Source organism: Triticum aestivum, chromosome 7A (genome assembly GCF_018294505.1).
Source record: "Triticum aestivum cultivar Chinese Spring chromosome 7A, IWGSC CS RefSeq v2.1, whole genome shotgun sequence".
Lineage (NCBI taxonomy): Eukaryota > Viridiplantae > Streptophyta > Magnoliopsida > Poales > Poaceae > Triticum > Triticum aestivum.
The window spans coordinates 95349869-95421957 of record NC_057812.1 but is presented as its reverse complement, the minus strand read 5'-3'; the positions used below and the strand labels follow the sequence as shown (position 1 = coordinate 95421957).

Genomic DNA, 72089 nt, shown 5'->3' with positions numbered 1-72089 from the left:
TTGTTGAAGCTAAGCTTGGAGGTCTCATCATCCTCGGGTGATTCGCCGTTTGCCCTCTTAGCGGAGGCGGAGGCTACTCTTCCCCTCCCGTTGAAGCTTCATTTTCTGGGGCTCATGGTCGTCGAGTGAGCTTGTTACCGGACATGGGGAAAACAAGTCATGGGCAGTGACCCAAGATCATTTATACTAGGTTAGAATAGGGTTTAGTCAAAATATGTCCAGAATGCCATGAGTGTGCTCCAGTTTAAATGAAAATCATCTTGTTTTATGTAAGAATTATCCAAGTTTGAACTAATATCGCTCGATTTGTTTACATTTGCATAAAATGTGTCTACTTTCATTAAATTTTGTTCAAAATGTGACCGGTCATTTTCGGGCAGTTTTGGATTGTCGTCGTCCGCATCAGTATCTAGAGACTAGTCCCCGCCTGTCTGCAGACGAATACGATGCTCGGTTTGGGGTTCAGCATTGAAGATGCCCTATCCTATCATATATCATATATACCTAATTAGTTGATCCACACTAAATGCAATTCTCTCAACATGCAACTATGCCACCTTATCATGCCACATGCTTGGGAAACACTTATATTAACATGCATGTCACTCATATTCAATTTATACTAACTTCATTTCTTTCAACATGCAACTATGCCATGTCATCATGCCATCACGTAAGGGAAAACACCCACATCAACATGCACTATGCATGCTACTCGTATCAAGAAATATTCTACAACTATAGAATAATCAAATGCAATAAAGTTGTATTTTAGTTTCAGGTCACATATTGTTAGTCTAAATACTAATATTTCATACACCCAATCCTCCATAAAATAATGCAACATATTCCCGCAGCTGTTGGAAATATGCCCTAGAGGCAATAATAAATTAGTTATTATTATATTTCCTTGTTCATGATAATCGTTTATTATCCATGCTAGAATTGTATTGATAGGAAACTCAGATACATGTGTGGATACATAGACAACACCATGTCCCTAGTAAGCCTCTAGTTGACTAGCTCGTTGATCAATAGATGGTTACAGTTTCCTAACCATGGACATTGGATGTCATTGATAACGGGATCACATCATTAGAAGAATGATGTGATGGACAAAGACCCAATCCTAAGCCTAGCCCAAGATCATGTAGTTCGTATGCTAAAGCTTTTCTAATGTCAAGTATCATTTCCTTAGACCATGAGATTGTGCAACTCCCGGATACCGTAGGAGTGCTTTGGGTGTGCCAAACGTCACAACGTAACTGGGTGGCTATAAAGGTACATTACAGGTATCTCCGAAAGTGTCTGTTGGGTTGGCACGAATCGAGACTGGGATTTGTCACTCCGTGTAAACGGAGAGGTATCTCTGGGCCCACTCGGTAGGACATCATCATAATGTGCACAATGTGATCAAGGAGTTGATCACGGGATGATGTGTTACGGAACGAGTAAAGAGACTTGCCGGTAACGAGATTGAACAAGGTATCGGGATACCGACGATCGAATCTCGGGCAAGTATCGTACCGATAGACAAAGGGAATTGTATACGGGATTGTTTAAGTCCTTGACATCGTGGTTCATCCGATGAGATCATCGTGGAACATGTGGGAACGAACATGGGTATCCAGATCCCGCTGTTGGTTATTGGCCGGAGAGTCGTCTCGGTCATGTCTACGTGTCTCCCGAACCCATAGGGTCTACACACTTAAGGTTCGGTGACGCTAGGGTTATAGAGATATTAGTATGCGGTAACCCGAAAGTTGTTCGGAGTCCCGGATAAGATCCCGGACGTCACGAGGAGTTCCAGAATGGTCCGGAGGTAAAGAATTATATATAGGAAGTGCTATTTCGGCCATCGGGACAAGTTTCGGGGTCACCGGTATTGTACCAGGACCACCGGAAGGGTCCCGGGGGTCCACCGGGTGGGGCCAGCTGCCCCGGGGGCCACATGGGCTGTAGGGGGTGCGCCTTGGCCTATATGGGCCAAGGGCACCAGCCCCAAGAGGCCCATGCGCCAAGAGATAAGGGAAAGGAAGAGTCCTAAAGGGGGAAGGCACCTCCTAGGTGCCTTGGGGAGGATGGACTCCTCCCTGGCCGCACCCTTCCTTGGAGGAAGGGCCAAGGCTTCGCCCCCCCCCCCCTCTCTCTTGGCCCTATATATAGTGGGGGAAGGGAGGGCAGCCTAACCCAAGCCCCGGCGCCTCCCTCTCCCTCCCATGACACATCTCCCTCCTCCCGCAGCGCTTGGCGAAGCCCTGTTGGAATCCCGCTACTTCCACCACCACGCCGTCGTGCTGCTGGATCTCCATCAACCTCTCCTCCCCCCTTGCTGGATCAAGAAGGAGGAGACGTCGCTGCTCCGTACGTGTGTTGAACGCGGAGGTGCCGTCCGTTCGGCGCTAGGATCATCGGTGATTTGGATCACAACGAGTACGACTCCATCAACCCCGTTCTCTTGAACGCTTCCGTGCGCGATCTACAAGGGTATGTAGATCCACTCCTCCCTCGTTGCTAGATGACTCCATAGATTGATCTTGGTGACATGTAGGAAAATTTTGAATTATTGCTACGTTCCCCATCAGTGGCATCAAGAGCTAGGTCTATGCGTAGATTCTATGCACGAGTAGAACACAAAGTAGTTGTGGGCGTTGATTTTGTTCAATATGCTTACCGTTACTAGTCCAATCTTGATTCGGCGGCATTGTGGGATGAAGTGGCCCGGACCGACCTTACACGTACTCTTACGTGAGACTGGTTCCACCGACTGACATGCACTAGTTGCATAAGGTGGCTAGCGGGTGTCTGTCTCTCCCACTTTAGTCGGATCGGATTCGATGAAAAGGGTCCTTATGAAGGGTAAATAGCAATTGGCATATCACGTTGTGGTCTTTGCGTAGGTAAGAAACGTTCTTGCTAGAAACCCATAGCAGCCACGTAAAACATGCAAACAACAATTAGAGGACGTCTTACTTGTCTTTGCAGGGTATGCTATGTGATGTGATATGGCCAAAGGATGTGATGAATGATATATGTGATGTATGAGATGATCATGTTCTTGTAATAGGAATCACGACTTGCATGTCGATGAGTATGACAACCAGCAGGAGCCATAGGAGTTGTCTTAATTTATTTATGACCTGCGTGTCAACATAAATGTCATGTAATTACTTTACTTTATTGCTAACCGTTAGCTGTAGTAGTAGAAGTAATAGTTGGCGAGGCAACTTCATGAAGACACAATGATGGAGATCATGATGATGGAGATCATGGTGTCATGCCGGTGACGATGATGATCATGGAGCCCCGAAGATGAAGATCAAAAGGAGCAATATGATATTGGCCATATCATGTCACTATTTGATTGCATGTGATGTTTATCATGTTTATACATCTTATTTGCTTAGAACGACAGTAGTAAATAAGATGATCCCTCACTAAAATTTCAAGAAGGTGTTCCCCCTAACTGTGCACCGTTGCGAAAGTTCGTCGTTCCGAAGCACCACGTGATGATCGGGTGTGATAGATTCTTACGTTCGAATACAACGGGTGTTGACGAGCCTAGCATGTACAGACATGACCTCGGAACACATGCGAAACACTTAGGTTAACTTGACGAGCCTAGCATGTACAGACATGGCCTCGGAACACAAGAGACCGAAAGGTCGAGCATGAGTCGTATGGTAGATACGATCAACATGAAGATGTTCACCGATGTTGACTAGTCCGTCTCACGTGATGATCGGACACGGCCTAGTTGACTCGGATCATGTAATCACTTAGATGACTAGAGGGATGCCTATCTGAGTGGGAGTTCATAAGATGAACTTAATTATCCTGAACGTAGTCAAAAGATCTTCGCAAATTATGTCGTAGCTCGCGCTTTAGTTCTAATATTTAGATATGTTCCTAGAGAAAATTTTGTTGAAAGTTGGTAGTAGCAATTATGCGGACTAGGTCCGTAAACTGAGGATTGTCCTCATTGCTTCATAGAAGGTTTATGTCCTTAATGCACCGCTCAGTGTGCTGAACCTCGAACGTCGTCTGTGGATGTTGTGAACATCTGACATACACATTTTGATAACTACGTGATAGTTCAGTTAAACGGTTTAGAGTTGAGGCACCGAAGACATTTTAAAACGCCGCGAAACATATGAGATGTTTCGAGGGCTGAAATTGGGATTTCAGGCTTGTGCCCACGTCAAGAGGTATAAGACCTCCGACGATTTTCTTAGCCTGCAAACTAAGGGAGAAATGCTCAATTGTTGAGCTTATGCTCAGATTGTCTAAGTACAACAATCGCTTGAATCAAGTGGGAGTTGATCTTCCAGAAGAAATAGTGATAGTTCTCCGAAGTCATTACCACCAAGCTGCTAGAGCTTCGTGATGAACTATAATATATCAGGGACATATATGATGATCCTTGAGATATTCGCGATGTTTGACACCACAAAAGTAGAAATCAAGAAGGAGCATCAATTGTTGATGGTTGGTGAAACCACTAGTTTCAAGAAGGGCAAGGGCAAGAAGGGAAACTTCATGAAACGGCAAATCAGCTGCTGCTCTAGTGAAGAAACCCAAGGTTGAGCCCAAACCCGAGACTAAGTGCTTCTGTAATAAGGGGAACAGCCACTGGAGCAGAATTACCCTAGATACTTGGTAGATGAGAAGGATGGCAAGGTCGATAGAAGTATATTGGATATACATTGTGTTAATGTGTACTTTACTAGTACTCCTAGTAGCACCAGGGTATTAGATACCGGTTTTGTTGCTAAGTGTTAGTAACTCGAAACAAAAGGCTACGGAATAAACGGAGACTAGTTAAAAGGTGAGATGACGATATGTGTTGGAAGTATTTCCAAGGTTGATCAAATATCATACGCTCCCTCTACCATCGAGATTGGTATTAAAACCTAAATAATTGTTATTTGGTGTTTGCGTTGAGCATAGACATGATTGGATTACGTCTATCGCAATACGGTTATTCATTTAAGGAGAATAATGGTTACTCTGTTTATTTGAATAATACCTTCAATGGTCTTACACCTAAAATGACTGGTTTATTGAATCTCGATCGTAGTGATACACATGTTCATGCCAAAAGATATAAGATAGTAATGATAGTACCACCTACTTGTGGCACTGCCACTTAAGTCATATCGGTATAAAACGCATGAAGAAGCTCCATGTTGATGGATCTTTGGACTCACTCATTTTTGAAAAGTTTGAGACATGCGAGCCATGTCTATTGGTGTATATGCATGAAGAAACTCCATGCAAATGGACCGTTTGGACTCACTTGATTTTGAATCACTTGAGACATGCAAATCATACCACATGGGCAAGATGACTGAAAGCCTCGTTTTCAGTAAAATGGAACTAGAAAGCAACTTGTTGGAAGAAATACATTTTGATGTGTGCAGTCCAATGAGTGTTGAGGCGTGTAGTGGATATCGTTATGTTCTTACTTCACAGATGATTTGAGTAGATGTTGAGTACATTTACTTGATAAATCACGAGTCTGAATTATTGAAAGGTTCAAGTATTTTCAGGATGAAGTTGAAAGATCGCCGTGACAAGAGGATAAAATATCTATGATATGATCATAGAGATAAATATCTGAATTACGAGTTTGGCACAGAATTAAGACATTGTGAAAATTGTTTCACAACTAATACAGCCTGGAACACCATAGTGTGATGGTGTGTCCGAACATCATAACTGCACCCTATTGGATATGATGCATACCATGATATCTCTTATCGAATTACCACGATAGTTTATGGGTTAGGCATTAGAGACAACCACATTCACTTTAAATAGGGCACCACGTAATTCCGATGAGATGACACCGTATGAACTATGGTTTAGAGAAACCTAAGTTGTCATTTCTTAAAAGTTTGGGGCTGCGACGCTTATGTGAAAAAGTTTCAGGCTGATAAGCTCGAACCCAAAGCGGATAAATGCATCTTTATAGGACACCCAAAACAGTTGGGTATACCTCCTGTCTCAGATCCGAAAGCAATAAGGGATTGTTTCTAGAATCGGGTCCTTTCTCGAGGAAAAGTTTCTCTCAAAAGAATTGAGTGGGAGGATGGTGGAGACTTGATAAGGTTGTTGAAACGTCTCTTCAACTAGTGTGTGGCAGGGCACAGGAAGTTGTTCCTGTGGCACCTGCACCAATGGAAGTGGAAGCTTATGATAGTGATCATGAAACTTCAGATCAAGTCACTACCAAACCTCGTGGGATGACAAGGATGTGTACTACTTCAGAGTGGTACGTAATCCTGTCTTGGAGGTCATGTTGCTAGACAACAATGAACCTACGAGCCATGGAGAAGCGATGGTGGGCCCGGATTCCGATAAATGGCTCGAGGCCATAAAATCTGAGAGAGGATCCATGTATGAAAACAAAGTGTAGACTTTGGCAGAACAGCTCGATGGTCGTAAGGCTATTGAGTACAGATGGATTTTAAAAGGAAGACGGACAATGATGGTAAGTATCACCATTAAGAAAGCTCGACTTGTCGTTAAGATTTTTACCGACAAGTTCAAGGAGTTGACTATGATGAGACTTTCTCACTCGTAGCGATGCTAACAGTCTGTTGGAATTATATTAGTGATTACTGCATTATTTATGAAATCTTGCAGATAGGATGTCAAAACATTGTTTCCTCGATGATTTTCTTGAGGAAAGGTTGTATGTGATACAACCGGAAGGTTTTGCCAATCCTGAAAGATGCTAATAAGTATGCAAGGCTCCAGCAATCCTTCTAAGGACTGGAGTAAGCATCTCGGAGTTGGAATGTATGCTTTGATGAGATGATCAAAGATTTTGGGTTTATACAAAGTTTATGAGAAACTTGTATTTCCAAAGAAGTGAGTGGGAGCACTATAGAATTTCTGATGAATATATGTTGTTGACATATTGTTGATCAGAAATGACGTAGAATTTCTGGAAAGCATATAGGGTTATTTGAAAAATGTTTTTCAATGGAAAACTTGGATTAGGCTACTTGAGTATTAAGCATTAAGATCTATAAGGATAGATCAAAACGCTTAATAGTACTTTCAAATGAATACATACCGTGACAAGATTTTGAAGGAGTTCAAAATGGATCGGCAAAGAAGGAGTTCTTGGCTGTGTTATAAGGTGTGAACATTGAGTAAGACTCGAAACCTGACCGCGGCAGAATAGAGAGAAAGGACGAAGGTCGTCCCCTATCATTTGGACGTAGGCTCTAAAGTATGCTATGCTGTGTACCGCACCTGAAGTGTGCCTTGCCATGAGTCAGTCAAGGGGTACAAGAGTGATCCAAGAATGGATCACAGGACAGCGGTCAAAGTTATCCTTAGTAAATAGTGGACTAAGGAATTTTCTCGATTATGGAGGTGGTAAAAGAGTTCATCGTAAAGGGTTACGCCGATGCAAACTTTGACACTAATCCAGATTATTCTGAGTAGTAAACTGGATTCGTATAGTAGAACAATTATTTGGAATAGCTCCAAATAGAACGTGGTAGCTGCATCTAGGAGATGACATAGAGATTTGTAAAGCACACATGGATCTGAAAGATTTAGACCCGTTGACTATAACATCTCTCACAAGCATAACATGATCAAACCCAGAACTCATCGAGTGTTAATCACATGGTAATGTGAACTAGATTATTGACTCTAGTAAACTCTTTGGGTGTTAGACACATGGGGATGTGACCTTGAGTGTTAATCACATATCGATGTGAACTGGATTATTGACTCTAGTGCAAGTGGGAGACTGTTGGAAATATGCCCTAGAGGCAATAATAAATTAGTTATTATTATATTTCCTTGTTCATGATAATCGTTTATTATCCATGCTAGAATTGTATTGATAGGAAACTCAGATACATGTGTGGATACATAGACAACACCATGTCCCTAGTAAGCCTCTAGTTGACTAGCTCGTTGATCAATAGATGGTTACGGTTTCCTAACCATGGACATTGGATGTCATTGATAACGGGATCACATCATTAGGAGAATGATGTGATGGACAAAGACCCAATCCTAAGCCTAGCCCAAGATCATGTAGTTCGTATGCTAAAGCTTTTCTAATGTCAAGTATCATTTCCTTAGACCATGAGATTGTGCAACTCCCGGATACCGTAGGAGTGCTTTGGGTGTGCCAAACGTCACAACGTAACTGGGTGGCTATAAAGGTACATTACAGGTATCTCCGAAAGTGTCTGTTGGGTTGGCATGAATCGAGACTGGGATTTGTCACTCCGTGTAAACGGAGAGGTATCTCTGGGCCCACTCGGTAGGACATCATCATAATGTGCACAATGTGATCAAGGAGTTGATCACGGGATGATGTGTTACGGAACGAGTAAAGAGACTTGCCGATAACGAGATTGAACAAGGTATCGAGATACCGACGATCGAATCTCGGGCAAGTATCGTACCGATAGACAAAGGGAATTGTATACAGGATTGTTTAAGTCCTTGACATCGTGGTTCATCCGATGAGATCATCGTGGAACATGTGGGAACCAACATGGGTATCCAGATCCTGCTGTTGGTTATTGGCTGGAGAGTCGTCTCGGTCATGTCTACGTGTCTCCCGAACTCGTAGGGTCTACACACTTAAGGTTCGGTGACGCTAGGGTTATAGAGATATTAGTATGCGGTAACCCGAAAGTTGTTCGGAGTCCCGGATGAGATCCAGGACGTCACGAGGAGTTCCGGAATGGTCCGGAGGTAAAGAATTATATATAGGAAGTGCTATTTCGGCCATCGGGACAAGTTTCGGGGTCACTGGTATTGTACCGGGACCACCGGAAGGGTCCCGGGGGTCCACCGGGTGGGGCCAGCTGCCCCGGGGGCCACATGGGCTGTAGGGGGTGCGCCTTGGCCTATATGGGCCAAGGGCACCAGCCCCAAGAGGCCCATGCGCCAAGAGATAAGGGAAAGGAAGAGTCCTAAAGGGGGAAGGCACCTCCTAGGTGCCTTGGGGAGGATGGACTCCTCCCTGGCCGCACCCTTCCTTGGAGGAAGGGCCAAGGCTTCGCCCCCCCCCCCTCTCTCTTGGCCCTATATATAGTGGGGGGAAGGGAGGGCAGCCTAACCCAAGCCCCGGCGCCTCCCTCTCCCTCCCATGACATATCTCCCTCCTCCCGCAGCGCTTGGCGAAGCCCTGTTGGAATCCCGCTACTTCCACCACCACGTCGTCGTGCTGCTGGATCTCCATCAACCTCTCCTCCCCCCTTGCTGGATCAAGAAGGAGGAGACGTCGCTGCTCCGTACGTGTGTTGAACGCGGAGGTGCCGTCCGTTCGGCGCTAGGATCATCGGTGATTTGGATCATGACGAGTACGACTCCATCAACCCCGTTCTCTTGAACGCTTCCGCGCGCGATCTACAAGGGTATATAGATCCACTCCTCCCTCGTTGCTAGATGACTCCATAGATTGATCTTGGTGACACGTAGGAAAATTTTGAATTATTTCTACGTTCCCCATCAGCAGCAACACGCTGCGTATCATCTCTAATATCACAATGCATGTAGACGTAGAGTTTAGATTATAGTACTTGTTGCAGAAATAAGGGCATCTCCATTGACTCCCAACTTCTGCCTTAACATCATGGTTATACTTCCCCTCCCCACCGGAGTGAAGGCACTGGGATTCCCCTGCCCACCATTGGCCGCTGGAGTAGCAGGCAGAGGGAAGAAAAGTCCACGACTCGTCGGTGAAGCCTGGAGGAAAGAGTTTGCCCTAGTCACCAAGGGATAGGGGAGGAGTTGAAGAAGAGGTTGTTATTCTATTAGAGCATCTCCATCCGCGCCCCCAACAGGCCCTCCCCAGGCGTTTTTCCCGCTCCGGCGCCCAAAAATCGGCTCAGTCGCGCCCCCAGGAGCCCTTTTTTGCCGGCTTGGGCCGAAATTGGCGTCGGCGGACCCAGGCAGAACCCGGCACGCTGGGGGCGCCCGGGGGCGCTGGGGTGAGACGATTTGGCGTGAAAGCGGATGGGCCCACTGAGTCAGCGACACGCCGCTTCGTCGCCCTCATCGCCTCGGTTCCCGCGGGAATCAATGCGAAGGTTGTCGTGCTGCCGTGCCGGTCAGCCTCCATTGATGCCTCACGGGCAGCGTAGTGAACGTGCCGCGACGCGCGTCCAACCACGCGTCTCCCGCCATGCAGCCCGACGCCGCCCAGCTACGGCTATAAAAGGCGACCTCCCCGCCGGTGGATGCCACAGCTCTCATTCCCCCCCCCCTCTCCGGCGCAGAAAGCAGCACTCTCTCCCCTCTTCTCGCCGACGACAAAGATGGCCGAGAGGTACCCAGGCAACGGCGTGGTGGCGAACGGCTTTGGCCGCCGCCACCTCCAAGAGGCGGAGGCGCGGCTGCTGTACGAGGCGGAGTACCCGACGCCCATGTACATGCGGGTGCCGGGGACGTGGAGGATGAGCGCCGGCGGCGTCCCGATGCCACCGGTGCCCGAAGGGGCGGCGCGGCGCGGCGAGATCGCCTGCATTCGCTTCTCCCTAACGGAGGAAAAGCGGAACGAGCCACGCTACGCCGCCGACAGCCACACCCTCTGGACGATGTACTTCGAGCGCCGCCGCGAGGAGCAGATCACCTCCACCAACAGCGTCATCCCGCGTGGCGGCAACAACACAGACGGGCGACGCAAGTGGTGGGGCGTTCCGGGCCGCACCCTCGAGGCCGTCCTCAACCACATCGAGACCGGCAACGTGCCGCGCCTCGAGTACCCGGAGTGGCCGTCCTTCTCTCGCCGCCGTGGTAGCTCCTGGACGCCGCGGCGGATGGAGCCAGGGTCGTCCTCGTCGTCGGGCTCCGGCTCGCCAGCCCCGCTCTGCCCCATCAAACCCGAGCCGAAGGAGACGCCGCTCCGGCACCGCACCCGCAGCGGTGCCCTCATCATCAACGAGGTCGCCCGATCCTCCCCGCGCGGATCCTACCGCCTGGTCCGGTCGAACCCAGAGCCGGGGCTGCTCCTGATGAAGCTGGAGCACATCGAGATGGCGGCCCCCGACGACGAGTCTGCCCTCAAGTGGGAAAGGAGGACTATGTCCGGGAACAGGTACGCCGCCAGCGTCGGGTGTATGAGGAGCTCCAGGCCCGTCGGCGCGGTCGCGAGGAAGGCAGCCTCATCGTCCTCGACAGCGACGAGGAGGGCGAGGCCGGGCCGTCTAGCGCACCACCGCACCTCGGTGACCCAGGATCAGGGCTGCAGCAGGGACCGCGCCGGCCCAAGCCAGCCGCGCAACGACGACGACGACGGCGGCGGCGACTACACCCCCTTCTACAGGCTCCTCGGCATGTAGACGGCGGCGACGGCGATGGCGGTGGTGGCTAGGCGTAGTTTAGGCGTTGTTAGGGCACATTTTGCATGTGTTTTGTGTTTTTTTATAAATTTCAATACAGTTTCGCCAAGTTCGTGCAAAAAAACGCCGAGTTTTCATATATTTTGTATAGACGTCGCCGAACCCGGGACGACCTGTGGGCCAACAACTAGGAGCTACGTCGCCCCAGGGGCCAATCTAGCGCCGGCTCGCCCCCAGGCAGCTCTTTTTTGGTGCCCTGTGGGGCCGAACGGCTGGAGATGCTCTTAGCACCTCCATAATAAAAGCATCAAGCATGAATTGAAGACATTCTTAATTGTTATTCTAGTATGTATGACCGTTCGACAGAGAACTGAAAATACCGTCATTTAACAATGACAGATAAAAAATAACGATCATTGTTCTGAATAATAGAATATGCCATTACAACATTTACTCATAAAATCTTCAATCAAACCTTCTCGTTGGTTTCATGTTGATTAGAGACATAAAATCACACCATGACCAGCAAATCATTTGGCGAAATTAATAGCCAACATTAACATAAAGCAACAACATGATCTAATCATGTGTGCCGTGAGACACAATGATACTCTTTGACACTAAAATTGACACTGATAATAATATTGAACACAAGTATCGAAATTATCATTAAAATTATCATTGACATATAATGAAAATGACATTGAAATAAACATTAAAATGTAAATGTCATTGTCACCGACTAAACATTCAACTCGAGATTCAGAGTGAAAATGACAATAATTTTATCGTCATGATATCATAACATTCTCCAAATAACAAAATTTGGACATCCAATTACAAAAGGTATAACCAAATAAAAATATTTGGCAAATAACATCTGTCAAACAAATGACAATGTGTACTTTAGAACAATTCTCTAAACATTCCTTTGCTAAGGGAATTGTGATAATAATTTCACTAATATCATTTTGGGCCCTTATGAATATTTCAACAGTGAGGGAAAATAGTGCTTAATTTTTTTTGAAAAATAACAGTGCTTAACTTTTTTTGAGAAAAAAACAGTGCTTAACTTATACTATGACATAAAGTGCACTGAAAAACTTGAGCGTCCCGGTTAAATGTAAGACCAGTACAGCATGATAACCTAGGCTATAGCCCGTAGACGAACACGGTCCAGTTACAACCACAGGCCCGCCTGGAACTCCTCACTGTTTCTGGTCGTCTGATCAGGTCTGACGACTCAGATCCATCGTGAGCCGAACAGAACTGGCGGCTGGAAACCCCCGGTCACGTTCTTCCCCGCACCGACCGGCGGCGCCGAGCGTCTTACCATGGTGGCGCGGTGGCTCCATTCGCCGAACTAGCATGCATTAGCAAATCTCACGTGTCAGGACCTGAACCTCGCAGCTACTGAAGAAGGAGAAAGAGGCAAGACAAGTTCAGTTAAGCAACGACTCACATGAGAAGATACCGTTTTAGACCAGATCAATGGCTCGGATGAGTCCTTACCGCTTTACCCAATGAGTTTAAACCAAGCATTGTACTATATCCGTTAATCACTGTTTATTACCGCGGTGAGCTGGACAGGTGCTTATATGCAGGGCTCTGAGTCGAGATCGGGCAAGTCTGTAATTCGATAACTAAGAGTAGGTAGCTACAAACCCTAGTTCGTACGGAAGACGGGGTATCTGCCCTTGCGATCCACCCCTTGTATCCCTGTTTTCATGAATTACTAGTGAAATCGAGATGCAATATCTTTGATCTCTTAATTACCCGCAATCCAGTTCTTACAAAGGTATCAGAGCGCCAAGTTGATTCCTCGGCGATGAGTCATCGGCGGCGAATCGGGCTGTGGAGAGCAGGAGGTTGGGTTCTCTCGTAAAATCCCTCCTGTCCCTCCCAGTTCGCGGCGGCGGCGGCGGGTGGCGGCGACACGGCGTCGGTGAACATTCGGGCGCAGATCTCCGAGTCTGATCCGGTTGCTGAGAGATATTCTCTCAGTAGTGAAATTCTGGGATCTGATGGGATCCGTGTGCCAGAGAAGGATTTCATGGAGCAAGGCTAGCGAGATCTATCTCAATCGTAGATGGCTGACACAAGAGCTAAGTTCCAGATCACAGTGGACCGCGTTGAGAAGGAAGTAGCAGATTTGCGAGCAGAGGTAGAAGGGTTACAAGAGCTCAAACAGGAGGTGACCAAATTAAGGTCAGAGATGGTCACTATGCCGAAAGTAGAAGCAAAATTGTTTGAGATGAATGAGGGAATTCAGCAAACCTTGTAGTTGATCTTGGCAAAAATGAGCACGTCAAGTCAGGAAACAGAGCTGGTGTCTCCAGAACCCACAACCAAGGATGGTCATACAAGTGCAAGTGGTCACATACCAGATGCAAAGCAAAACAATATGCATAGTGAAGCAGAGCCAGTGGTGAAGAATCTGGAACAGGAATTCAAAGGGCAAGACAAAGTACAAGTCACAAACATAGCTGGACTCTCATCTAAATTACCAGTTTCATAGCTTTTAACTGAAAGCACAAGAGTGTGTGCTGGTATACAGCAAGAAGCACCAGTACTGGGACAGTTCAGAGTAGCTCCAACAAATGTCAGTGCAACAGTACAGGCTCATACGCTGGGATTTTCAGGGAATAGTGGGTACTTTGCCCCTGTAAGTGCTCAACTGTTCTCCCCACCTCACTCATATAATCCCATCACTGGTCAATATATAAACACCACAACAACAGCTCAAGGAATTCCTCCCGTGTATCAAGCAGTAGGAAATCTCTATGATACACAGAGAAATCAATATACAACTCAATTAGGAGGTCCATCATACTTTGCAGAAGCAGTGTTAAAAGGACCAAGGCTAGAAATTCCCCTTTTTAATGGAGATGATCCTATTGGATGGCTCATAGCGTGTGAAAAATTCTTTGACATGTCTGGAACTCCATATGATCAATGGGTGAATTTAGCTACTGGTCATTTACAAGGCAGAGCTTCTAACTGGCTGAAACATATTTGTGTGCCATGGCAAATGGTTACTTGGCAACAGTTTTGTCAGATGATAGCTAACAGATTTTCAGAAGCAAGTGTTCATGAAGCTGTGGAATTATTGAAGAATATCCAACAAACTAACACTGTAGCTCAATACATAGACAACTTTGAACAATGTGTAGCTCTAGTAAAAAGAGACCATCCTTGTCTCCAAGAAAACTTTTTACTGAGCTGTTTCATTGGAGGTTTAAGAAGTGACATTAAACATGAAGTTTGTGGACAAAAACCTACGGGCATCAAAGAAGCATATTGGTATGCCAAGGTGTATGAGAAGGCTGCAACTGCTAGAAAAGTTCAGAACACTCCTAAGTACAAATCCAAGAGCTACCAATCTGCATACAGAAACTCTACAACACCACTGCAAGTACAAGTACCACAACAGGAGAAGTATACAGTACCTTTTCCTAAAGATGCTAGGGCTTGCTGGTATTGCAGAGAGCCTTGGTCAAGACAACACAAATGCAAAATTGGTAAAATAATTCACATTCTACAAGAAGTGGATGAGGAGGAGGACAGTGATAATACCGAAGAATTCCTGGGGGAGGAACAGTCGTATCATACATCTCCTAATACTCCTGATAAAGAGAAAAGCACTGGTAGCACTGTAGAAAAACCTACACAGGCCATGCATATTTCAGTCCATGCAGTGGATGGTACTCCAGGAGCAAACACTTTTTCTCTGGTAGTAGAAATTGCAGGCAAGAAAGCTACAGCGTTGTTTGACAGTAGATCATCAAACACTTTTATTAGCACCGATTTTGCTATCAAGAGCAATTACAGTCAACAACCAATGCAACCAAGGAAAGTTACAGTTGTTGGGGGAGGAAAACTGATTTCCACGTCCAAAGTTACTCCTATGGATTTCAAAATCCAAGGACATACTTTCTGTAGCAGCTTTAAAGTGTTAGATCTGCAGGCTTATGACATCATCTTAGGAGCTGAATGGATATATCAATATAGTCCTATCTGTCTAGATCTAATAGAGAGAATTCTGATTGTGACAAAGAATGGACAACCAGTGACTCTCTGTGATCATACAATTCCTAAAAAGAAATGCATCTTATCTGCAGCTAAAATGGAGAAACTTCTATCAAAAGGAGTGATGGGCTATATATTACAGATTCAGGAGATGGAATCTGCAAATAACAAGGAACAGTCAGAACATCCAACAGCTTTACATCCTCTGTTACAAAAATATGCAGCAATATTTCAGGAATCTGAACAGCTACCTCCAAAAAGAGCATGTGATCACAAGATTGTGTTATAAGAAGGAGCCAAACCTCCTAACTTAAGACCCTACAGAGTACCTCATTACCAGAAAGCTGCAATGGAGGAAATAATCAAACAGTTAATTAAAAAAGGGGAAATACAGGAGAGTTTCAGTCCTTTTTCCTCTCTTACAATCATGGTCAGAAAAAAAGATGGAGGGTGGAGACTGTGTGTTGCTTACAGAGAGTTGAATGCAATAACTATAAAGAACAAGTTCCCATGCCCATTATTGAAGCTCTGTTCGATGAGTTAAATGGAGCAAAAGTTTTTTCCAAACTAGATCTGAGGTCTGGATATCACCAAATTCGGATGGCCCCAGAGGACATTCCAAAACAGCTTTCAAGACACACATGGGCCACTATGAATATAAAGTGGTGCCCTTTGGATTGGCTTGTGGCCCAAGCACTTTCCAAGGAATGATGAACAATGTGTGTGAAGAGATCAATGCACTAGAAAAGGAAAAATGCATTCTAGTTTTCTTTGATGATATGTTAGTGTTTAGAAAATCCATGGAACAACACTACATACATCTAGAAAGAACTTTTGCTACTTTGCAAAAACATGAACTGTATGTGAAACTGTCAAAGTGCACTTTTGCAACAAATCAGGTATCTTATCTGGATCACATTATATCAGAGAAAGGTGTAGCTACTGACCCAAGTAAAATTCAGGCAGCCAGAGAGTGGCCTATACCTGAAAATGTAAAACAACTAAGAGGATTTCTGGGATTGACTGGATATTACAGAAGATTTGTGAAGTAGTATGGACAAATCTGCAGACCTCTCCATGATATGCTAAAGAAAGATGCATTTCAGTGGGGACCTGACCAGAATAAAGCCTTTCAGACTCTGAAAAATATAATGACCAGTTGTCCTGTTCTAACACTTCCAAACTTTGCTCTACCTTTCACTATAAAAGTTGATGCATGTGCAAAAGGAATTGGAGCTGTTCTTATGTAGCATGGCAGACCAATAGCTTTTCTCAGCAAAATTTTAGGTCCAAAATCAGCTGCATAATCCATATATGAAAAAGAAGCAATGGCCATCCTGGAAGCTCTGAAGAAGTGAAGACACTATGTGTGGGGAAACAAGTTGATCATTAAAATAGACCAACAATCTTTGAAGTATATGACTACTCAAAGATTAACTGAAGGAATACAACACAAATTGCTTCTCAAGCTTCTGGAATATGACTACACTATTGAGTACAAGAAAGGGAGAGAAAATACAGTAGCAGATGCACTGTCTAGAAGGGATATTGTGCAACACATTCAGTGCAATAATGTGACTGTAGTAATTCCAGCCTAGACTGAAGATGTCATGAAAAGGTATGAAGGAGATCAGGATACTGACAAAATTTTGAAGAAGGTGGCTGCAGATAATGAGGAAACACCAAAGTTCACCACACACCAGGGCCTGTTAAAGTACAAAAACAGAATATATGTGGGAGCTTCATCTGATTTCAGACAGCAACTATTGCAAACTTTCCATTCTTCTGCAATAGGAGGTTATTCTGGCATTAAAGCTACTTACTTCAGAATCAAAAAAGTTTTCTACTGGCCCAACATGAAGAAGGACATTGAAACATTTGTCAGTCAGTGTCCAGTCTGTCAGCTCAATAAGGTGGAACACATATATCCTACTGGATTGCTGCAACCTCTTTCTGTACCTGATATGGCTTGGGCTCATATCACCATGGATCTCATCACACCACTACCTAACTCACAAGGAAAGGAGGTTATTCTGGTGGTGGTAGACAGATTTACTAAGTATGCACATTTTCTGCCCTTAGCTCATCCATATTCAGTTCAGACAGTGTTTGTTACACTTATGGATAATGTGATCAAGTTACATGGCATGCCAGTGTGCATTGTGTCTGACAGAGACCCAATTTTCACAAGTGCTTTATACCGGGAATTATTTAAAGCTTTTGGAGTTCACATCAGATTCAGTACTGCCTCCCATCCTCAAACAGATGGTCAATCAGAGAGGGTGAATCAATGTCTGGAAGCTTATTTGAGAGGCATGGTATTTCAAGAACCAAAAAAGTGGATGAAGTGGTTGCCCTTGGCAGAATTATGGTATAACACCAGCTATCATTCCTCATTGAAGTGCACTCCATTCCAAGCTCTGTCTGGCTACAAACCACCACAGATTGGAGAATTTGCTGCAGATCAATCTATATCTCCTGAAGCAACTCTGGCAGTCTCACAGAGAGAGCACATGATACAAAGACTGAAGGCAAATCTAGAACATGCACAAGGCAGGATCAAATATTTTGCAGACCAGAAACGCATAGACAAACAATTGGAAGTGGGAGATCTAGTGTTTCTGAAGATACAACCATACAGGCAAAATGCTTTTGGCCTTCATGGATCACTCAAACTTAGGTCGAAATTCTATGGGCCTTATAAAATTCTGGAGAAAGTAGGTGCCGTGGCATACAAACTGCAACTACCAGAAGGAACAAATATCCATCCCGTGTTCCACATCAGCCAACTCAAGAAGCACATTGGCCATCGCGCAGTTCCACTACCTCACGTTCCTCTTGTCACTCCAGAAGGATATGTTAAAACCATTCCAGTAGCAATCCTCGATCGCAGAGTCATTCAGAGGAACAAGACACCAGTGGGTCAGTGCCTGGTGCAATGGGAAAGTCTTGCTCCCGATGATGCCACGTGGGAAGATGCTGCATTTCTAAACAAGACGTTCCCAGGGCATAAACTTTTTCGCCTTGAGGACAAGGTGCTTGTCATGGCTGCGACATTGTCAGGACCTGAACCTCGCAGCTACTGAAGAAGGAGAAAGATGCAAGACAAGTTCAGTTAAGCAACGGCTCAGATGAGAAGATACCGTTTCAGACCAGATCAACTGCTCGGATGCATCCTTACCGTTTTACCCAATGAGTTTAAACCAAGCACTGTACTATATTCGTTAATCACTGTTTATTACCGCGGTGAGCTGGACATGTGCTTATATGCTGGGCTCCGAGGCGAGATCGGGCAAGTCTGTAATTCGATAACTAAGAGTAGGTAGCTACAAACCCTAGTTCGTACGGAAGATGGGGTATCTGCCCTTGCGATCCGCCCCTTGTATCCCTGTTTTCATGAATTACTAGTGAAATCGAGACGCAATATCTTCGATCTCTTAATTTCCCACAATCCAGTTCTTACACCACGCGCTGCTCCGTCGAATGGCGCTTGCCGCACCGCGAGTGCATGGCCATGAGGCGGCATAAGGAAATGAAGGTGGCGGCATATGGGGCACGGAGGCCCGCTCCCGCCGTCGTCCAGGACTCTAACATGGGAGCGGTTGAACAAGCTAAGTACACAAGATATATTATTTGGATCGAGTGAGTCAGCTGCACTGCTGCCTTAGGGTACTACAATTTTGGCTTTGATACTCTGATAACACACACGTTCCTAGCTTCAACGAAGAATAACGACTCTGCAGGACATGTATGCATCTCTGCCTGTCATAAGTAAGCCGCAAGCGAATATATTTTGGTAAGCAGCAGATTCAGTCGATGAATTCTGGACCTAGTTGAACAAAATCCCAGCCACTGAATTCTTTCATACCGTAGCAGTCATTAGTTGAAGGTTTATCGAGTAATATACATCGACTGAATTTTAAAGTCCATAATGACCATCTTAGGCATTACATTCTGAATTTGTGGTTCTTTCTCGCCACAATCTTAATATTATCAGCTCAGAAGGGCAACAACAAGGAGCATGTGCCTGAATAACATCTGAAATAAGGATGCCTGCATATCCTTGCGGCCATTTTGGAACAAATATTCTGTTGCTGTTACAGTATATCATACACTGTGTACGATATGCAATGTGCCCTGCACTAATACTATACAACAACTGCTATACATCAGACCATCCTCGCCTCCTGTCCACCCAAACATACATACATACATACATACATACATACATACATACCTCTGTTTTGCTAAAGGCTCTGGTCCTGATAACTCCTGTGTGTCTCCTTCGCCAAACCAATCCCTCCCACAACATCAACTTTTACAGGGAAATAGCCTAGCTAGTGTCCCTGCACCTGTGCCACCTATCGCCCATAACCGGTCATCAGGCGGAGAATAGTGGCAGTCGACCAAGTAGCCATGCTGTCAATATATTTAAAACAGGGAGAGGAATTTGAGAGGAGGAAAGATCTTTAGTATTTGTATTCTCATCTTCAGTATTTGTATTCTCATGTCAACAAAATTAATTTCCCTCAGTGAACTACTATTATCACCGCCATGCTGCCACTTTTTTGGTTCAATTTAGTAAAGTAATTTGTTTCTGTTGGCCACCTCTTGTTGTCTTCACAGGTTTTGTGTGACTCAATACGCCCTGCAGCTGCTCGATGAAATGGAGACACAGGCCAGCAAGAACAGAGGGAAAACCAGGGTAACAAGACTCAGTTGTGCTCCAGGCAACAAATGCCTTTCTTTTTTTCACTCAAGACTGAACCAGCAACACACGTCGGCTCCTCTCTTTTGATGTCCAGTACACCCACTGCGTAAACTGATGGCTCTAATGTGTCGATTTATTAGACATCCAGAGTCTGGCTCTTTTTGACTCTTGATTCTTCCATGGGAGCCGGCAGAGTGCAACAATGAATTAAATTTCCTAGGTAACTACTCTAATGCCATAAACTTAGCTTCTTATTATCACTTATTTTAGCAAAGAAAACTTATCAATTCTCTTGAATGGCAGCATATGAATGTTCATTCAATGGCACCTGCCACACATTTCTCAGCTGCAGGATTAAAGAATCAAGGTGTGAACCAGTTACTCTCTTCAAGATTGAGCTATCCTTTGTATACTAGTGTAGCATTCAAGAATAAAGGTGTGTGGTGTACCTTTAGTACTGAGTGTGTTCACTAAATTTTACCCGGTAATCTGAATCACAACATTACAAAACTGATATGCAGCATATACAAGCTTATCTGCAGGAGTGGTGCATATGTTCAGAAGAGAGAAAGTTGGGTTTGAAACCCTGCCGTGTAGCTTATTCATTAGACTGGGCAGTCTTTTTAATCTCAAACAAGTAGAAACTTGATCCACAAATGCTTACAAGATCTAAACTTTGCATAAAAAAGGATATCTATTAATTCAAGCTGAGAACTGAGAAGAAACAGAGGCCTGGTGCATCTAATTAGTGATACTGGATTTTTTTGTTCTTCCAAAATCCGGCCTCGAAAGTTGAAATACATACTGGCTACTAAATTTGTAGTCTTGTGGATCATCTTCCACTTGAAAGGCTGGAGGTCATTCCATTGCTGCTAACTGTAGCATTCAATGATGTGTACTAGCTGAAACCATCATTCTGCATTACTGCCATCATGCTATAGCTGACGTTTGTAGGCATCAGCTCTGGGAGCAGCATCTCACCGTCAAGGTATTGCATGACTTGCCGCATACTAGGCCTTACATTGCCAAATGGATGTGCACACAGCAATCCTAGCTTTAACGCTAGACATACCTCATCAAGATTACAGTTGCTGCTGTTAGATGTGTATAGCCTTTTTGGTTTATCCCCATTGTACACATGTATATGTACTGGCCTTTGGCCCTCCTGTGAATGCAGTTGCTCACTTATCTAACATGGTATCAGTTGCCAGGTTCCTCTTCCTCTCCCGCACACTGCAGCTCCGTGCCTAGCTTCCCCGTCGCCGGACATCTCCTTCCTCGTTGCCGGCCATCTTCTCCACGCCCGGCAACCCCTGCCCGCGCTCGCCGAGCTCACCCACGCCCAGGCCGTGACCTCCCCGCCCAGCTGCGCCCAGGCCGCGCCCAGGTCGCGCCCTGACCTCGCCCTTCACCCCTGCCGCGTCCTGGCCCCGCCCCAGCCGCGCCTAGGTCGCGCCCCGGTTGCGTCCAGGCCTCGCCTCGGCCGTGCCTTCCACGTCCGCCTGCGCCCAGGCTGCGCCCCGACCGCGCTGCTGCTCCTTCAGCGCGCCCCGGCCGCGTCTCTGGCCGCCCGCGCCCATGCCGCCCTCCTTTGCATCTACCTGCAGCTGCCGCAGGTGCGGCCCAGGGCCGGCGCCCCTCCAGACCTCCCGATTCCTCACTCGGGGCTAGCGTGAGTTTCTCCGCCCCGATCCAGATCGGGGAGCATTGACCAAAAAAACAGAGAGGAGAAAAACAGAGTTCCCTCATGTCTTCTTCGGGCTATGTTGCAGTTCCTAGGTGCTCCTTGGTCTTCGATGGCACCAACTATGCTGAGTTTGTGGGGTTCATGCGCATCCATATGTGTGGCCTTCTTCTGTGGGGTGTTCTTTCTGGCGACGTCCCCTGCCCGCCATGCCCCGTTACGCCCGTGGCCACAATCCCACTGGTGCCGTCGGTATTTGCTGCTGAGGCTTCTCAGGCTGATCGGGATGCCGCCAAGGCCCTTGATGATGCTGCAGTTGATGCTTATGATCAACAGGTATCTGTTTATTCCGATGCTCTTTCGGTGTACCGCGATGACCTCTCTGCTTACACTCAGTGGTGCAATGATGATGCTCGTGCTGCTGCTGTTCTCACTGCGAGTGTCCTCCCTCAGTTTGCTTCAGAGTTCATGGGACTTGGCACAGTTGCAGCGATGTGGGCTTATCTTTGTCACCGCTATCAGCCCTCTAGTGATGCTCTCTACCTATATGTGGTGCGTCAGGAGCACGCCCTTCAGCAAGGTGATTCCTCTGTTGATGAGTTCTATTCACAGTGCTCTGCCATCTGGCATCAGCTTGACTCTCTTCGGACAGTTGTTTGTGGCACCTGTCGTTGCTGTCAGACTACTCGATCTGATCTGGAGTTTTAGTGGGTCCATGAGTTCTTATCTCGTCTCCGCTCTGAGTTTGAGCCGCGACGTGCTCACTTGCTTGCTCGTGGCTGTGTTCCTATCTCGGAAGTGCTTGATGAGCTTCGTGCTGAAGAGACCCGCCTTTGCTCTGCTGGTTTGCTGGTGGTCCCGTCTGTGTTGGTTGCTCGGGCTCCTGTGTCATCAGCTCGGCTCACCGCTCCACCGCTCCTTCCCACACCTTCCGGGGGGTGGGTCGCCCTGCTCATACTGAGAGGGGCATGTCGCGCCGTGACACCGTCTGTGGTTACTGCTCCCGGCCAGGTCACCCAGAGTCTGATTGTCGCCAGAAGAAGCAAGATCAGAGACGCTCCTTCTCCAGCGGGACTCCTGTGTCTTCCTCGATTCCGTCACTCACTGACCAGGACATTGTTCGCCTCAAGCGTCTTCTTGCTTCCTCGGGCTCCTCGTCGACTGGCTCCGCTGCTGCTGTGACTGCATCCTCTTCCTCACCATCACCGGAATCTACACAGTCAGGTACATCCTCGTGGGTTCTAGATTCTGGAGCCTCCTTTCATATGTCTTCTGATTCTTCCGCATTGTCTTCTCTCTGACCTCTTGATTCGCCTGTTAATGTTCTTACTGCCGATGGCACATCTCTTCCTGTTGCTAGTCGTGGTATTCTTTCCACTCCCTCCTTTTATGTTCCGAGTGTTTCACATGTTCCTCGTCTTACCATGAATCTTTTTTCCGCTGCCCAACTTACTAATTTTGGTTTTCGTGTCATTCTTGACACCGACTCTTACTCCATTCAGGATCGTCGCACCAAGGCTTTGGTTGGTGCTGGCCCTCGGCGCCGTGAGTCAGAGGGCCTTTGGGAGGTTGACTGGCTTTGTGTTCCTTCCGCTGCCACCACTTCTGCCAGCTCTCATGCTCTTGCTGCCTCTTCATCTGCGTCCTTCCAGCAGTGGCATCATCGCCTTGGTCACATCTGTGGCTCTCGCTTGTCTTCTTTAGTTCATCAGGCCCTCTTAGGGTCTGTATCTGGAGATGTCTCCTTACATTGTAATGGTTGCAGACTTGGCAAACAGACTCAGTTACATTATCCTACCAGTGAGTCTATGTCAGGGGACTGATCCACGAACACCTATGGGACCGGCGGGCCGAGTCCCTTTCGATTCGGTGAGGGCGGAGGTCGTGCAAAGAGCGGATCGAGGCGAAGCACGCGGGCAGTTTACCCAGGTTCGGGCCGCACGGATGCGTAAAACCCTACTCCTGCCTTGTGATTTGTATTGATCTCTTGCTCGGGAGCGCGGAATGCTGCGGTACACACCAGCGGCTCGCCAGACCGAACGTGACTGTTCTCTGAGCCAGCTAACTAGCTAAAACCCCCCCTCTACGTTGCGCATGGGCCTCCTTTTATATGCTCAAGGGGTCACCGACAGGTGGCAACGTAGACAAGGGTAAAAATGGAAAGGTGCTGCGGCTGGCACAGCCACCTGCTACAGTGTATCATACCTAACCCTGACGGCAGGGGACAAGGGCATTAAATGCCCGTCTGTGTCGCCTAAACAGTGCAAAAGGGACCGTCAGGGACGCCACCGCTTGCCACGATGGCAATCTTGTCAGCGCCGCTTACCACCGCGCACCCCTGGCTGCACAGCCTCCCGCCACGTACGCCTGGAAGGGTCCCAGAGCGACACGTTGGTGGATGTGCTGGAGCGCAGGCGCGGAGTGGTGGCTTGCCGCGGCAAGAGCCTTGCCGCGGTCGTTGTCTTGTCGCGTCCGGGAGCTTGTCGCTCACCGGGCCTTGCCGGGACGCGAGGTGCGCCGCGGCAAGTTCCTTGAGATGCCTTGGGTGGCCTTCCCGGCAAGCTCCTCTTGCCGGGGTCTTGTCTCCTTGGCTTGAATACTTTGTTCTTGAATGGCTCCAAAGGAACCACGGAGGACCTTGGCGGTCACCCGGCAAGCCTTGCCGCGGGATGCTGCGACTGCCCGTGCACAAGTTCGGGATACTAGGGTACCCCTACTCTAGTACACCGACAGGAGCCCCCGGGCCTGGGCCATACACGGTGCAGAGCGCTGTTGGGCCAGGCCCAAACCAGGGCACGGGCACGCGCGGCCTAGGTTACGCCGTATCTCTCTCCGTATCCACCGCGCCCTCCCCGAACGGCACGCGTTGAATGCGGCGTCGAGGGAGAGATCGTGGGTGGTTTCTTTATTCGGAAATGCGGAACGTCCGCCCCCTCCCTCTTTATAAGCAGGGGAAACAGGGGAAGTTCGCCCATTCGCCCGTTGCTGCTTCCAATCTCAGAAATCTCCGCCGCTCCCTCGCCTTCCCAAAGCTGAGAGAGAGAGAGAGAGAGCAGCGCTCCGCCCCCCATCGCCACCAGTACCACCAACGCCGTCGACCTCCACCGCCACTTCCGCCATGGCTCCAAAAGCCGACAAGGGGAAGGTCGTGAAGTCGACTGAGGCGCAGCGGCTCACGGCGTTGCGGAAGGAGCGGGCCGTCTTCCCCCCCAAGCTTGCCGCGAAGGAGCTGAGGGAGAACTACTACCTCTTCTGGTCGACGGAGATGCGCGCGCATCCGCGCACGAAGGTACTCCCCGCCGCCGCTTGGAAGAAGGCCCCAAACGGATACCCCTTCTTCGCATTGTTCTTCTACTGCGGGCTCTGCCCGCCCTTCTCTGAGTTCTTCTGCGACATCATGAATACCTACGGATTCCACCTCCTTGACTTCACCCCCAATGCCGTTCTGACCATGGCAGTTTTCGCACATCTCTGCGAAAACTTTGTCGGAGTCCATCCCAACGTAGCCCTCTTTCGCCACTTCTTCATACCCCGAGTAGAGAGAGGAGAGCCCCTATCCGGCGGAATCGCCTGGATCTCAAGGGCCGGCAAGAAGGAAACGTATCTGGAGGGAGAATTCCGTGGCAAGTGGGAGGAGTGGAGAGCAGACTGCTGCTGGATTGACGAGGAGAACCCGCAGCCATTCACCACCCGGCGCAAAACCCCAGTAGCACGCGGCAGCGATTGGAGTGACGTGGCCCCGGAAGACGACAGGCTGAAGATTGCTGTCACCCGGATCCTACGCCTCAGGCTTACCGGGCTTACTGTAGGCGCTGTTGGCGCAGACTTTCTTCGCCGCCGCATCGCCCCCCTGCAGGAACGAGGGAGGCCCACTTGGGAGTTCAAGAATGCGGCAGATATCATGAGGCTGCGGCTGGGCCTCAACTACAACTTCACTGTCCTGGAGCTCCACGCGATGCTGCAGGAGCTGTTCAAGTATGACCCCCAACATCCCGAGGTCTTCAGGTTGCCGGGGGGTGTCGTTCCATTGTGCAACAATTCCTTGCTCGACCGCATCCGTGCAATGATGCCGGAGTGCGACTCGCACGGAATTGTGCCAACTTGGCAGGAGCCCGCAGACGACGTCGTGCAGCAGTTCTTCGATGACTTGGTGGAAGTACCGATCCGCTCCGACGAGAAGGATGGCCTCATCCGCGACACCACCGATGCGGAGTTTGCACTCATCGCCACTAGGCTGGAAGAGGCGGCGGCAGCCGCGGCCGCGGGCGAATTTGGATTCACCGTGGAGGAGGCAGATGCAGCAGAGGCAGCAAGCCGTGCCGAGCGAGGGGAGCCCGCCGGCAAGAAGGAGCTTGCCGGGCGTGACGCCGAGCCGAGCGAGCCCGCCAAGGATACGAGCGGCTCGCTGGAGATCAACTCATCTTCCACCTCATCTTCAAACAGCTCGCCGCAAGCAGGGCCTCCATCCCCACCAAGAAGGCGTCTCCGCAAAGCCGGTGATGTAGCGGAGCGGCAAGCGGGTCAACAGTCGCCGCACCGCATGACACGCTCCACCGCGGCAAACACCGTTGTCGCGGGAGCGCCTCATGCTGCGACGGCAACTGGAGCGGGATCTAACCGGACCACCGCTTCAGTTCCTGCCGCTACTCACGCCGCGCCGGCAGCCGGGGCGGGGTCGTCTCAGACCACCGCCACTGCTCCCGCCAAGCGGCCAAGGGAAGCTTCTCCTCCGCCTCCTTGCGTAGGGCACGCGCCGGACTTCGACTTCTCCATGTTTAGCTCCGACGAGGAAGAAGAAGAAGAGTAAGCTTCTCTTACTGTACTTGCGTTTCTTCAATCCTTGCTGTTTGTCTTGTTTCTCACTTGCTTTTCTCTGAACTTGTTCCTCTTTAGGACTCTGGCCCAGAGAGCAGCAAAGAGGGCCAAGGTCCCGATGATCGTCATCGAGGACGAACCCACCGCGACGGCGGGGGGCGCGCCTGAGACAACCTTGCCGGACCCGGCAACCCTTCTCTAGAGCAGCCCCCAACGTAAGTATATGGTTTACTTTCCGCTGCAAGGCGCGCATGGGTACTTGTCTTTGTTGATATCTGCTTGTTGATTTGTGTAGGAGCAGAGCAGCCTCAGCATGAGCCAAGGGAGGATCCCCCGACAAGGGAGAACTCTCCGGCAAGAGAGGGCTTTCCGGTAAGGGAGAAGTCTTCGGCAAGGGACAGCACCAGCGGCCCCCCGACGGCGGAGACCACGACTGCAGAACCTGGTGCAGGTACTCCTCTTGCTTCAAAACTTCCCATGGGTTCTTCTTCTCTTGATCTTCTTTTTATTGGATTTTTGCTTGACTCTTCTCCCCTTTCCGGCTGTCAGATCCATCTGCTACGGAGCCGATGGAGACCGAGGTTGCCGCCGAAGGAGCAGCCGGCGCTGGCGATCCCGCCGGCGCAGAGGCCGCCAAGGCTGCCGCCGCAGCAGCTGGCGAGGGGTCTGGCGATTGCACTGACGGCCCTGAGGCCGCAGGAGCGCCAGGCGCTACACCGACCGCCGACCCGTCCGCCGTTGCCGCAGCGCCCGGCTCCGAAGAGCCCCAGCCTGGCGTCTACTTGAAGGCCGGCGACGACGTCTTCATCAACCTCCCCTGGGCGTCAAGCTCCAGGGCGCCGGTCAAGGGAGAGATCTTCGACGGGGAAGTGCCTGCCTCCGCGGGACTGACGCTGGTCGACGCGCCGAGCAGCAGCAGCAACGAGCCTGAAGAGGAGCGGCTGCTGCGGAAGCTGGTGTCGCTCTACCGCGCGCGGCAAGCCAAGCTGGAGTCCCGCGAGGCGCTCGTCGCGAAGGCGGGAGCAGACATTGAGAAGCGCGCGGAGGAGCTCCGGGGCTTCCATCAGGAAGCTCGTCGGTCCTTGGCAGAGGAGCGGGAGCAACTCGACGAAGCGCAAAAGGCCTTCCTCCTCGAGAAGGCTGAAGTCGAAGAGCAACAGCGGCTTGCCGCTGTGAAGCTATCCGCGGAGGAGGGCGAGCTGGCGCAGCGGAAGGTCAATCTTGACGCCCACGAGGAGGAACTTGCCGCGCGCAAGGAAAGACTTGGCGAAGCCCTCAAGCAAGCGGAGGATGCTGCCGCCGCCGCCGAGGCTGCCAAGAAGGAGTTGGAGACGAAGGTGGCGCAGCTGGAGGCCGATCTTGCCGAGAAGGGCAGAGAGCTCAGCGCCGCCAAGGACTCCAACGCGAATCTTGAGTTGAAGATGACCGCTTTGACCAAGACGTTGGACAGCGCCAAGAAGCAGGAGGCGGCCTTGAGGGAGGAGATCAAGGCCGACAAGGCGCTGCTAGAGAGTGTTGCCGCCACCCAAAATGCCTTCAGGGAAACTGTGGAGCCCTGGACGGAGAGTCTTGTGAATGCTGCCGCGGATATTGACAGGGAGCTGGCGCAGCTGGGGATGGCGGATCTTGGGTATCCCTCCGACGAGAGCCTCCAGCCCAGCGCCAAGCTCACCCTGTTCTTCAAAGGCGTGGCGACGGCCCTCCAACGACTCCGGGAGAGGATCCTAAAGCAGCTGGCCGACGAGTCGCGCAAGATCCGCGCGGGAGCCCTTCAGAAGGTGTTGATGAAGGTGGCCTTCCGCAACCCGGGCCTCCGCCTCACCAATGTCCTCAGGACCTTGCCGCCAGATGCCGATCTGGAGGAGCTCAAGGCCCTTGTCGCACCCATTGTGGACAAGGTGAGCGGGATCAAGAGGATTGAGGGCGATCGCGCAGACTAGGCCGCCCGTTTCCTCCTTTTTCTTGTCGCTGTCGATCAAGTTATGAAAACGATCTGTTAGAGCTGCGACAAGCTATTTTGTAATATAATTTTATTTCGGGCAATGCTTGCAATGTTATTCCCTTTACTTGACTCCTTGCTTTGTATGCTTTTACCCTATGCTTTTAGGGAACTTGCCGGCGCAGGCACCTTAGCCGCGAGCGCTGAGTGCGGGACGTCAGCAGCCTGCTGGCGGTGCCGCTGCCGACAAGAAACCTTGTCGCAACTAGTCGCAGCTCACTTAAGTTGTTGAGCGGACTCGAAACAAAGTAAGGGCGCGACAACTAGTCGCAGCTCACTTAAGTTGTTGAGCAGACTCGAAACAAAGTAAGGGCGCCACTAGCTACGAGCTGGTTCCTTCGCGCACAGGTTTTCCATACAAAGCACGGTCGTTCAAGGAAGATAACTTAAAATTTTAAAAAATCTGACTGCTCAAACTTTGGCAACTTATCTTTTCTGTTGTTTGCTTCCCGGCAAGGCGAAATTCTTGAACGACGCCTGGTCCATACCCCTTTCTTCTCCTTTCCCCCCGGCAAACTTGTGCGCGAGGGAACCTTCCTTTTGTTGTGAAAAAGAAAGAAGAGAAAATACAGATATGGAGCCTTATGGCTTGTTATTGCTTACCGGGGAGTAGATTCTGCACAAAGTGTCAGATCACACATGCAAAATATAGAAAACATGAAACTGACAAGATGCGCGCCAAAGATGTCGGGGGACTGATCCACGAACACCTATGGGACCGGCGGGCCGAGTCCCTTTCGATTCGGTGAGGGCGGAGGTCGTGCAAAGAGCGGATCGAGGCGAAGCACGCGGGCAGTTTACCCAGGTTCGAGCCGCACGGATGCGTAAAACCCTACTCCTGCCTTGTGATTTGTATTGATCTCTTGCTCGGGAGCGCGGAATGCTGCGGTACACACCAGCGGCTCGCCAGACCGAACGTGAGTGTTCTCTGAGCCAGCTAACTAGCTAAAACCCCCCCTCTACGTTGCGCATGGGCCTCCTTTTATATGCTCAAGGGGTCACCGACAGGTGGCAACGTAGACAAGGGTAAAAATGGAAAGGTGTTGCGGCTGGTACAGCCACCTGCTACAGTGTATCATACCTAACCCTGACGGCAGGGGACAAGGGCATTAAATGCCCGTCTGTGTCGCCTAAACAGTGCAAAATGGACCGTCAGGGACGCCACCGCTTGCCACGATGGCAATCTTGTCAGCGCCGCTTGCCACCGTGCACCCCTGGCTGCACAGCCTCCTGCCACGTACGCTTGGAAGGGTCCCAGAGCGACACGTTGGTGGATGTGCTGGAGCGCAGGCGCGGAGTGGTGGCTTGCCGCGGCAAGCGCCTTGCCGTGGTCGTTGTCTTGTCGCGTCCAGGAGCTTGTCGCTCACTGGGCCTTGCCGGGACGCGAGGTGCGCCGCGGCAAGTTCCTTGAGATGCCTTAGGTGGCCTTCCCGGCAAGCTCCTCTTGCCGGGGTCTTGTCTCCTTGGCTTGGATACTTTGTTCTTGAATGGCTCCAAAGGAACCACGGAGGACCTTGGCGGTCACCCGGCAAGCCTTGCCGCGGGATGCTGCGACTTCCCGTGCACAAGTTCGGGATACTAGGGTACCCCTACTCTAGTACACCGACAGTCTGTATCTCAGCGTCCTTTTGACTTAGTTCATTCTGATGTCTGGGGTCCTGCTCCCTTTGATTCGAAAGGTGGTCATCGCTATTACGTTTTGTTTATTGATGATTTCTCTCGCCACACTTGGCTCTACTTCATGAAACCTCGTAGCGAGGTTCTCCCTATATACAAACGTTTTGCTGCCATGGTTCACACCCAGTTTGCCACGCCCATTCACACTTTTCGTGCTGACTCCGCTGGAGAGTATATCTCTCAGCTGTTGCGTGGTTTTCTCGCGGAACAGGGTACTCTTGCCCAGTTCTCGTGTCCTGGTGCTCATGCTGAGAATGGCGTTGTCGAACGAAAGCATCGTCATTTGCTTGAGACGGCTCGTGCGCTGATGATTGCTGCTTCCCTTCCACCCCATTTTTGGGCTGAGGTTGTTTCCGCATCCACCTATCTCATCAACATTCAGCCCTCGTCTGCTCTGCAGGGTGGTATTCCTATGGAGTGTCTCACTGGTCGCTCTCCTGACTACTCTACTCTTCGTATGTTTGGATGTGTGTGCTATGTTCTTCTTGCCCCCCGAGAACGCACCAAACTGACTGCTTAGTCGGTTGAGTGTGTTTTCCTTGGCTACAGTGATGAGCACAAGGGATATCGATGTTGGGATCCTGTGGGTCGTCGCTTGCACATCTCGCGTGATGTGACTTTTGACGAGTCTCATTCTCACTATCCACGTTCTTCTTCCTCGAGTTTCTCGGTGGCCGGCCTTTCTTTCCTTCTCCTTCCCGATACACCCTGCTATGTGCCTCATGTGTCACCTCTTTCTTTGGCACCTCTCATTTCTTCTCATTCACCACCGACCCCGTCTTCTCCATCCTCCTCCTCCACCTCTCCTCCATCATCTCCAGTCCGTCACCCTCTCTCCATGTTTCCTCTCCACTATACTCGTCGATCTCGTCCTGAGGATGTCTCCTCTGACGAGCCTTCCACCTCTAGTGCGCCTCCTCTCACACCTCCCCCGGTTCACAACCTGCGTGCTCGGCCTCGCCCCCCGCCTGATCGCTACTCCCCTGATCGGTACAGTCTCTCTGTTATTGCTGAGCCCACTTCCTACCGAACTGCCATGACTTAGCCTGAATGGCAGCTTGCGATGGCCGAAGAGCTTGCTGCTCTTGAGCGCTCTGGCACATGGGATCTGGTTCCCCTTCCTTCCGGTGTTCGTCCCATCACTTGCAAGTGGGTCTACAAGATTAAGACTCGCTCCGATGGTTCTCTTGAGCGCTACAAAGCTCGTCTTGTGGCCCGTGGTTTCCAGCAGGAGCAGGGGCGCGATTATGATGAGACATTCGCTCCTGTGGCCCACATGACCACGGTCCGCACTCTTCTTGCTGTGGCCTATGTTCGTCAGTGGTCTATCTCTCAACTTGATGTTCAGAACGCTTTTCTCAATGGTGAGTTGCGTGAGGAGGTTTATATGCAGCCACCACCGGGGTACTATGCTCCTGATAATATGGTCTGTAGGCTTCGCCGCTCCCTCTATGGTCTCAAATAGGCCCCTCATGCCTGGTTTGAGCGCTTCGCCTCTGTGGTGACTGCCGCTGGTTTCTTTCCCAGTGATCATGATCCCGCGTTGTTTGTTCACACGTCTCCTCGTGGTCGGACTCTTCTCCTTCTCTATGTTGATGACATGATCATCACTGGTGACGACTCTGATTACATTGCCTTTGTTAAGGCTCGCCTTCGCGACCAGTTTCTCATGACTGATCTTGGTCCACTTCGCTATTTTCTTGGGATTGAGATCTCCTCCACCTCTGATGGCTTCTACATCTCCCAATAAAAATATATTCAGGATCTTCTTGCTCACGCTGCTCTCGGTGATGAGCGCATTGTTGTGACTCCCATGGAGCTCAACGTTCAGCTTCGTGCATCTGATGGTGACCCTCTTCCTAATCCCACTCGCTATCGTCACCTTGTCAGCAGTCTTGTCTACCTTGCTGTTACGCGTCCTGACATCTCCTATGCTGTCCACATTCCGAGTCAGTTCGTTTCAGCCCCCACCTCTGTTCACTATAGTTATCTCCTCTGTGTCCTATGATATCTTCGTGGCACGATCTCTCAACGCCTTTTCTTTCCCCGCTCCAGCTCTCTTGAGCTCCAGGCCTACTCTAATGCTACGTGGGCTAGCGATTCCTCTGATCGACGCTCGCTGTCTGCTTACTGTGTCTTTTTTGGTGGCTCTCTTATTGCCTGGAAGACAAAGAAGCAGACTGCAGTTTCTCGCTCGAGTACAGAGGCTGAGTTGCGAGTCATGGCTATGCTGACGGCTGAGGTGATCTGGTTATGGTGGTTACTTGAGGACTTTGGTGTGTCTGCTACCACCTCGACTCCCTTATTGTCAGACAGTACTGGTGCTATCAGTATTGCGCGTGACCCGGTGAAGCATGAGCTCACCAAGCACATAGGTGTGGATGCCCACTTCGTGCGTGCTGCTGTGTAGGATCAGACTCTCGCTCTTCACTATGTGCCCTCTGAGTTACAGTTGGCGGACTTCTTCACGAAGGCACAGACTCGAGCGCAGCATAGTTTTCTTCTCTCCAAACTCAGTGTTGTTGATCCACCATGAGTTTGAGGGGGGTGTTAGATGTGTATAGCCTTTTTGGTTTATCCCCATTGTACACATGTATATATACTGGCCTTTGGCCCTCCTGTGAATGCAGTTGCTCGCTTATCCAACAGCTGCCTTGTAGTCTTCTGTCCAGTGTGTCTGTAAGTGACCCTTTGCGCCAATGCTCAACAACCCAATCAATTAATATCTCTGAATCAACATCCTCTGCCTGATTGTTGTCAATAATAGGCCTTCGTCCGCAAGTTACCTCGAGGATGAAAATGCCAAATGCATACACATCTGTTAGAGGTGTTGCCTTACCGGTGCGTGCTAGCTCTGGAGCAAAATATCCCATGGTGCCGACAACACGTGTTGTTTGTGGATCAGCGCCATGGTCATACAACCTTTAGAGGCCAAAATCACCTAGGCGTCCGTTCATTTCACTATCAAGAAGCACATTGCTTGCTTTGATATCTCGGTGGATGACAACTTTCTCCCACCTCTCGTGAAGGTAAAATAAGTCAGATGCAACACCTTTGATGATTTCAAATCTCCGAGCCCAATCTAGAACTGGTTTATGTTCCTCCTCTTCCTGGAGATACAAGTACTTGTCAAGACTGCCATTTGACATATAGTCATAGGTTCACCCTTTCTCCTACAATAACCGAGTAACTGGACGATGTTGCGGTGGCGGATACGGCTGATACTAACAATCTCGGCGATGAACTCCTTAATTCCTTGCTTTGACTCGTGGGACACCCTCTTCACCGCAACCTCCAGTTTAGAGACCGGAAGAACACCTTTATACACCTTCCAAAATCCTCCATGGCCAAGTAGGTTCTGATCATGAAATCCTTGAGTAGCATGGAATAAATCCTTGTAGGAGAAACGGTGTGGCCCATACTCATCCTCCCAGTCTTCGTGTAGCTCGGCATACCTCATTCGCCTCCGCACGAATAGAATTATAGTTGTTCCTACAAGAAAGGTGAAAGTGGTAGTGGCTATTGGTAGGACGATCTTCAGAACTTTGGACTGAGGTTTTGGGCCAATTCGAGGTAGCTTTGGCAGTTTGGTGATGTCAATGTCCGGGGCAGGACGGTTTATGCCCATGCTCCAGCCAAGCACACAATACAGTGAGTTGATTGGACCGGTTGAAGCCGAGAATCCGACATAGGACTGATCTTGTAGCACTGTTGAGAGGTTGTAGGTAGTTGAGACTAGTGGCCTCAATGGTTTGGCTACCTTGAGGGGAGCCAAGGTCACATTGATCCGTGTGGTATCTCCATCATAATCCACCCACACTTGCATTTCCTTGTGGCTAACGAGAGACAAGTTGTTGAACATACCGTTGTTCTTGTCATCGTAGAAGCCAGCTGGTCGGGCTTCGGTGGAGGTGAGACTATTGATGTTGATGCCGACATGGTTGTCATCGATGTCGTTGAACTCTGTATTTTGGCTACTATCAAGCTCGACTGCAAATATGTGGTTGCTTGGTTTGCCATCATTTGTTTTCTTGAGGAGGCCCAAGTATTGAGAGGTTTGTGCACCTGAGAAATCCTTGGTGGGAGATATGAGGAAAGTCATGCCATCAGTACATTGATCGGAGTAGACGGGGACCATGCCGAACACGAAGATTATTGAGAAGGACTGTACCGCCCCATTGGGCGACTTGTGGAATTGCCATGGAGTTGGGTAGAACGCATGGCCCTTGAGGTGAACAGTGCCGTTGGTCAGCTTGAGAACCCCATCTGGTGTAACCGTGGCTGTGCCATCAAGGGTGAGGTCAGTACTGCCGGAGAAGCCAGAGCAGACAAATTGGCCCTCCTCACTGGTGGCAGTGGCTGTGGTGAAGGATGCAAGGTTTAGGGCAAGGGAGAGGATATGTAGCTGTAAAGAGAAACCAAGGGTGGATCGACGCTCCATGTTAGCTGGCACATGTGCAACTGTAAAAGCTCTACAAGATGCATAAATGGTGTGTTCTTCCTAGACAATGAGGGGTGGCTTGTGGTGGTGGCTCTCTACTCTGCAGTCTAGCTACTCTGGAACTTATTTGCAGCCAGATAGAGATGGCCACCTTAGTCATAGCAGCCCAGGACTTCAGTGCATCATTTGCTTACTTTTCCATACTAGTAGTCATTGTCTGGAACTGTTAGCATATACTACTTATATAGCAGCCCATGACTTTCAGTGCAGAAGTTCTCGCATCATTTGCTTAATGTTCCATACTAGTCACTGTCTGAAACTGTTGGTATATAATACTCCCTCCGTTCTAAAATTATTGTTCCAGATGAAATTAACTTAGGGAACACCTTTACAATGCTCTTTACTCTCTAGCTAGGACGACACAAATTTGTGAATTCCTGGATATAGACCTTTTTTTTATTACATTAGTACGATGCTACTGTGTCTAGTGAGCTAATTTTGTATCTGCGATCTCATTTCTGTTGAAATGAGCTATTCCGCATTTTTCAGGAGACACATTGTGTGGCACGCACCTCTTTCCTAAAGCTGATACCGACATAAGGTAATCTAAACAGTTATATGCGCAGGCATAGGTGGATTGTTCAAAATGCTTTGCTCATCTTTGAAAAACTGGGCAGTATTGTGTAGTTTAGTACTCCCTTCGTCCAAAAATACTTGTCATGAAAATGGATAAAAGGAGATGTATCTAGAACGAAGGGAGTATAAAGGTAGGTTCATTTAGGAGGTCTAACTATCATTGTCATTGTCTGCCATTCTTGAATTCTTCTATGATATACTTCACTAAAACTGTCATTTTTTTTTCTTCTTCCATGGTGTGGTCAAAAGAGTAGATTCAGATTGTAGCGGCGGGCTCCTAGTCAGGGTATCTTTTGATTGTTAATGGTGTTGTACTCCCTCCGTTTCTAAATATAAGTCTTTTTAGAGATTCCAATATGAACTACATACGGAGCAAAATGAGTGAATCTACACTCTAAAATATATCTATGCATCCATATGTAGTCCTTATTAAAATCTCTAAAAAGACTTATATTTAGAAACGGAGGGAGTAGAATTCTACCGGCCCTGTCAAAATCAGTTTTATTATTTACATGTGGATTACAGCATCAACAGAAGTATTAACAAAACATTGACAAGTCAAGTGTCGAGCACACTCCACTTACAAAGTTACAATTCAAGGTTCTAGCTAGCTAGTTGTCTGGCTGATGTGATTTTGTTGTCCTTTTCTCTCCATATCTTTTTTTGATGTTTTCTTTCCAAATCTTGGTGGAAAGTGAAAAATCAATTTGTCTCATAGCCTATCGTCTCGAGTTGTTTTTCAAAATAATAAAGCTGACGGCTAGGGAGCTACTATGGATAGCAGGGTGGAGAAAAGGAATGAATCAAAGTTCAAAAAAAAAACTTTGGCTAGGAGATACTCCATCCGTTCCTAAACACAAGTCTTTTTAGAGATTCCACAATATGAACTACATACAAAGTAAAATGAGTGAATCTACACTCTAAAATACGTCTATATACATCCGTATGGTTCATATTAAAATCTCTAAAAAGACTTGTATTTAAGAACGGAGGAAGTAGATGACATGTCAAGTCTCAAGCGCAAGAATATATTTTTCATACTAATAAGAACAGGTCCTCCCCTCCCTCCCTCTCCGGCATCCTTTTTTTTCATTGTCTTGGTGGAACGTGCCGAAGCGGTTTTGACTTTTCGAGAGGCATTCTTGTCTTTTCTTACTAATGAAGCTAATGGTCAGGAAGATATCCCCATTGTTAATGGTATTGTAAATTATTTCCCCCATTGAAATCAGGTTTTGCATTTAACTATGGATTATATCATCGAAGGAGAAATCAATGGAAGTTTGAAAAGTCAAGTCTGGAGCGCAAGAATTTTTCTCCACCAGAGAATTAGCACTAACATATAGATGAAGTGTTAGGAGTTAGGGTTCGGCCCTGCCTAGGGCGTAGGGTGTAGGGGAAGGAGAGAGTTGGGCGAGGGCTGGAGCGCGGCGGCCGCCGGCGAGGCGCCGTCCTTGCGGTTGGGCGGCGGCGGCGCAGGAAGGAGGCGGCTAGGGTTAGGGTTCCAGCTCATCTGGGAGCCGGACAATAGAATAGTCTTATTGCTTAATTCTCGAAATAGTCTTACAACTTGTATATATAACCATAATCTGAAAATAAAACTAAGATAACTTGAGGCCTAAGCCTGCCCAGTGGGCCTCCTGCGGCCATAGACCTGGCCGGTCATAACATCTCTCCCCGCCTGCGCAAACAGGTCGTCCTCAAGCTGAAAGTCGGGGTAGTGCTGGCGGAACTCCTCGCGCTGCTCCCATGTAGCGTCCTCCTCTGGTAGTCCGGTCCACTGAATCAACACGTACCAGGAGCCTCGGCGCAGCTGAGCCTTCAACGCCTTCTCTGGCTCAGGAAGTAGGCGCTCGTCCGTGATCGGTGGAAGTGTCGGCGGTGCCGCGGGTGGCTCACCGCGGAATGGCTTGAGCAGCCCGACATGGAAGAGATCATGGATCCGTGCGCCTGCTGGAAGCTGAAGACGGTAAGCCACTTTCCCAATGCGTTCCAGGATAGCAAAGGGACCGGCATAGCGAGGACCGAGCTTCTTCCTCGCACGGGGGTCCAAGGACTGCGTAGAGCGGTGAAGTAGATGTAGCCAGACCCAATCACCCACCGCGAACTCCGCCTCGCGATGGTGGCCATCATAGTAATGTTTGGCCAACTGCTGGGCCTGTAGGAGCCGTTGCTGGACCTCCGCGAGCATCTCATCACGGCTCCTCAGAAGAGCCCCGGCTGCCTCGGTCCGTGCCAAGGCCGGATCAACCGGAAGGATCGGCTGGGGTGGCCGGCCATACACCACCTCAACGGGCGTAGCACGGAGGGCGGAGTGATAAGAGGTGTTGTAGCAGTACTCCGCCCATGAAAGCCAGTCCACCCATGCGCGAGGGCGATCACCTGTAACACAACGCAAATACATGGCAATCACCTTGTTAACTATCTCAGACTGGTCGTCCGTCTGAGGTGGAAGGCGGTGCTCAGGCGTAGCTTCACGCCCGCCAGCCGGAAAAGGTCACGCCACACATGTCCCGTAAACACAGGGTCCCGATCACTGACGATCGAAGAAGGAAACCCGTGGAGACGGACAATGCCATCGAAGAAGGCCCGTGTGACAGATGCCGCTGAATAGGGATGGCCAAGCGCGATGAAATGAGCATACTTGGAGAAGCGGTCGACCACCGTGAGAATCACGGACTTGCCGCCCACCTTGGGAAGGCCCTCGATGAAGTCCATGGAGATGTCCGCCCAAACCTGAGACGAAACCTCCAATGGCTGAAGCATGCCAGCCGGCCGTGGAGTCTCCGTTTTGTTGCGCTAGCACGTCACACAAGACCGTACCCAGTCACGGACCAGGGCATGATCACCGAGAATGTAGAAGTTGGCGCGGAGACGATGGAGTGTCTTCTGCACGCCCTCGTGGCCCGCCGAGTGGGCGAGGCGCAGCACCTGCTGGTGAAGATCGTCGTGCGCCGGAACGAAGACCCGGCACCCATGGAGAAGCAGGCCATCTGCGAGGCACCACGGCTCCTCCAGCTCTCCCGCCGCCAGCTGCTGCTGTAGGAGGAGGGAGTCGGCCGCGGCAGCGGTCGCCCGTCGGAAGTCGGCGTAGAGGACGAAAGAGGGCCCGGTGAGGATGCAGAAAGCCGCCCCCTCCGCCGTACTGTCGTCCACATCGGCGTCACGCCGAGACAGGGCGTCGGCGACGGTGTTAAGAGGACCCGGACGGTACTCGACGGTGAAGTCAAAGACAAAGAGTTTACTGATCCACTGGTGCTGGGGTACCGTCGAGAGCCTCTAATCCAGCATGAAATTGAGGTTGTAATGGTCTGTGCGTATCCGGAAGGAACGACCCCAAAGATAGGGCCGCCAATGGCGTACTTCCTGCACCAACCCAATGAGCTCACGCTCATACGCCGCCAGCTTAAGATGGCATGTGGCAAAGGGTCGGCTGAAGAAAGCAAGGGGTCCATCGCCCTGATGCAGGACCGCACCGAACCCCGCACCGGAGGCGTCGCAGTCGACGGTGAAGGGGAGGTCGAAATCCGGCATCTGCAGTACGGGTCCCATCGTGAGGGCCCCCTTGAGGGCCTCGAATGCTGAAGTGGCCTCCTCATCCCAAGAGAAGGCGTCGCGATGGAGGAGACGCGTGAGTGGGGCCGCGATGAGGCCAAATTCCTGGATGAACTTCCGGTAGTACCCCGCGAGGCCAAGAAACCCACGAAGAGCCCGCGGAGACTGCGGAATCGGCCAGGCGGCGACGGCCGCCACCTTGTCTGTGTCCATGGCCACTCCCTCAGCCGAGATGACATGGCCGAGGTAAGCGACCGAAGGCGTCCCGAACGAGCACTTCGAGCGCTTAAGATGAAGATGATGCGCTCGAAGCTTGTTGAAGATGATGGCCACATGCTGGAGGTGCTCTGTCCAAGAGGCGTTGTAGATAAGAATGTCATCAAAGAAAACGAGCACAAACCGACGTAAGTAGGGCCGGAGGACATCGTTCATCAAGGCCTGAAATGTCGCCGGGGCGTTGGAGAGGCCAAAGGGAATCACCAAGAACTCGAAGTGGCCGTGATGAGTTCGAAACGCCGTCTTGGCGATGTCGTCTGGATGCATGCGCACCTGATGATACCCCGACCAGAGGTCTAGTTTGGTGAAGAAGCGTGCCCCATGTAGTTCATCCAAGAGTTCATCGACCACCGGAATAGGGAACTTATCCTTAAGTGTGAGAGCATTAAGGGCGCGGTAGTCGATGCAGAAACGCCACGTGTCGTCCGACTTGCGAACGAGGAGGACCGGCGCCGTGAATGGTGATGTGGATATCCGGATAATGCCCGCAGCAAGCATGAGTGCACAATGCCGCTCCAACTCGTCCTTCTGCAGCTGGGGGTACCGGTAGGGCCGTACTGCCACCGGTGCCGAGCCCGGCAGGAGATGAATACGGTGGTCGTAGACCCGGGCCGGCGGAAGGCCCTGGGGTTCCGCAAAGAGATCATTGTGCTGCTGCAGGAGGTTATCCAACATCGGATGCTCGGCCTCAGTGGTAGCCGCGGCCAGCTGGAGCGGGGGCGACTCCGGGGCGCCTCCAACGCCCTCCCACCGGATGCGGCGGCCGAGGCGCCAGAAGGTCATCGTCAGGGCGTCGAAGTCCCAAAGGATGGGTCCGAGAGTTCGCAAAAAGTCGACGCCGAGGTTGAAGTCGAAGCAGCCCAAGTCAATGCCGGCACAAGTGATGGTGAAGTGCTCGTCGCCAATCGTAATGGGTACGTCCCGAGCGAGCCCATGGCAGCGGAGGCGGTCGCCATTAGTGACGGTGACCCGTACCTGCTCCCCGCCTGTCGGCTGTAGCTCAAGGCGCCGCATAGTAGCCTCAGGCAGGAAGTTATGTGTAGAACCCGTGTCCAAGAGAGCCACCAGAGTCTCGCCACGGATCGTGACCGGTATAAGCATAGTCCGCTCATTACGGATGCCTGCCAACGCATGAAGGGAGACGACAAGGGCCGTAGCCGGCGCAAGCGCGGGTGCCGGCGCGACCTTGGCGGCGGCTGGGTCGCCGAGTCCATCATCGGGGGTATCGTCCTCCGTCTCGTCGACCGTCTCCAAGTAGAAGAGGCGCGGGAAGACATGGCCCGGGGTATAGGGTGCGTCACAGTTAAAGCACAACCCCAGGCGGTGGCGCTCGAGCTGCTCTCCTGTGAAAGCCGCTGGAAGGGCCGCGTCGCGGCCGGGGTGGGCGCTGGCGAGGCGGCTGAAGGTGCAGGCATGGGCGGCGGGGGCCATGGAGGCAGTCGGCTCCCCCGAGGTGCCGCTGGCCGTGTCAAGGCCTGGGCACGCTCCTCGAATGCCCGAGCGTAGTAGACGGCCGTCTGTAGGTCCTGGGGCCCCTTCATCTCGACGTCCACGCGGATGTGGTCGGGAAGGCCGCCGACGAAGAGCTCAGCTCGCTGTAGTGCCGTCACCCCTGGTGCGTGACACGCCAAAGCCTGGAAGCGGTCGGCGAAATCCTGGACCGTGGAGGTGAAGGGTAGGCGGCCCAGCTCGGACAAGCGGCTGTCGCGTCGTGGTGGTCCAAAGCGAAGGAGGCACAGCTCGCGGAAACGATCCCAGGGAGGCATACCGCCCTCGTCCTGCTCGAGGGCGTAGTACCACGTCTGGGCTGCACCCCGGAGGTGGTATGAAGCGAGCCAAGTGCGCTCGGATGCAGGTGTGCGCTGCCCCCGGAAGAACTGGTCACACTGGTTTAACCAGTTAAGGGGGTCCTCCGAGCCATCATACGTGGCGAAGTCGATCCGGGCGAAGCGAGGTGGTGTCGGGGTCGATGCGCCAGTGCCCACCGGTTCGACGATGCGGAGGGCGGGGGCGGGGCGTCGTACTATAGCGTGGACACCGACGGTTCTCCGGCCTCCGTGTAGACCGGCGGTGGCGATGTTCCGGTGAGCCATGCCGGAATCGGAGAGGGCGATGGTGGGAACCGCACCTACTGGATCGGGAGCCCCCTGGAGGGGCCTGACTCAGGCCGGCGCAAAAAAAATGCCTGGGGAGGCCTTCCTGGGGGTGCGGCTGGAGATGCCCTTAGGATCAGCAATGTGATGCATTCAGAGGGATTCAGTTCATAAACATGCACGATGGTGAGGGCAAGAGCTTCCTCAATTTAAAGCTATCTGTAACCTGACTTTAGAGCTACACATGCAAAATTTAAAGCTATCTGTGTGTAGCTCTAAAGTCATGAACACGATGTCTGAAGTTGAATTGGGCTCCCGGAGTTGCCCATATATAGCTCTGCCCCTTCCTCTTCTTTCCTCTTGGTCTGCAAGTGAAATTAATCATGGCGCCTTAGCAAGGGCATAGTGGATAAGATGTCTAATATTGGTAAAGATACTTATATCTTGATCAAAACAGTTACCAGACGCACACAACAGGCATACAAAAAGTAATTATGCATATTGCCACAACGCGGAATTATGAAGTACGGTTTGAGAGAATGTTAAACCCTAAATCGGAGAGATCAAAAGGTCTAAGGGAACACGCCACAAGTAGGGAGATTAGAAAGAAGGGGACCCGGTTCTTTCTCAAATGATGCCCAAGAAAGCCATTACTAAGGCGCGTTATCCTGAAAGTCGTCGTCGAAACCCTCTAATCTAATCTAGAAGGCGCAAACATAAGGAGGAAGGAGGAGGAAGACCTGGATTTGGGCGCAGATTGCACAATGGCTGACTTCCTCGGACGGCGTTTGTTGGAGCTGCTAGCTGACGGGGGGTTTATGCTTTGATGGAGGCTGCCTATCCTAACTAACTAAAACTCGTGGGTCGCGGCAAGTGATTTCTGGTAATTAGACGATTCCGTGATTTTAGGAAACGGGTATACTTTTTTTTTGCGAATGAGGAAACGGGTATACTACAATGCTAATCAATTAGTATTTGACATCATATACTTTCGCTGCCATTCATGTTTCTGTTATTCTGTATCCATTTGTGGGGAGGAAACTTTTTGTTCTAAGAAAATTTTGCATGGAGGAATTAAAAAGCTCACGACCCTAATAAGTACCATAAGTGCAGCACGAACACGTGGTAATTCCGAACATTTTTTACGGCAAATATAATGACGCGAGGATGACAACTTTAGTTGTCAAGCATGGCAAAAAAAATCGTATGGCAAGTTTCAGATTTTTTTTGGGTTTGCTTTTTCTTTTCGGATGTCGACTTTAGTTGTAAGAAAAATGCAGGGGTGACCGCCCCGGGCCCCCCGAAAGCTAAGGCCCCCCTCCCACAAACATAATTAGCCCATGGCAGATTCTTGGAAAAAAAAGTGAGCCCATGGCACAAGCTCCGGGAGAAACAAGGCCTGAGATGCACACGTAGTCGGTAGCCCACGATAGCATCATCATGTATTCTTTCCGATCGAGAACTGATTGACTGCTTCTGGCTGATTTTGGCTGATTCCTTTTCGCCCAGATCGTGAATCGCAAGCCGGCGACTCCGGCCTCACCCAGATCGTCCTTACAATGACCCTAAGTCTCGCCTCCGGTGGACCGTCGAAATCCACCCCAGGACAGATTCGCTGACGCTGTTGCTGCCGCGTAGCTTGTAGGGCAGACTATGAGGAGATCGATCGATGCAGCTATGCTTGTTGTTTCAGTATAGAGGCTGATAATTTGTTGAGTTTTCAGTTACCTTATAAAAAAATCATGAGAGTCAAGGGTGAAAGGCCTCACAATCTGTCATCTTCAGGTGTGTACGCATCAGTACAAGTTTAATTTGAGTATTCTCTCTCTCTCTCCTCTCCTCATGAGAGGTATGATTTGTGATTCTATCTATATCATGAGGTCATAAATGTCATGCATGGAAGCAGCAGCGGGAGTTTTGTTGATGTGTATATTCATGCATTTGTTTTTATACCATCTTAGTTTAAATTATTAGATGAAACCTTCATAATTTATTTTCTTGAGAATCATATTTGCTTTATTGCCGTAATCTCCTCTCTGGTTTTCCCATAATGCCACACTGAACCATGGTAGGGGTATTGATGACCTAGAACCAGCCCCTTGCCACCGAGCAAATTCATGCCATCGAAAGTGCTTCCACTGTCTAAAACCCCGGATGCCAGCAAGATGATATTTGTTGCTCCCATGAAATCACCCTCATGGCTCCTTGCATTTGACACGGTCACAACCTTGTCATCGCAGCATCTATGTTCACCTTCACACAACCAGCAGGAGGAGGGATCCAAGGTGAGACCGTGGTAAGTGACTTTGCGTCAAAGAATGCTAAAAGAAAATTTTAAGGGGCCCTAAATTTTAGTTTCGCCCGGAGCCTCAAAAATCTCAGGACCGGCCCTGGTGACACTTATCATTTGGCAAAGCTTAAAGGTTTGCTCTGTATCTTAAACACCACACCCAATAATAATTATTTTTACTAACTCTGTTGAAATACATATATATATAAGGGCTTTAGGCCGATGCAAACTTTTCAGAAAAATCTCTAAGGACCCATGTACTCCCTCCGTCCTTTGAAGGTCAAACTTTTTTATGTTTGACCATATTTATATAATAATACACCAGCATTTATGTCACTAAATTAGTAGCATTAGATTCATGATAAAATATATTTTCATCATATACCTATTTGGCTTCACAAATATTGATATATTTTTGCATAAACTCGATCAAACTTTGAGATAGTTTGACCATCCGACAAAATTGGAAGTACATTCTTTAAAGGACGGAGGGAGTAGGTGTCATGACAAGGTGGTTGAAAATTTGGTCCCACCTCATTTTTCGTAAAACAATGTCTCACATCGTTTGTGGAGGAGAGTGCAGATCCGTTACAAGAGCAACTCCAACGCGCCGATTCAAACTGTCTGCACGTATCCATTTGGGTCGAACCGGGCACAATTCACGGCACAACACACCGATGCAAACGGACGAGCGTCCGCCTTTTGTCCGCGCGCGGCCCATTTCAGGCCCAAATTTGGGCCGGGTTTGCGTCGGCGGACATGCAATAGACGCGCACGAGGCCCGCCCTCGTCTTCCCCTTGGTCGGCTAGTCGGTGGCACATCCATCCCCATTTCTCTCTCTTTCCCAAAAAACCTCCTGCCTACCCGCTCTCCCGACCACTCGCCATGGACCAAGCGCCGAACCACGACGCCGCCGCCGGCATTGTCTCCACCATCGACAAGCCCCGTGCCTGTGAAAAGGCGGTGGCGCGCAAGCCGAAGAAGGTACTCACCGACGCGCAGCGGGTTGTTCAGTCGGCCAAGAGGCAAGGCCGAAGGAGGTGGTGGCCAACAAGCTGGAATCCACCGCCGCACAACAAGAGGCCACCATCATGGAGAACAACCGCCTCGTCACTGCGGCCAGTAAGCAGAGACTACTCTACCTAGGGTTTGACAACCCCGGCCAGCACGTGCTTGTCGTCTGTTCATCTGCGCCGGCCAGAGTCGCCGCGCACGTCCACCATGCCGTAGACGCCACCTCCATCTACTTCCCCGTGACCATCGCCCGCGCCTTCCTCCACATCCAACGTCATTGGCGTCTTCGTCTAACTCGCCGTCCGCCTCTGCCTCCGCCATTGTCCTCTCCTACCTGCCGTTTGACTCCGCCCCGGTAAGCACACCTACCCTCTCTCTGTTAATGGACATTATAGTTGTTCTCATTATTGTACTTGTACATTAGCAACATTTTGTTAATGTAGTTAAAATTTGTTATATGATATAACATTGAATCTTTGTAATTAGACGTCTTAAATTTGATTTCTTGTGCTAGAGGGATATGTACTACATATGGATCAACATATAGTACCATATTTTATTCATGATGCGGGTATTCAAAATTAGTACCAATGTTTCTGCGAAATGTGGATTAAGTTCCCTTTCGCTTGAATTCTAGCACTCAATATGTCCAATTTCTAGCGAAGGTCATGCCATTTTTCCCGTAAATTTATTACTTTTTATGGACAAGCTACTTAATTATATTTTCCGTCGGGTGGACAATACTCACACTTAATCCACAAACTGAGATGAGAGTTGTTATGAGAGGAGGACACTGACTATTGTCATAGGGGGTCGTCCTTCGTCTTCTCTTCCTCTTAGACATTGGTAAAGAAGGAAGACAAGATGAAGGACGACCATCACTGACAGTCATAAATACAGTGAGTGAGTGTACACCATGTATACAACCACTTGAGAGATGAACCGACTGTTGTCATACGTAGGGGGTCGTTCCTCTTCCTCTACTTCCTCTAAGACCTTGGTAAAGCAGGAGGAGAGGGGGGAAAACGACCATCACCGACGGGCGAAGTACCCAACATAAGAGCGAGAAATGTCCACCCGAAGGACAAATATGGAGTGTTGTTGTAATAGTTCTATCTTTTTATTGTCATAAATCTGCTTTCATAAAAATGTCTTTTATCTAAATGTCAACTTGTTTAATGCAATTTAGATGGAGAAGCCGAGACGCCTCATTTGGAGTCCTACGCCCGCAGACGGAACTCCCACTGTCGTAGACATTGTCGAGAGGGTGGCTCAGTACACGGAGATCGTGCTCGTGTATGCTGAGAGTGGTCGAGCAGCCATCAAGAGCACTTGGGTATACATCATGAGCGTTGCAGCATTATGCCGAGAACGCAAGAACAGCCGTTGAGAGCACTAGAGCAGCCATCGAGAGTGCGTGAATAGCCGACGAAGCTGCAAGGACCGCCCAAGCCGAGATTACGAAGATGATGGAAGGCGAGGGGAGCTCATGATGGAGTTGAGCTTTTACTTCTGAACAACTAGTGCACTGCCTTTATGTCATATGTAAGATCGATGCGTGTGAACTTAATTTCTATGTTGCTATGATGGATCTAAACTTTTGCTTCCGAACTAGTAGTGAACCGCAGCATGGTCATTTGTATCGTCGATGCTTCTAAACGTATTTTCTATGATGCTATGAAGATTGTTATATGGCTTTGCTCTGTGTGATTGGATAACTATGTTGACTTATTAGCCTGTTTATTTATCTTCATAGATAAAGTGGAATTGGTATGTGTGTGTGCAACGGGAAGAATCTAGGAGTTTATGATTTACGAGAGAAATGCAATGAACAAGTGGATGGCTACAAGAACAACTGCTATAAAGGATACATGACTAGAAAAAGAAGCAGATGATCGTTACGCCAACTTCGTCCGTAAAGAGAAAATCAACTATGAAGTATGCAAGATCGTGTGAACAAGTGGATGAGTAAAGAATTTGATTATCTTTATCGAGTTCATTGTCATTATGGTGTTGGTGTTATCATGAGGTCTTATATGTATGTAACATGTCGAAGGCTTTGGTGAGAATGCTATGGGTACTAATGATGTTAGGTGAGTTATACTCTAATGCGTACATTTATTTGTATTGTATTTGGATTATTATTATGTTAAATGTAATGTGTATGATCACATATGTAATGTGTATGATGTAGTGTGTATGATCGCATACGTTAGTTGCTATAACTATTTATTGTTGGGTTTGTGTTGGCGGCTAAACATGTAGGGTGCGTTTGGGAGCAAAATTATTTTTATAGTTTTTTTAGAAATATTATGGTTTCTGAAAAAATCATGGTATTCAATACTTTGAAGTTGTGGCGGGTGCCTCAGATTGCCCACCACAACTAAAAATAAACTAAGTGGCGGGCAGCAGGACATGCCCGCCACTACAGAGACTCTACTAGTGCAAACGCCACTGATGCCATTATAGCAGTAGCAGGAGGTCAGTGTGGAAGCCTCGCCCGTCACTGCTGGGCTTTTCCCGCCCGCCACTGCTATGCATTTATGCAGTAATGTCATTCTAAAGGACCATCGGGGGGGGGGGGGGGGGGGGGGGGTTGACCAATAATATTTAGGTCCTGTAGACACCTCCACACATACATTGTTGTGCTAGAATCAGAAGTTTTCGCTATTAAAGGAAATTGATATAATCAAAGTTTGCTTTCATGATCAGAGTCTCAATTCTAGTATGGGGGGTGTATACAAGAATTGTTTTGCAAAAAAAAAATGTTGGTCACAAGTCCACAATGGCAAATTATGACATTTTTTTGAAAATGGGCGCTTTATTACTTAAAAGGTTTAAGTATTACACTCGGCCTCTGCATAATTAAGATCCACACACAGCTCGGCAAATTATGACATAGAGAATAGATGACGCAACTGACGAGCTCCGTCGATATATGGTTGGACAAGACTTCAGTTGACATAAATTAGTGTCCTCCTGGTCTTACGGATCCACACCGTGAGCATCAGACCGCAGCCGACATGTAGACACTCAACGGTTCCTGAGTCTCGACATAAGCGAATGTCCTACGGTCGTCGTGGTACGAGAGCCTACTAATGGTGGCGACCACAGCACCCCTGTTCTTCTCACTGATATCCGCCACGCCATGCTTCGCCATCCTCGTGTCTTGGACCGGTGTGTGCCTGTACAAGACGAAAGCTCGTCCAAACTGCGACCACTCCCATGTCAGGATGTGCTCGCCGTGGACAAAGAGCGGCCACGTGAGACGCCGCGGCTTCGCCCTCGGTTCCCGCAGCCAGTGATACGACATGCTTATCCGAACGACGTACCAGCGGCTCCACCTGATCTGCCTCGTAGTCGGTTTGCCCTCCATGACCCAGACCTCCGTCATATCCGTCGCCAACGAGATGTAGTTGAAGACGACGGCCAGCCTCCCGCGCACCTCGGCTAGGTGCCAGCTGCCCTTGTCTTCGGAGAAGGACAGCAGCGGCAGTAGCGACGGAATGGGCGTGACGCGTTCGCGCTCGACGTCGAACGACATGACCTTGTAGGCGCCCTCCGACGTGGCCCAGTACGCCGCACCGTCGACGGTGACGACTTTGTGGCCAAGGCCGTCGCGTCTGAATCTCGGTGGGTGGCCAACCGGAACAGCCCGCCACCTCAGCTTCCCCAGGGTGAACACGTGCACCGCATCAAATGCGTGTAGCCCGACGTGCACGACCTTGTAGGTCCCCGTGGCCGGGAGGTATGCGAAGCTGTAGGCCTCGTGCCAGCTGATGCTTGGATCAGCGGGCTGAGGCGTTGGCAGCCGCGGGACGCTCAGGGCCTCGCCGGTGACGGGGTTGGCCACAGTGATGGCGCCGCCGGGAACCTGGTCGTCGCACAGGCAGACGAGGCCGTTGCAGGTGCCGACCACGCTCATGGCCTTGTAGCGGCGTGCCGTGGCGGCGCCAGTCCACAGCTCTCTGGGCTTCCCTGGTGCCGACGGGTTGTCGACGACGTACGCGGAACCCAGGGTGACGACGAGTATCTTGGCGCGGCTCCGCAGTGTAAGACAATAGGCTTTGGGGGGAACCGGCACAACCCTCTAGGGGTGCCCTATCACATATATATATATAATGAGGTGGTATACAACGTTACAATATACACATGTAAATACAGTCTAACACCCTCCCTCAATCTTAGCCACTTTCTAATGAATTTAGAAGGGTAAGATTGCGCCTGCAAGTCTTAAACTGTGGCAAAGGCAATGGCTTGGTGAAGATGTCAGCAAGTTGATCGTTGGAAGAAATAAACTTGATCTGTAGTTGCTTCTGAGAGACACGTTCACGCACAAAGTGATAGTCAACTTCAATGTGTTTCGTTCGGGCATGGAATACCGGATTTGCAGAAAGGTATGTAGCACCGATGTTATCACACCAAAGAACAGGAGGCTGTGATTGGGGTATACTTAACTCCTGAAGCAAGGACTGTACCCAGATGATCTCTGATGTGGCATTGGCCACAGCCTTATACTCAGCCTCAGTACTGCTACGCGAGACAGTAGCCTGTTTCCGAGCACTCCAGGCAATCAGGTTAGAGCCAAAGAAGACAGCATAACCCCCCGTGGATCGCCTGTCATCCGGATTGCCAGCCCAGTCTGCATCAGAATATGCTGAAAGACAACCAGAGTCAGACGGCCGAATATGCAAACCATGAGCCACCGTGAAACGAATATAGCGCAAAATCCGCTTAACAGCAGACCAATGAGTGTCACGGGGTGACTGCAGATACTGGCAGACTCGGTTAACAGCATAGGAAATGTCTGGTCGCGTGATCGTCAAGTACTGGAGCCCACCAACAATACTCATGTACTCTGTCGCATCAGAAGAAGAAAGAAGCACACCATCAACAACATTGAGCTTATCAGTGGTAGACATGGGTGTAGTCGTCAGTTTGCACTTAAGCATCCCAGCTCGCTGCAACAAATCCAGAGAGTACTTCTTCTGCGTCATAACATGGCCAGCAGCACGAGAAGTAACCTCCACACCAAGAAAGTAATGAAGCTTCCCAAGGTCCTTGACCGCAAAATCAGCACCAAGTGAGCGAACAAGCGCAGTAGCAGCCGACTGAGAGGAGCTGACCAAAATGATATCATCTACATAGACCAACAAGTACATAGTAACCTCAGGCCTTTGAAGAAGAAACAATGAGGAGTCAGCAGTTGATGATGCAAAACCATGAGCACGAAGAGCCATTGCAAGACGAGCATGCCAAGCACGAGGAGCCTGCTTCAGACCATAAATTGCCTTGGACAGACGACAGAGATGATCAGGGCGATCCGGATCAGAGAAACCCGGAGGCTGGCGCATGTAAACCTCCTCCGCCAAGACACCATGAAGAAAAGCATTTTGAACATCAAGCTGACGAAGAAACCAACCTCGAGTAACAGCCAGAGAGAGAAGAAGTCTGATGGTAGTAGGCTTGACCACTGGACTGAAGGTATCTTCATAGTCAAGTCCAAAACGCTGTCGAAAACCACGAGCAACCAGACGAGCCTTATAGCGCTCAATGGACCCATCAGAATGCCTCTTCACTTTGAAAACCCATTTGGAATCAATGACATTTACCCGTGATTGTGGAGGAACAAGAGTCCATGTCTGATTGCGAAGAAGCGCTTGATACTCCTGCTCCATGGCCTCTCTTCAATGAGGAATGCGCATAGCAGCTTGATACGTGCGTGGCTCAGAGGATGGATCTGCGAGAGCAGCAGACATGCACGCCGCTAACCAAGCAACTGTGCCATCGTGACGTTGCTTAGGCTGAAAAATGCCACTCCGACTGCGCGTATGTGGACGTAGAGCAGCAGCAGGAGCCGGCGGAGGCGAAGGTGACGGAGACGTGACGGTCGTCGGAGATGCAGGAATCACCTCAGGCGAGCTCGGGACAGACGACTCCGGGCTGCATGGCGAAGACTGGCCCGACGACAGGGGCTCAGAGGCCATGGGCGAACCGAGAGTGGGCGAGGCCAGCTCCGGTGACACGGCCCCAGACGGCCTTGGCGAGGCGAGAGCAGGCGAGGCCGGCCCTGATGAGAAGGGCCCAGACACCCTGGGCGAGGCAGGGGCAGGCGAGGCCAGGCCTGGTGATGACTGCCCCGACGCCCTGGGCGAGACGGGGACCGAGGAGGCCGGCCCAGTCGGCGGGGTTGCAGGGCGCGATGATGGCGAAGGCAGCCCAGAAGCCAGAGGCGAACGGGCCAGGACGTCGATCGGCCGTGCATGAGCACGGAAACCGAGGCCATGCAGGGGCGCCATGTGCTCCTCATGCACAACAGAAGGTGCCGAGGATGAAGGCGATGGCGACGAAGAGGAAGATGGCACTTCCAGAATCTCCAAACGAGCCCCACGACCAGTGCCTGCACCATGGTTAGGCAACAATAGAGGAGAATATGCAACATCATCAAATTGGTCAGAAGCAACAGAGGATGAATGCATGACAGGTGGCTCGGTAGTGGACACAGGGAGTTTGGCAAAGGGAAAAACATGCTCATCAAACACAACATCCCGAGAGATGTAGACACGATTAGTGGGCACATGAAGACATTTGTATCCTTTATGAAGAGAGCTATAACCAAGAAAAACACACTTCTTGGAACGAAACTCGAGCTTACGCTTGTTATATGGACGGAGATGGGGCCAGCAAGCACACCCAAACACCTTGAGAAAGGTGTAGTCCGGTTGTTCATTAAGGAGAACTTCAATGGGAGTCTTCATATTCAAAACACGAGTGGGAGTACGATTAATGAGAAAACATGCAGTGGTGAAAGCATCACTCCAAAAACGAAACGGAACAGATGCATGGGCCAAAAGAGTCAGACCAGCTTCAACAATGTGACGATGCTTACGTTCTACTGAATCATTCTGCTGATGTGTATGTGGACATGCTAAACGGTGAGTGATCCCAAGCGACTGAAAGAAGGAGTTGAGGTTGCGATACTCGCCACCCCAGTCCGACTGAACATGAACAATTTTGTGCTTGAGAAGGCGTTCAACATGTTTTTGGAACTGAACAAAAATGTCAAACACATCAGATTTACGTTTGATAAGATAAAGCCAGGTAAAGCGGCTGTAAGCATCAACAAAACTGATATAGTAATTATGACCACTAACAGAAGTCTGAGCAGGACCCCATACATCTGAAAACACAAGTTCTAAAGGATGTTTCACCTCACGACTGGACTCCGAAAAAGGAAGTTGATGACTCTTCCCCTGCTGACAAGCATCACACACTGCTACATCTTTATTACTAGACACACTAGGAAGCTCATGACGACGCAAAACATGCCGGACAATAGGTGTGGCCGGGTGACCAAGACGAGCATGCCACTGTGACGGAGATACCCGAACTCCACTGAAGACGCGAGCGACGCCAGGATGCTCCAGACGATAGAGACCTTGGCAGAGCCGCTCACTAAGAAGAATGTCCCTCGTGTTCCGATCCTTAATAAAAAGATCAAAAGGATGAAATTCACAAAGCACATTATTATCACGAGTGAGTTTAGGAACTGAAAGAAGATTACGTGTCACAGATGGAACTCGAAGAACATTGCGAAGTTGAAGACTCCTATTGGCATGTCTAGTGAGAAGTGATGCTTGACCAATATGAGAGATGTGCATACCTGCTCCATTGGCGGTGTGGATCTTGTCGGAGCCATGGTAGGGTTCACGAGTGTGAAGCTTCCCCATCTCACTGGTCAGGTGCTCTGTCGCCCCAGAGTCCATGTACCAGTGGGGATCAATGGAGTAGGACTGAGTGTGTCCCTGTGGCTTCTGCGGCGGCGGACGATCAGCCATGGCGACCTGACGAGCAAAGTTGCGTGTATCCTTCCCGTCATTGCCGAGACCAAGAAAACCCCGCTGGAAGCGCTTGTGACACTTCGAGGCCCAGTGCCCATCGCGACCACAAAGCTGGCACACACGTGGACCGCCAGCCCCTGGTAGCGTCGCAGTAGGAGGAGGGGCCGAGGCGGGTGGTGGTGACTGCCCCGAAGGAGCCCTGGATGAAGCAGAGGAGCGACCACCCTTGGTGGCGGCGTTTGCCGAGAGGGCGCCGTTGCCCCTGGATCGGCGCGTCTCGACTCGTTGCTCAGTAAGCAGGAGGCGTGAAAAGACCTCGTGTGCTGGCATGGGCGTGGAGTTGCCTCTCTCATTGATGATCTCGACTAGGGCATCATACTCCTCATCAAGACCATTGACAATAAATGAGTTGAACTCGGAGTCGGTGAGGGGCTGTCCAATGGAGGCCAGCGTGTCGGCGAGACTCTTGACTTTGTTGTAGAACTCAGTGGCGGTGGAGTCAAGCTTCTGACACTCCCCAAGTTGGCGACGGAGCCCAGATACACGAGCCTGCGACTGTGCCGCAAACGAGCGCTCAAGAATAGTCCATGCCTCGTGGGACGTCTTGGCGAAGACAACAAGCCCAGCAACGGCCGGAGAGAGCGACCCCTGGATGGAGGAGAGGTTCGCCTGATCCTGCCCTGTCCAGACACGGTGAGCCGGATTATAGACCGGACCGTGCACGCTGTCAACCAGCGCAGGAGGGCAAGGGAGAGAGCCGTCGACATAGCCAAGCAGATAGTGACTCCCAAGAAGCGGAAGAACCTGCGCGCGCCAGAAGATGTAATTGTCCGATGGTGATGAGATGGCCGAAGTGAAACGGCGGCGGCGGCTGCGATCCCATCGAGGAGACTGGCTGAGGTGAGACCACCGTGGAGACAGTCAGAGGGGCAGCCGGCGCGGTGACAGAGGGCGCGATGGCCGCGGTTGACGCCGCGAAGCCTGCCAGCGCGACGTCCTCCGCCACCAGCGGCGCAGTGGCCGAGGGCGCGACAGCCGCGGTTGACGGGGCGGCGGCGGTGTGGGCCACAAGCGCCTGCCCGGGCGAAGTAGCAGCCGGCGGGAGCGCGAAGAGGGAGCCGACGCTCCGTGTCCCGATCGGCGCCTGAAGGGAGGCGACATCCAGCGGCCTCGAGAGAAGTGCCGCGAGGGAGGCCGGCAGAAAACCGGTGGCGGTGGAGCCGGACGCAGCGGCGGACGTCATAGCAGTCGGGCGACGGCGACGGCGGGCGCGGCGGCGGCGGCGGTGGCGGCGGCGGCGGCGGCGGTGGTTTAGGGTTTTTAGGCGGAAGCGGACGTAACCTAGCTCTGATACCATGTAAGACAATAGGCTTTGGGGGAACCGGCACAACCCTCTAGGGGTGGCCTATCACATATATATATAATGAGGTGGTATACAACGTTACAATATACACATGTAAATACATTCTAACACGCAGGTTGGTGGCCGTGCGTGTTGCGATGACGTCGGCCCAGTGCCGGCAGACGAGGCGGAGCGTGCGCCGGGTGTTGGGCGGGAAGCGCGTCAGGATGTTCGTCAGCACGTCCGCGGGGAAGTCTCTGAAGACGTCGATGCGTTGTGGATCCATCGCTGCGCTGCGTCTGATCTGATGTCCCGCGTCGTTGGGCCTGCGACCTCGATATGTATGGATCGATTTAAGTTGTGCTTATTTATTGGCCGTGTGTACCGATCTCAGATACCTGGTTTCGTCTTTCCTTCCACTGAAACCGGATCTGAGTCGTGTTTCCTTTGACTTTGTTGTGATCTTTTTAGCAGAGAGCTTGTTGTGATTTCGGATAGAGCACATTTCTTGGCTGAGAATTTACTTGCTCCTCTGCATGCAATATCCAGTACTATCAACATTTTTATAGAACAGTAAAACAAAACCATGTTCCAGCTCTCTCACGCGGCCTGCCAGTCTTCTTAGCCATTCGATTTTGCATCGGGGTAATCTCCGGCTGTCTGATGACTCTGATCTTCCCTTATGCCACATTTGCAGGTTGTCCTAAGTGGAAGCTACTCCGGGAAAAAAAAACGAGGCCGCATACAGATAGAAAGTGTTTACCATAGTTGATTGGGCCTCCCGCCCGAAGGTCGCCCCATCCAGTCAGGGACTCCGCACGCTCGGTCTAACCTACCGCAGTAGGGCGCGACAGCCAAGAACTACCTTCCCGGCGATTTGGATAACGACATTTTCAATGCCGACTCTCAAACCGCCCAAATACGTCTGGACTGAAAAAACAACGAACACGGGCCTGTATTTGCAGGCGTCCAAAGAACAGCCAACAACCACACCCGCTTCTAACCGTCCTGCCCCCCTCCCCCCACCCCCTCAACCCCCCCTCCCCCCCCTCCCCCCCCCCCCCACCCCCACCCCCTCACCCGCGTGCGTTCCCGCCCTACGCCAGCTGCCCGCATTCATGCCGCTGTACATAAGTACACATACAACTATCAATTCTATTATTCAAAGTACAGTCCTCGCAAAAGAAAATATTGCGCAAAACTAGTAAGTATTATTTAAAATATTATTGAAAGTGTAATAAAAGATAACCAACATTTAATAAACTAACTGATCACAAGAGGTAACCATGATACAAGTCTGGATGAAAGATTCTACTGTAGCATGGCGCCTAAATTGGGTGAGTAGGGGCTGTTTGGAATGCAGCCGGGGATTGAAATATATTTTTAAGATTCAATTGATTTTCCTATAACCGATGGATTAAAATCCAACGGCTCCAGCTTCTTCTTCCTCCTTAGCCACTGTTGTTTTTCTTCTTCCTCCACTATTGTTATTGTTTTTGATTGGGAATTACCAACTATGGAAAAAGCCCGCAGCACTAACAAATCAATCTAGGTAGGGCTTATCCAATATAATTATATAAACCCTTGATCATAAGTTCGCAACTGCGAATTACGGCACCGACCACTAAGAACAGCTTCCTGGATCCACCGTGAGTCATCAGACCACAGCCGACTTGTAGACACTCAACGGTTCCTTGGTTTCAACGTAAGCAAACGTCCGGTGGTAGTTTGCCATTTTGAAGTTGGTGAGCACCGTCCCCCGATTCCTCTCGCTGATATCCACCACGCCGTGCTTCACTTTCCTCGTGTCGTGGATCGGTGTGTGCATGCACAAGACATAACCCCGTTGTATCGACCACTCGATATCCCATGTCAGGATGTGCTCGCCGTGAATGAAGAGGGGCCACGTGAGACTTTGAAACCATTTGTTCGACGGCTTCCCCGGTCGGTAGGGTGGGGTGTTCATCTGAACAATGTACCAGCGGCCCCACCTGACCTGCCCTGTCGTGGCCTCCATTACCCAGACCTCCGTCGTGTTCACCGCCGGCGAGGCGTGGTTGAAGACGATGGCCAGCCTCCCGTGCACCTCTGCTAGGTGCCAGCCGCCGCCGTTTCTGAAGTTGGACAGCACGGAAGGTAGGGATGTAATGGGTGTGATGCGTTCGTGCTCGAGGTCGAACGACATGAGCTTGTCGGCGCCCTCCGGCGTCCAGTATGTCACGCCATCGACACTGACGGCACTATAGTCAAGGTCGTCACATGTCGCGGCGCGGCCGGCCGGCACAGCCCGCCATGACGCCTCGCCCAGCGTAAACACGTGCACCGCATCGGACACGAACTTGCCGATGGTGCACGGGACGTGCACGACCTTGTACCGCCCCGAGGTCGGGAGGTACGTGAAGCTGTAGGCGTCGCGCCAGGTTCTAATATAGCACCTGCTTCCGTAAATGGCACGCGTCGGTGGCAGCGGCGGGACGCTCAGCGCCTCGCCGGTGACAGGGTTGGCCACGACGATGGTGTCGCCGATGTCTCTGTCATCGCAGATGCAGACGAGGCCGTTGCAGGTTCCCACGACGCTCATGCCCTCGTAGCCGCATGACGTGCGGTAGTCCGCCCACAGTGGTTTTGTGGAGGTCGATAGGTGGCCGAAGACGTACGCGGAGCCCCCGGCGACGACGAGTGTCTTAGCCCTGCTCTGCAGGTTCGTGGCGGTGCGCGTGCCGACAACGTCGCGCCAGTGCCGGCAGACGAGGCGGAGCCGGCGGCGGGTGTTGGGCGGGAGACGCGTCAGGATGTTCGCGAGCACATCCGCGGCGAGGTCTCTGTAGATGGCGCATTCTGGATCCATCGCCGCCATCGCGGACGCACGAGGCGTCCAGCGTCGTTGGGTCTTGGGTCGGTGTGGCTGTGACCTAGATATCGGTAGATCCTACAAATTCGTTGTGTAGCTAGCTTGGTTTGGGCTTCCCTTTCATCGAAACAGGATCAGAATCGTACTCAGCTTGGCGTGTTTTCGGGTCGATCGGGCACGGAAGCAGGTCACGGTTAGCGCAAACCTCTTTTTTTAACACAGTAAAGATGTACATGCTCGTACATACACATACATTCATCACTATAAACACACACGCACATTTTACCTTTAGAGCATCTTCAACAGCCGCGCAACGTGCCACATGCTAAAAGTCAGAATACAGCGCCGGGTTAGCCAGCTTTTGCGCATGGCGGTGCGCTAGCTCCAGCGGCCGCTGCAAATTAAAGTGCGCCCGAGCCACTCCAGTAGGCGTGCTATATTTCATCTGTTTTTTTCTACTACGTTTCGATAATTGATGGAATGCGTAGATAGTTTTCTCCTACGATAGATAGTTCATAGTTCGTCTGACTCGGACTCTGCCTGCTTCTACGATAGCCTACTTCTACGATACAAAATAAAACGAAAAACTGGTACTACTCGTCAGACTCGGACTCTATCTCGGTGATGTCCTCGTCTGACGTCTTTGCATAGGCGTCAAGGATCCGCTCGTCGCCGGAGTCTCAGGAGGACGCATCTCCTAGCGCGATGTTGTATTTAGCTACCGCCCTCCGCGTTCGCTTGTCCTCGCAATAGGCGGCTCGCTCCTCCCTCCTCTTCGCCCTCTTCGCCCTCCTCTCGGCGAAAAACTGTTGCTCGTTGGTGTCTTGCGGAAGCGATGGCTCCACAGCGCCATAGCTTGCTCGTCCATCTCGGTCAGCCTGAGACGACGCTCCCGCCTCCCGTGCTTGCGATGATCCTCGTCAGTGAGAAGCCGCGGAAAAGGCGCCAACTCCTGTGCCCGCTCCCGCGTCGCCACGTCGGCGACGTTCATGTCCTGACGGGACCGCAGGAGGCGCCACACCACAGCGTCGTACGCGCGGGCGCCCTCTTGGGTGGTGTCGAAGGTTCCGAGGCGGAGGCGCATGCCGCCGCTCGACCGAATCTCGGCGGAGTAGGTGCCGGACGGACGCACGCGGACACCGCGGTAGCCCGAAGCACCCCGGCGGCGAGGCGGCGTGGTGGTGTGTCGGCGGCAGAGGGCGATGGAGGGATGGAGAAAGCGGCAGAGGGCGATGGAGGGATGGAGAAAGCGGCAGAGGGCGCTGCAATTTATAGGCGCGCCGGACGTGGTGCGCCAAATGTAGTGCGTGAGCTGCTGCCTTTTCCCCCACGCGCGCAATTGTTTCCCGCACGCGTTAGTTTCCCGCCACCGCTGGAGCGCGCGAAAACGGCCTGCACGCGCTAAAGATCCAATTTACCGCGCGGGCGTCTTTTGTCGCGACTGTTGGAGATGCTCTTATGAGCATCTTCAATCGGCACATCATCTTAAAATTGATGAAGTTGCCACAGAAATAGTCGACAAGAACGCCTCCCCAAACCTCTTTTTAACAAAGGTGTTATCTAGTGGAAGGTTTTGGTTGTCACATGTAAACACATGGGTCCACATTATCATGTATTCTCAGCCCACATGCATATGACCCATGCATGTGATGCTCTCTTTCACAATTTCAAACATTCGTATCTTATAAACCATTATTTTGTCAGTAAAATAATTTATATATTTGAACTTGCGGTGTCAAGATCTTTAGAACAAGATCAATCTTGGATATAGTTCAAACATGTTTTAATTTCAATGAGTGTAATGTGTTTTCTGAAAATGAGTGAAATAATTGAATTGAGTGAAATCTATCTTTTTAATGTGTTTTCTGAAACGAGTAAAATGAGTGAAATATATCTTTTGTAAACGAGTGTAATGTGTTTTCTGAAACGAGTAAAATGAGTGAAATATATCTTTTGTAAACGAGTGTAATGTGTTTTTTAAAATGAGCGAAACATGTTAGTGTAATGTGTTTTCTGAAATGGGTGAAATGAGTCAATTGAGTGAAAACTATCTTTTCTTAAAGGAACATAATGTGTTTTCGGAAATGAGTGTGAAATGTGTTTTCTATAATGAGTGAAACATGTCAGTGTAATGTGTTTTGTAGAACGACTATTCTAAAGAACCCTATTTCAAAAGAAATATATGAAACAAACCAGTTTTAAAATAAATATGTGAAACAAACCTATTTTACATTCTATATGTTGAAATATATATGAAATATGTGGACGAGTAAAATCTGTGCGGGGACTGCTTAGAACAAAACCAATAAGCGAACTATGTTTTGAGTGAAATAAGCTAATGCAAACTGAAAAACGATATTTGTTGAAATGAGTGAAAAATTGTTTGAAAGAAACCTATTTAAAAAGAAATATGTGAAACAAACCATTTTCAAAAGAGATATGTGAAATGAACCTATTTCACATTCCATATGCTGGTATTTTTTTTTGAATATAGACGAGTGAATCTATGTGGGGACTTCTTAGAATGACACGAATTAGTGAATTCTGTTTTTCTGTGAAATAAGTTAAGTAAACTGAAAAATGATATTTATGAAGACGAATGAAACCTGTTTTTTTTTCTGAAATGAACGATATCATTTTTTATGAGTGAAATAGGTTTTCTGAAAATAGTTTAAAATATATTCAAGTTTGATCTTATTCTAAAGCTCTTCTCAATACGAATTTGAATACATAAAATATTTCACAAAAAAATTGATTCAAAAGTTATGAATGATTACAAAAGCCACATGAAAAATAAAATGCAAGCCGGACAGAAAGTACGCATGTATGCATGCAGTCATACGTCCTGCCTTCTTCTCACACTCCGCGTATGACAAAAATCTGACAAAGATGGGACATAGTGGGCCATGTCATGCATGTATTAGCTCGGTATTTCCCTCATACCATCAGCAGCCGGATATGACAAATCTGATCTCTCAAACGCCCATGAATGTGACCAGGTGTGCTTACGCATAGTGATTAGTCATGTCTTAAATTTGTTACTCTGCATCTGAATTTCTCATATTTCAACTTCTAGATCTGACCCTTCTCTTCGATCTTTGCACGACGGGTAAATCCAGCGGATCCGGCTGGATTTCGTTATGGTGTTTGAATCGTGTAACTTATGTCGTCGTGCGCATAGCACGACTAGTCGGCTGTTGCTTGGCTATCTATTTTCCCAGACGTTGCTTTTTTGCAGGTTATGCTACAATCAGTCAACTTTCTTCACCGGAATTGTGGGGATCTCTGGTTTGCGTATATCCATCTTGGAGAGCCAGCTTGTGGAACTCCCCGATGGTTGGAGTCTTAGGGCCTGTTTTGAACTGTTGTAGACCATGATGGCGCGCGTTGCTGCATCCATTAATTTTGGTGGTAGAATTATCTTAATTTACATGATCCGGTCTATATAGTCACAATGCATGCATAGGTTAAATTTGCATGAACCGGTCTATATAGTTGATCTAAACATGTTTGCATCGTTTGGAAATCTTTAGCTTGCTGCTCCCAACACAATTTCAGATAACAGTAATTGGTTGGGCTGGAATGTACCTTCGCATGGTAAAACAATATTGCAAGGAACATCCAAGTATTGTTTCCTCCTTGCTCATTGTGATATGCTGGCAGTATCCAAGTGGTGAAGAGTCATATATTGTCACTGGCATTTGGTCATGCCACTTATCCCACATCTTATTGAGTTCACTGATCTACTCTGAAAAATATAGCCATCCATAGTAGTACATCCCAACCCCAACTCATATGCTTGGTCTGAAGTATCCTAGCCATGCATGATCTTCATACTGACAAGAATGAGAAGCATGTTAACTCATTTGGGTACGACATACATTCTTCATACCAATTATTTCATCTAAGACACATAAATTTTGCAGCTAGCTTGAGCAAATGCAACTGAACTTATCTTCGATGAATGAATGAGACACAAAAAAAAGGTGGGAACTGAGAGGTGAACATGAGGATATAAGATGATCTCCAAGTTTCAACTTTAGATGTCTATTGCATGAATTCTCTATAGATCCGTTAAACCAAAAGTAGAGTTACCGAATCAATAGTTCAGTTTATAATGTTAACAAATTTAGTGCAATGCCCGTGCATCATCTGCATCAGCTGAACATTTGTGAGCAGTTAAGTTTTAACTGTGCATGATAGAAGCAAAATCGGCATCAGCTCACAGCCGACACCATCTCTCAAATACAAAAAAATTGCAGATTTACGGGGGATCGATCTCCCTTACAGTACCAACAGAAAGTAGAAACCAACTCCACCATAACTCGGTGGTCTCAATCTATGGGCTAACCCTTCAGAGCTGTTTTTTAATTAATTAAGACCAATATAACTTCATTCTCTACATCCCAAGGATAAGTCCTTGTTAAGATCTGTACGTAATTGTAACCTTCATAACCTAACAGTGTAGAAACAAAAGCAAACAAAATCAAGGGAAAGTTAAGCAATCACCACCGCAACTTGTTACCAAATCATAAATATAAGCAAGTTGAGAGATCGAGAATTGTGGTTGTGAGATCTGGGAGTGGACTAGTGGACTTCAGGAGGAGATTCATGGAGTTGAGAACAGAGCGGAGAAAGAATGCCTACCTTAAACTCAGTCTCAACTGGTTACCTCCCTTGCCGATGATCTTCTCTCCACCGTCCCATGCTGCAGCTAGCAGGTGCAGGCGGAACCCTTGGCGAGGGGAAGAGAGGAGGCTTCCATCGCGGCGAGGGGAGAGGAGACGTCGTCGATGGAGAAAAAACAGGAGGGGGTTAGGAGGCCACGGCGCTGGGCTGCGTTCACGAACGTAGTTCACAGGAAATCGCCGAAGTCGTTCTTCAGAGTAGCGGCCCAGGTTACAGTGGCGGAGCTAGCCAGAATCCATTTGGGGGGGGGGGGGGCAAAAGGTAAAATGTGATGTGAGTGTTTGGGGGGCCAAAAGCTAGAAAAGTTCTCATTTTAAGCCCTCACAATTTTTTTCCTTCACAAGTTGCAGCAATGTTGGGGGGGGGGGGGCACAGCCACCCCAGGAGCCTACATAGCTCCGCCACTGCCAGGTTACGTTTGGTAGTTGTCTCGCCGTAGAAATGGGTCAGGGATGGATGACACCGGTGATCCAGGCCGTGCATGTCTGAATCGGACGAGTGGGAGTGTCTAATCGCTGTGGAGAGGTATAGCTCGCTACGTTTTACTATTTTGTAATTTTGAGCCGAACGGATGGGTTCCAAGAAGCTAACTTCTGAGAAGCTAGCCAGCGCGTAGTGCAAAAACGAGGACCCGGTTGGCCCAGCTCCACCAAAACGTGAAGTTGGAGTTCCCCTTATTTACAGCGATCTGCCACCGCCAAGTCACATACCGCCAAGTTTGGTTAATTCAGTTTTTTTACTCTATCATCACCTAGTTCATTACTCTTGATAGAGAGGGAGGATTTGCCTTCTTAGATTTCTTTTCCTATTTATTTTTTCATCTAGGATTAGAACCGTATACTTGGTAATAATAGCAATGGCACATTATGACAAAAAAAGTTTGAGTCAGAGGGAGAAGAAGTGGCAGAAATTAGAATAGAAATATCATTTGATTCGTCAATCTATAAAAAGAACATAAGAAGCAAAGTTTTTCCCTTGAGTTTGAGTGAAAAAAAGAAAATGCGAGAAAAAATCAGTAGTTTCCCTGATCAAACTAGAGGTTACCAAGGAACCATATATAGCACTGAATAGGGAACCGCTGAATACACCAGCTACACCTAACATGTGGAATGGATGCATATGGATCTTGTGCTCTGCCTGGAATACAATCATAAAGTCGAAAGTACCAGAGATTCCTAAAGTCATACCATCAGAAAAGCTTCCTTGACCAATAGGCTAAATCAAGAAAACAGCAGCGGCAACTGCAATAGGAGCTGAATACGCAGTAGCAATCCAAGGACGCATACCCAGACGGAAAATAAGTTCCCACTCATGACCCATATAACAAGCTACACCAAGTAAGAAGTGTAGAACAATTAGCTCATAAGGACCACCATTGTATAACCACTCATCAATAGATGCACCTTCCCAAATTGGATAAAAGTGCAACCCGATCGCCCCTAAAGTAGGGATAATAGCACCAGAGATAATATTGTTTTCATAAAGTAAAGAACCAGAAACAGGCTCATGGATACCATCAATATCTACTGGAGGGGCAGCGATGAAGGTGATAATAAATACAGATGTTGACCTCAATAAGGTAGGGATCAACAAAACACCAAACCATCTGATGTAAAGACGATTTTCAGTGCTAGTTATAGATTTGCAGAAGCGACCCCGCATGCTTGTACTTTCGCGTCTCTCTAAAATTGCAGTCATGGTAAGATCTTGGTTTATTCAAATTGCAAGGACTCCTAAGCACACGTATTAACTAGAATATAGATAATAGAAGGCTTGTTATTTAATAGTATAACATAGACTATATGCCAGATGTCAACCAAGTCAGCCCAAAGGTTAGCTATCCGTATAACTAAATTAACCAAACCAATAATTTTGTATTTGCAAATGAAGTGAGTCAAAGTTAAAAACTTGATGGGTCTTTTCTATATGGGTTGCCCGGGACTCGAACCCGGAACTAGTTAGATAGAGTAGATAATTCTTCCTTGTTACAATAGAGAAAAATCCCTCCCCAAATCGTGCTTGCATTTTTCATTGCACACGACTTTCCCTATGTAGAAATAGCCAATTTCTATTCCAAAGAGGAAGTTCTACTAATTTTTTAATGATTCACCTACTCTTTATTATAATAAAAAGAATATTTTAGAATAAAAATAGAAACGTTTTTTCTTGATCATTTATCAACCCTTTCCCGTTTTTTAGTTTCATCTAATGATTAAATAAGAGGGTTGACCAGGTCATTGATACGTATAATATCCAAATAGTGGATCTTGACAGACAGATGAGGATGAGTCTGTTATGTCTTGATCACGCATCGTTCTATTCCCTCTATTGTTCTTGGTTCATGTAACAGACAAGTGGTTTTTAGTAATAGAAATCAGAGGGGAGCTCTCTTTATAAAAAATAGTGATGACTATAGATTAAAAGAACAAATTGGACACGTGGAGTACAGCTTTTATACTGCAGTACTCTTAGACCAGACAAAATTGTAAACGTGGAGTTCAGAGTATAGTATTGTTAGATCATGTGATGTCAGAACTCCGATGCCATTATTCTGTAACCAATAATCCTAGGCACACGGAGCAGTACGGGCATCTAACGGGCATCACAACGCTAATAAATCTCTGCCCCCTGATTTTTATGGGAATGGGCCCCGCCTCACCCCTTTTTCGTGTTTGGTATTACGCTTGCACATGTCACTTATTTGTTTTGGTTTTGCTAGTTCTCAATTTTTTCTTGTGTCAGACACTTTTTTCTTCTTCCGTCCTTCTTCCCGAGCGCATCTCGCCGGAGAACCAGCCCCACTATATATTTATCTTAGGAGGGAGACATAACCTCATTATCTATCTTAGGGGTATGCCACAACCTCATTATCTATTGGGGTGGGGGTGCAGGGAATCCTGGAGTTGTTCAGCGGTGGTGTGGGGTTTAGAGGGATGGGCGGGAAGGCAGCCAGCATGATGGTGGGGGAGGTTGAGGGTAGGGTGAGGGAGTCCTGGACTAAGGGGTCCTCGGGAGTATTGATCTTGTCGCGCCGTTTATCGGACACTGGACGACCACCTCTTCTTACGACGTGTAGATGGTGGATACACCTAAAAGAACTAACGACAATGACAAAGAAGATCCAGTTGAGGATGAACCTCCTGTGATACAGCCAAAACGCCGGTGTTAGTGGCGCCGCTCTAAGTCACGTCGTGGAAAAGACAACAATACTAGCACGGGAGAAAACAATACGCCGGACGATGCCGAAGATAATGAAGACCCCGTGGAGATAACTTCCGAACAGGAGGAACGGGAAAACATGTAAGTTAGCCCTGATAAACAGGCCATACACGATGACTCGGAGGACAGTAATTATCTTCCACTCTCTGAGGCGGAGGTGAGCCTCGGCAACGAGGATTTTATCGTGCCTGAGGAACCTCTCGAGCAGGAGCGCTTTAAGCGCCGGCTAATAGCCACTGCAAGGAGTCTGAAAAAGCAGCAGCAGCAGCAGCTTCAAGTTGATCAAGATCTGCTCAACGATAGATGGACTGATGTCCTAGCAGCCGAAGAATACGGCCTCAAGCGCCCAGCCAAAAGTTACCCAAAGCGCAAATTGCTACCTCAGTTCGATGATGAGGCACCGGAGCCCGTAACATCATCGCGCAATGCGGCTAACCGAGCACCACGCTGTCGGGATAAAGCGGCAACTCAAGCCGAACACCAGCCCGCCCCGCCTCATCGTAAAGGCAGAGATAAAACAGCTTGTGGTTATACATATGACCTTCGGCAGGAACTGGACAATAGAGCAGGACATACCAGATAATTCTACGGATCGCGAGGACGTGCCCCGACACGTGACGACGACTATCTTATTTGAACGTGACAAGCCTAGTCACGCCCGGGCCAAAAACCGCAGACGGACTCCATCAGAGCTACGCCGCGATGTGCCCCGATATAGAGGCGCCGCACACCATCTTTGCTTCACTGACGAAGTAATGGAGCATGAATTCCCAGAAGGGTTTAAACCCATGAATATTGAATCATACGATGGAACAACTGATCCCGCGGTGTGGACCGAGGATTTTCTTCTCCATATCCATATGGCCCGTGGAGATGACCTCCATGCCATCAAATACCTCCCGTTAAAACTCAAAGGGCCAGCTCGGCACTGGTTAAACAGTCTTCCTGAAAACTTTACTAGCAGCTGGGAGGATTTGGAAGACGTGTTCCGTGACAACTTCCAAGGTACATATGTCCGGCCACCAGATGCCGATGACTTAAGTCACATAGGTCAACAGCCCGGAGAGTCAGCTAGGAAATTCTGGACTAGGTTCTTAACTAAAAAGAACCAGATCATGGACTGTCTGGATGTCGAAGCCCTAGCAGCCTTTAAACACAACATCCGCGACAAATGGCTCGCCCGCCACCTCGGCCAAGAAAAGCCGAAGTCCATGGCAGCCCTCACGGCACTCATGACCCGCTTTTGTGCAGGTGAGGATAGTTGGCTGGCCCGTAGCAAAAAACACGACAAGCGACGCGGGCACCTCTGAGGTAAAAAATAGAAACGACAAGCTCCGACGCAACAGGCACAAACGTTGAAGCAATGGTGATAACACCGATGACACTACAGTCAACGCTGGATTCAGTGGCTCCAAGTCCGGTCAGCGGAAAAAGCCATATAAAAGAAACAACTCTGGACCATCCAGTTTGGACCGCATACTCGATTGTCTGTGCCAGATCCATGGCACCCCAGAAAAACCAGCCAACCATACCAACAGGGATTGTTGGGTTTTTAAATAGGCCGGCAAGTTAAATGCCGAAAGCAAGGGGAAGGGATCGCAAAGCGAGGACGATGACGAGGAGCCCCGGCTACCGAACATAGGGGGACAGAAGAAGTTTCCCCCTCAGGTCAAAACGGTGAACATGATATACGCTACCCACATCCCCAAGAGGGAGCGCAAGCACACGCTCAGGGACGTCTATGCGATAGAGCCAGTCGCCCCAAAATTTAATCCGTGGTCGTCATGCCCGATTACCTTCGATCGTTGGGATCATCTGACCAGTATCCGTCATGGCGGTTCGGCCGCACTGGTCCTTGACCCAATAATTGATGGATTCCACCTGACGCGAGTCCTCATGGATGGTGGCAGCAGCCTCAACCTACTCTATCAGGATACAGTGCGCAAAATGGGCATTAATCCATCACGGATCAAGCCCACAAATACTACCTTTAAAGGAGTCATACCAGGTGTAGAGGCCCGCTGTACGGGCTCAATCACACTAGAGGTTGTCTTCGGATCTCCGGACAACTTCCGAATGAAGGGAGAACTACAATATGGAAACAAAGTCCGAACACTTTTTACAGTATGTACACTTTGGTACGTTTCAATTTGCCAAGGGCTTCATAGCGCCCCGCAATATGGCAACAAAGTCCGAACACTTTTTACAGTATAGTTCGGCACCCCGCATTGGCTCCGAATCATGTCTTTGGTCAATAGTTGGGTTGCCCGGCTCATGTGCTTGCTACCTTACGTTCCGTTATATTGGCTAGGGTAGTAAAGGCAGAACTACTGCGATTGTGCCCTGATTTACCCGGATGAGCACCTCAGTAGAGAAAGCCAAAAATTGACTGTCATGATGCGGTGAGAGCCGGTCAGCTCTTCAGAGGTCTCAAATCCTTAGAGATTTTTTCCGCATTACGCGAGGGATTGGCACTTGCCCGATCAGGTGTTTACAACATCCTAGTTTGAATACTAGGGGCTGCGCCTAAATTTTTATTGTCAAACTCCTATGGCTAAGTGAGGGTGTTCAAGCCGCATAGTCTGATTGCCTGGTTCGTTGCACTAAACACCTCCTTCAAGGACGAAACAATTGGATCAAAAGTGTTTAGATTCCATCCCGAACACCCCCGTACTACCTACATGGGGGCAGAAGCCGACGACTGGCCAACTCTCAGATTTCATACAACACGGATACACAGGAGGTAAATTTTTTTAAACAAACATTATATTGCATAACGACTTTTTTTCATCATACAAGGCAGAGACAACATGAATATATTCATTCGAAAATAATGTCTTGCGCACATTGCATCGCCACAATATGAGACCCCTCTAGGACGTCTTCAAAATATCGCTCGGGCGTGCGATGCTCCTTGCCCTCAGGCGGTCCTTCGGTCACAAGCTTGACGGCGTCCATCTTCGCCCACCACACTTGACGCGGGCGGAGGCCATGCATGCACCCTCGATGCAGACCGACCGCTTGACGACATCCAGTTGAGGGAAGGCATTCACCAGCCGCTTCACGAGACCAAAGTAGCTGCTCGGTATAGCTTCAGCAGGCCATAGCCGGATTATTAATTCCTTAATGGCCAGTTCGGCCACCCTATGTAGCTCGACCAGTTGTTTTAGCTGATCACTAAAGGGCACCGCATGTTCTGGCGCAAGGTCTTGCGACCAGAACAACTTCTTGTTGAGCTCCCTTCTCCGGCTCAGAAGAATTCCGCAGCATCAGAAACACTGCGCGGCAGATCCGTAAACGCCCCTGGAGAACTCCAAATCTGGGTTAGTAAGAAATACTTCTTCTTCACATACTTGCTTTGAATACTAAATGCCTTACCCGCCGCGACTTTCTTGGCCTCCTAGATTTCATGGAGGGCATTGTGGGCTTCAACTCGGGCCTCTTCTGCGCTTTGGCGAGCCTTGGCGAGTTCAGTCTCTTGAGCCGAAACATCGCCCCCAAGGTCTCGCATTTTTCACAGCATCCTGGAACTCCTGCTGGACCTCATTAAGCCTGGCCTCGTGCTTCTTACGAGCGGCTTATTCCTTGGCAGCTTTTGATAACCCACAAGTATAGGGCATCGCAACAGTTTTCGAGGGTAGAGTATTCAACCCAAATTTATTGATTCGACACAAGGGGAGCCAAAGAATATTCTCAAGTATTAGCAGCTGAGTTGTCAATTCAACCACACCTGGATAACTTAATATCTGCAGCAAAGTATTTAGTAGCAAAGTAGTATGGAAGTAACGGTAACGGTAGCAAAAGTAATATTTTTGGGTTTTGTAGTGATTGTAATAGTAGCAATGGAAAAGTAAATAAGTGAAGAACAATATGTGAAAAGCTCGTAGGCATTGGATCGGTGATGGAGAATTATGCCGGATGCGGTTCATCATGTAACAGTCATAACATAGGGTGACACAGAACTAGCTCCAATTCATCAATGTAATGTAGGCATGTATTCCGAATATAGTCATACGTGCTTATGGAAAAGAACTTGCATGACATCTTTTGCCCTACCCTCCCGTGGCAGCGGGGTCCTAATGGAAACTAAGGGATATTAAGGCCTCCTTTTAATAGAGTACCGGACCAAAGCATTAACACATAGTGAATACATGAACTCCTCAAACTATGGTCATCACCGGGAGTGGTCCCGATTATTATCACTTCGGGGTCGCCGGATCATAACACATAGTAGGTGACTATAGACTTGCAAGATAGGATCAAGAGCACACATATATTCATGAAAACATAATAGGTTCAGATCTGAAATCATGGCACTCGGGCCCTAGTGACAAGCATTAAGCATAGCAAAGTCATAGCAACATCAATCTCAGAACATAGTTGATACTAGGAATCAAACCCTAAGAAAGATAACTCGATTACATGATAAATCTCACCCAACCCATCAACGTCCAGCAAGCCTATGATGGAATTACTCACGCACGGCAGTGAGCATCATGAAATTGGTGATGGAGGATGGTTGATGATGACGATGGCGATGGATTCCCCTCTCCGAAGCCCCGAACGGACTCCAGATCAGCCCTCCCGAGAGAGTTTAGGGCTTGGCGGCGACTCTATATCGTAAAACGCGATGAATCTTTCTCTCTGATTATTTTCTCCCCGAACATGAATATATGGAGTTGGAGTTGAGGTCGGTGGAGCTCCAGGGGGCCCACGAGGAAGGGGGGCGCGTCCCCCACCCTCGTGGCAAGGGTGTGGGCCCCCTGGCCATGATGCTTTTGCCATTATTTTTTATTATTTCCAAAAATAATCTCCATGGAGTTTTAGGTCATTCCGAGAACTTTCGTTTCTGCACATAAATAACACCACGGCAATTCTGCTGAAAAAAGCGTCAGTCCGGGTTAGTTCCATTCAAATCATGCAAGTTAGAGTCCAAAACAAGGGCAAAAGTGTTTGGAAAAGTAGATACGACAGAGACGTATCAACTCCCCCAAGCTTAAACCTTTGCTTGTCCTCAAGCAATTCAGTTGATAAACTGAAAGTGATAAAGAAAAACTTTTACAAACTCGGTTTGCTCTTATTGTTGTAAATATGTAAAGCCAGCATTCAAGTTTTCAGCAAAGATTATGAACTAATCATATTCACAATAACACTTAGGTCTCATGTTTACTCATGTCAATGGCATAATCAACTAGCGAGCAATACTAATAAATCTCGGATGACAACACTTTCTCAAAACAATCATGATACGATCTAACAAGATGGTATCTCGCTAGCCCTTTCTGAGACCGCAAAACATAAATGCAAAGCACCTTTAAAGATCAAGGACTGACTAGACATTGTAATTCATGGTAAAAGAGATCCAATCATAGTCATACCCGATATAGATTAACAGTAATGGATGCAAATGATAGTGGTGCTCTCCAGCTGGTGCTTTTTAATAAAAGGGTGATGACTCAACATAAAAGTAAATAGATAGGCCCTTCACAGAGGGAAGCAGGGATTTGTAGAGGTGTCAGAGCTCAGTTTTGAAATAGAGATAAATAATATTTTGAGCGGTATACTTTCATTGTCAACATAACAACCAACAGATGGCGATATCTTCCATGCTACACACATTATAGGCGGTTCCCAAACAGAATGGTAATGTTTTTACTCCCCCTCCACCAACAAGCATCAATCCATGGCTTGCTCGAAACAACGAGTGCCTCCAACTAACAACAGTCCCGGGGGAGTTTCGTTTGCAATTATTTTGATTTGATTTGCATAAAGCATGGGACTGGGCATCCCGGTGACCAGCCATTTTCTCGTGAGTGAGGAGCGGAGTCCACTCCTCTTGAGAATAACCCGCCTAACATGGAAGATATGGACAGCCCTAGTTGATACATGAGCTATTCGAGCATACAAAACAGAATTTCATTTGAAGGTTTGGAGTTTGGCACATACAAATTTACTTGGAACGACAGGTAGATACCGCATATAGGAAGGTATAGTGGACTCATATGGAATAACTTTGGGGTTGAAGGGATTGGATGCACAAGCAGTATTCCCGCTTAGTACAAGTGAAGGTAGAAAAAGACTGGGAAGCGACCAACTAGAGAGCGACAACAGTCATGAACATGCATTAAAATTAATGAACATTGAGTGTAAGCATGAGTAGGATATAATCCACCATGAACATAAATATCGTGAAGGCTATGTTGATTTGTTTCATCTACATGTGTGAACATGTGCCAAGTCAAGTCACTCGAATCATTCAAAGGAGGATACCACCCTATCATACCACATCACAACCATTTTAATCACATGTTGGCACGCAAGGTAAACCATTATAAACTCCTAGCTAATTAAGCATGGCATAAGCAACTATGATCTCTAATTGTCATTGCAAACATGTTTATTCATAATAGGCTGAATTAGGAACGATGAACTAATCATATTTACAAAAACAAGATAAGTCGAGTTCATACCAGCTTCTCCCATCTCAATCAATCCATCATATATCGTCATAATTGCCTTTCACTTGCACGACCGAACGATGTGAATAATAATAATAGTGCACGTGCGTTGGACTAAGCTGGAATCTGCGAGCATTCAATAAACAGGAGAAGACAAGGCAATATGGGCTCTTGGTTAAATCAACAATAATTCATATAAGAGCCACTTCAACAATTTAATTATGGTCTTCTCCTATCGACCCCCAAAGAAAAGAAAAGAAATACAACTATTTACACGGGAAAGCTCCCAACAAGCAAAATAAGAACATGAAATATTTTTGGGTTTTCTTTTTAATTACTACTACTACGGCAATAAAGTAAACTAGCTTAAAGCTACAACTATTTTTGTTTTGTTTTTCTTAAGGTTTTTCAAACACACAAGAAGAAAGCATCAAAAGGAAAATAAACTAGCATGGATATTACAGTGAAAAAGTATGAGCACCGACAACTAGGAATGAGTGTGTGGACATGAATGTAATGTCAGTGAGAAATACGTACTCCCCCAAGCTTAGGCTTTTGGCCTAAATTGGTTTATTGCCACGGCTGGCCTGGCGGATATCCATAGTTGTAGTTGGGGTCGTACTGAGATGAAGCCTCGAATTGCCACTGGTTGGAAATTGCCTCCGGATCCCACTGATAATTAGACTGTCGTGGAGGATCAAATTGTGGTTCCGGCTCTGGCTCTGTGACTGGTGTAGGGTTCCGGTACGCCTGGACGGTCGCCAGCGGAACAAGATACTGGCATGCAGATAAATCAAACAAGGAAGGAGCAGACAAGGTAATAGTCTCAGGGTGATGTTTATCAAATAACGGTTTGTATTTAAGCGCCCCTTCCCTATTCTTAACAATAAAGTCATGCGCTACCATACCCTTATAATCTAAATAAATAGTAGGCAGCAATTTTTCTTCTTTCTCATAGTGCCTAATAGGTATGTTATAGTATGTAGCGAGGCGCGAAGCATAGACACCTCCAAAGATGGGGCCCTTTGCACGGTTTAGACTTAACCTTTTGGCAATAATAGCGCTCATACTAATAGAGTCATCACAGAATAAAGCATGGAACAAAATAATAATATCAGGAACACCAAGGTTTCCACAG

General features: G+C 49.0%; 2 pseudogenes; both read right to left on the bottom strand.

Moving 5' to 3' along the window:
• Positions 1-20905: 20905 nt before the first annotated feature.
• LOC123153381 (L-type lectin-domain containing receptor kinase SIT2-like) lies at positions 20906-34689 on the bottom strand (annotated as a pseudogene).
• Positions 34690-62210: 27521 nt separating this feature from the next.
• LOC123153102 (photosystem II protein D1-like) lies at positions 62211-63079 on the bottom strand (annotated as a pseudogene).
• Positions 63080-72089: the final 9010 nt, after the last annotated feature.